Raw genomic sequence first — 72,089 nt, forward strand, 5'->3', positions numbered from 1 at the left:
TTTAAAACATTTTTTATATTATTAATAATCAAAGAGCAAAAGCGGAAGCAAAGTTTAAAATATAGTGAATAATCCATCAGAATTGGTGTCACAAGTGCACGAGCTTCTAGAATAATATAAATAAAGGCCTGAATAAAATAAAGTTGTCTGAAAATGAACACACAGCTAAAGTAAAATAGACGAGGACTTCAGAACTGCGGACGCCACGCAGTTATACCTCAAATCTCCTCTGGTAGCTAAAATCCGAGCAAGTTTATGGTGCGCCGCTGGGACCAACTCCGAAATCTGTACAAGAAGTGCAGAGTGTAGTATCAGTACAACCGACCCCATGTATTGGTAAGTGCTGAGCCTAACCTCGACGAAGTAGTGACGAGGCTAAGGCGGGTCACTTACATTACCTGTACGCAATATGAGTAACAACAACAATAACAAAAATAAATCAGGTAACTCATTTATAATAATTGAAGCCAACTTAGCAGTCATAACCAATTATCATTTCCATCAACTCTGTTGTAGCGTGCAACCCGCTCTTACAATATATTCACATTCAATTATGTTGCAGCGTGCAACCTGCTCTCACAATATATTCACATTCAGTTTTGTTGGAGCGTGCAACCCGCTCTCACAATATATTCACATTCAGTTCTGTTGCGGCGTGCAACCCGCTCCTCCAATATATTCATTTTAATCAAGTTTGTTACGGCGTGCAACCCGATCCCCCAATATATATAAATATGTATGTCTACTTTTAAATAAGTTTGTTGCGGCATGCAACCCGATCCTCCAATATGGACTTTTAATAAGTTTGTTGCAGCGTGCAACCCGATCCTCTAATATGGACTTTTTAATAAGTCTGTTGCGGCGTGCAACCCGATCCTCCAATATGAACTTTTAATAAGTCTGTTGCGGCGTGCAGCCCGATCCTCCAATATGTTCATTATAATTAATTCTGTTACGGCGTGCAACCCGCTCCTCCAACATTTTCATTTACCAATTCTTATAGAAGAAATTTCCCCAATAAAAGCAACAATTAATATAAAATTATAAGACAAAAAGCATACAATAATTATGAATCAAACAAAGGCAAATAGCAAATTATTATGGAAATCAGAGAGAAAATATGTAGTTTAATATTTAATATGCTAAATGTCAAATAATAATTAAGGCACATAATTCAAATAGCATGTAACAATTAATGCAGGAATTCAAGAATTAATATTTGATAAAGAATATGAGAGAAACAATTATTATAATATTTAATTCATAATTTAAAACAATTTATGATTTTTCAAGTAAGCAGTCAAACAATTATTTTTGACGACGTATAGACACTCGTCACCTCGCCTATACGCCGTTCACATGCAATTCACATAACAAATAATTTAAGGTTTCTATTCCCTCAAGTCAAGGTTAACAACGACACTTACCTCGCTTTGTAAATTACAATAAATTATTCAACCACAGCTTTTACTTTTAAACTTGTCTCCGAAAGTTTCAAATCTATTTACAAACAATTCGATATATTCAATACTAATCATAGGAATTAATTTCATATGAATTTACAATTTTTCCGGATAAAAATCAAAAATTCATTTAAATATTTGACAGTGGGACCCACGTCTCAAATCTCGAAAAAACTCACGAAATTCGAACACTCGTTCCGATACGAGTTCAACCATAAAAAAATTGTCCAATTCCGATATCAAATGAACCTTCAAATCTAAATTTCTCGTTTTTGGAAGATTTTAGAAAAATCTTATTTTTCTTCCATAAATTCACGAATTCATGATATAAACGAGTATAGAATCATGAAATATAATCAATGTAGGATATTGAACACTTACGCCAATGTTTCCCGTGAAAATCGCCCAAAACTGCGCTTTAACCGAGCTTAAAATGACCAAAATGAGTAAAAAATATCGGACTCTTCGATATATACACTGCCCAGGCATTTCCGCACCTGCGGTGCCTGGGCTCGCATCTGCGAAATGGGGCTTCCGGGCGAAGCCTCGCACATGCGGAGGAAATATGCGCTGCCTTCGCTTCTGCGATCATTTGGTCTGCTTCTGCGGATGTGCGGGTGCATGCAGATTTCTGCACCTGCAGACTTTTGCCCAGCCCTGCCCGGACGCATCTACGATCAAAGGCTCGCTTCTGCGAGCTCGCACCTGCGAGAAAGATCCGCAGGTGCGATTACAATAGAAGGAAAAATACAGATTTTGCTTAAGTCAATTCTTGATCCGATTTCAATCCGTATCACTCTCGGGGTACTCGGGACCCGGTACGAATATACCAACACGTCCAATAACATAATACGGACTTTCTTGGGGTCTCGTATCAGGCCAAACAATGCTGGAATTACAATTCACACCCCAATTCGAACTTTGAGTTTTAAACTTTTCAATTTGCAAATCTCGTGCCAAAACATATTGAATGAATCCGGAATGACTTCAAATTTTGCACACAAGTCATAAATGATATAACGGAGCTGTTCAAATTTTCAGAATCAGATTCCGACTCCGATATCAAAAAGTCAACCCAGTGGTCAAACTTGAAAATCTTTAGCCTTTAAATTACTAGTTTCCGTTAAATGGTCATAACTTGAGCTAGGGACCTCCAAATTAAATTTCGGGCATACGCCCAAGTCCCAAATCACGATACGCTACCAGAACTGTCAAAACACTGATTCGGGTCCGTTTTCTCATAATGTTGACCAAAGTCAACTTGGTTGAGTTTTAAAGCTCTATTTCACATTTTAATCCATTTTTCACATGAAAACCTTTCGAAAAATTTTACGAACTATGCACGCAAGTCGAGGAATGATAAATGGTGCTTTTTGATGTCTTAGAAAATAGAATTACTTATTAAATTTAAAGATGATATATTGGGTCATCAGAGCCAGGTCTAGAATAGCACACCCAGGATTTAAACCTAGAATAACATAGCCTCATGCCAGATCTCTAGTAGGAACGTTTGTTTGCATTAAGTGCATTTACCGATATATTCGCAATCCCTGTGCCGATGTTCCTTCTATGGAGTCTTTATTCGTGAATCTCCATAAGTATTTCCTACAGATCTGCCGGGGATGCCACCCGACAGAGATATTGACTTTTGTATTGATTTGGCTCCGGGCACACAACCCATTTCTATTACACCATACCATATGGCCCCGTCTAAGTTTAAAGAATTCAAAGAGCATCTACAAGACTTGCTTGATCAAGGATTTATTAGACCAGTATCTCGCCCTGGGGTACACCAGTACTATTTGTAAAGAAGAAAGATGTCTCTATGCGGATGTGTATAGATTATCGGCAGTTGAACAAGGCTACTATCAAACATAAATATCTGCTGCCAATAATTGATGAACTATTTGATCAGCTTCAGGGTGCCAATGTATTTTCGAAGATCGATTTGAGATCTGGTTACCATTAGTTAAATATTTGGGCATCTGATGTCCCTAAAACAACTTTTTGGACTCGGTATGTACATTACGAATTCCTAATGATGTCATTTGGGTTGACAAATACCTCAGCAGCATTTATAGATTTGATGAATCAGGTGTTCAAGACCTCTTTGGATTCTTTTGTGGTTGTATTCATTGATGATATCTTCATTTACTTCAGCAGTGGAGAGGAGCATGAGAAGCATCTTTGGAGTGTGCTTCATTCTTTGAAGAATAATCAGTTATATGCCAAAAATTTAAAATGTGAGTTTTGGTTAGACTTCGTTGCCTTTTTGGGGCATGTTGTATTGGCAGAAGGCATAAAGGTGGATCCTAAAAAGATTGAGGCTGTTCAAAATTGGCCTAGACCTACTTCAGTTACAGAGATCTGGAGTTTCCTAGGTTTGGCAGGTTATTATCGTCGGTTCGTAGAAGGGTTTTCATCTATAGCAATCCCACTGACAAGAATTACCCAGTAAGGTGTCCCATTCAGATGGTCAGACGAGTGTGAGTTGAGCTTTCAGAAGCTCAAGACTGCTTTTACTACGGTGCCAGTATTGGTATTACCTACAGGTTCAGGATCGTATCCGGTATATTGTGGCGCATATCACATTGGGCTTGGTGCATTATTGATGCAAGATGGCAAGGTGATTGCACATGCGTCACGGCAGTTTAAAGTTCACGAGAAGAGTTATCATGTTTATGACTTAGAACTGGCAGCCATTGTTCACGGGTTGAAAATTTGGAGACAATACCTCTACGGTGTCTCGTGTGAGGTATTTACTGATCATCGTAGCCTTCAATATCTGTTCAAAAAAAAAAGATCTTAATTTGAGGTAGAGAATATGGTTAGAGTTATTGAAATACTATGATATCACCATTTTGCATCACCTCGGAAAGGCCAATGTGGTGGACGATTCTTTGAGTAGAAAGGCTGTGAGTATGGGCAGCCTTGCTTATATTCCGGTTGGTGAGAGACCGTTAGCTGCAAATGTTCAGACTTTGGATAATCAGTTCGTGAGGTTAGATGTTTCAGAACCCAGTAGGGTTCTAGCTTGCACAGTTGCTCGTTTTTCTTCATATGAGCATATCTAAGATCGACAGTATGATGATCCTCATTTACTTGTCCTTAAGGACACGGTGCGGCGCGGTAATGCCAAACAGGTTGTTGTAAGGGGAGATGGAGTTCTGTGAATGCAGGGTCGTATTTGTATGCCTAATGTGGATAGGCTTCATGAATTAATTCTGGAAGAGGCCCATAGTTCCAAGTATTCTATTCATCCATGTACCGCCAAAATGTATCAAGATTTGCGGCAACATTACTAGTGGAGGAGAATAAAAAGGATATAGTTGCATATGTAGCTCGGTGTCTGAATTGTCAGCAAGTTAAGTACGAGCATCAGAGACCTGGTGGTTTGCTTCATAAGTTTGAAATTCCTGAGTGGAAATGGGAGTGTATCACTATGGATTTTGTTGTTGGACTCCCACGGACTTAGAGAAAATTTGACGCAGTTTGGGTCATTGTGGACAGGTTGACCAAGTCAGCACATTTCATTCCAGTAGCAGTTACCTATTCTTTAGAAAGGTTAGCTGAAATTTATATTCATGAGATTGTCCGCCTTCATGGTGTGCCCGTGTCTATTATTTCAGATCGAGGTACGCAATTTACCTCACACTTCTGGAGGGCTGTACAACGTGAGTTAGGCACGCGGGATGAGTTGAGTACAGGATTTCGTCCACAGACAGACGGACAGTCAGAGCGCACCATTCAGATATTGGAAGATATGCTTCGCGCTTGTGTTATAGACTTTGGAGGTTCTTGGGATCAATTCTTGCTACTTGCTGAGTTTGCTTATAATAATAGCTACCAGTCGAGCATTCAGATGGCTCCATATGTGTCACGACCCAAAATTTGCCACCGACAGGATCGTGATGGCGCCTAACATTTCACTTGCTAGGCAAGCCAACGTTAGAGAATCAGTTGCCAATTCTTTATTTCCATTCGGTAATTAACAATAATTAATTACAATGAAATATAACCAGTGCAGAATATCATAAATCTGTATTAACTACTACCACTCGGATCTGGAGTCACAATTCACGAGCATTCTAGAATTTACAACAGGTAATAGTCTGAAGGAAATACAACTGTCTGAATGAAAGCAAATAGTAAAACATAAGGGATAGACGGGGACTTCAAGGTCTGTGAACTCCGACAGATCTACCTTGAGTCTTCGGACAGCGGACTAGTAGCAAATCTCAATAAACCTGAGCCGGTATCAAAATATGCACAGAAAGTGCAGAGTTCAGCATCAGTACAATCGACCCCATGTACTGGTAAGTGTCGAACCTCACCTCGGTGAAGTGATGACGAGGCTAAGACAAGACGCCCACATATAACTTGAACAATATAACATGCTAGAGGCAACAACAATAAGCAAAACAATAATGCAGAAATAATGGGAGGGGAGCATACAGTGGGGGAATACAACATAAAGAGTGAAATCCTTAAACAAATTGAGCAATTAAGACAGCAAGAAAAACTGCACGGCATCACCCTTTGTGCTTTACACTCTTCCTCGCAATATAATTAAATTATACACGGCATCACCCTTCGTGCTTTACACTCTTCCTCACAATATAATTAAATTATGCACGGCATCACCCTTCGTGCTTTACACTCTTCCTCACAATATAATTAAATTATGCACGACATCACCCTTCGTGCTTTACACTCTTCCTCACAATATAATTAAATTATGCACGACATCACCCTTCGTGCTTTACACTCTTCCTCATAATTTACAGAAACAATAGCAACGGATAGAGAGAAGTTTTACAAGAAATTAATATTTCATAAATGTTTACTTTCAAAATTTAACATCTCAACCACGAATCAATATTAACAATTTTATCGACTTCAGTGGAACCGGATACAAGTCTCCTAACATTTCAACCACAACAATAAGCATGGATAGCTAGAATTAAGACTACAAATTTGCAAGAAATGGAATTTCACTCGCATGCTATGACTCGACCACAACGTATAGATGCTCATTACCTCAACTATACGTTGTATTCAACAACAAAACACGTAGAAAATACTCACACAATATCCATTCCCTCAAGCCAAAGTTAGACACAACACTTACCCAGCTCCGAAGGCCACTTAATTCTCAATCACACCTTTTCCTTTGGAATTCACCTCCAAACCACTCGTATCTATTCAAAAATGACTCAATAATATCAAATATTCCTAAAGAAATTATTTATATTTCATAAATTAAATTTCACAAATTTCCTCCAAAAAGTCGAAAAATCGACCCCGGGCCCGCTTGGTCAAAACCCGAGGTTCGGACCAAAATCCTTTTACACATTCATCCCCGGGCCCGAATATATAATTGGTTTTGGAATCCGACCCCAATTTGAGGTCTAAATCCCCAAATTCCCGAAATTCCTAGTTTCTACCCTAACCCCTAATTCTACCATGAAAACTCTAGATTTTAGGTTGAAAATTGAAGAAATGTAATGGGTAATTGAAAGAAAATGGTTTAGAATCACTTACCAACACTTTGGGGAAGAAAATGACTCTTGGAAATCGCCTCTACCCATTTGGTTCTTCAAAATGTTGAAGAAATGGCTCAAACCCATGTTTGGAGTCTGTTTTAAGCCACTGGACATGCCTTCATTGCATTCGCGAGAGGCCTGTCGCGATCGCGATGCACAACGGCCTAAGGCCTTCCCGTTCGTGAGACTTTCTACGCGTTCGCGTAAGGCAACTCCCCCCTAGACTTCGCGTTCGCGACCCAGTGGACGCGTTCGCGTAGAAGAACATGACCAACCCTCCCCCAAGTCCCCAAGTGCTTCACGTTCGCGATGGTCAGGTCGTGTTCGCGAAGGGTAAATCCCCCATCACTTCGCGTTCACGACCAGGCCTTCGCGTTTGCGAAGAAGAATTCTTAGCCTCACCAGATTACTCTTCGTGTTCGCGAGAGGACCTTCACGAACGCGAACAAGGATATGACAGACACCATAATCTGCAGAAAACTAGATTTTTCCCATGTCCAAAATATCCCGTGGTCTATCCGAAACTCACCCGAGCCCTCGGGGCTCCAAACCAAACATGCACGCAAGTCTTAAAACATCATACGAACTTGCTCGCATGATCAAATTGCCAAAACAACACCTAGAACTACAAAATTTAGCACCAAATCAAATGACATTCTCAAGAACACTTTAAAATTCCTATCTTCTCAACTGGACGTCTGAATCACGTCATATCAACTCCGTTTCTCACCAAATTTTACAGACAAGTCTTAAATATCATAATGAAAGTGTACCGGGCTCTCGAACCAAAATACGGACAAGATACCAACAATGCCAAGCATCAATCAATTCTTAAAAACAATTAATTTTCAGACCTTTAATTTTCATCAAAAATTCATAACTTGAGCTAGGGACCTCCGAATTCGATTCCGGGCATACGCCCAGGTCCCATAATTCGATACGGACCTACCGGGACCGTCAAAATACGGATCCGGGCCCGTTTACCAAAAATATTGATCGAAGTCAACTAAAATCAACTTTTAAGGCAAAAATTCTTATTTTTATTAGTTTTCAATATAAAAGCTTTTCGGACACCAGCCCGGACTGCGCACGCAAATTGAGGAGGGTAAAAATGAGATTTTTAAGGCTTAAGAGTGCAGATTTGACTTCTAAAACATAAGATGACCTTTTGGGTCATCACAATCCCCACCTCTAAAATAACCGTTCATCCTCGAACGGACATAGAAAAGTACCTGGGCCGGTGAAAAGGTAGGGATATCTACTCCGCATATCGGACTCGGACTCCCAAGTAGCTGCCTCAATAGGCTGACATCTCCACTGCACTTGAACTGAAGGGTAACTCTTTGACCTCAACTAGCGAACCTGCCGGTCTAGAATGTCCACCGGCTCCTCCTCGTAAGTCAAATCCTTGTCCAACTGGACAGAGCTAAAATCTAACACGTGGGACGGGTCACCATGATATTTCCGGAGCATAGACACATGGAATACCGGATGAACTGAGGATAACCCTGGAGGCAGCGCAAGTCTATAAGCTACCCCCTACTCTCTCGAGGATCTCAAGTGGCCCGATATACCTAGGGCTCAACTTGCCCTTCTTCCCGAACCTCATTACACCCTTCATGGGTGATACCCGAAGTAAAACTCTCTCTCCGACCATGAATGCAACATCACAGACTCTACGGTCGGCATAACTCTTTTGCCTGGACTGAGCTGTGAGAAGTCGATCCTGAATGATCTTTACCTTATCCAAGGCCTCCTGAACTAAATTTGTACCCAATAACCGAGCCTCTCCCGGCTCGAACCACCCAACTGCTGACCGACACTGCCTATCATATAATGCCTCATACGGAGCCATCTGGATCCTCCAAGATCTGAATAGTACGCTCGGACTGCCCGTCCGTCTGAGGATGAAATGTTATGCTCAACTCAGCCTCACGCTGAACTGCCCTCCAAAAGTACGAGGTAAACTGTGTACCTCGATCGAAAATGATAGACACGGGCACATTGTGAAGACGGACGATCTCCCAAATATAAATCTTTGCCAATCGCTCCGAGGAATAGGTAACAGCCACAGGAATGAAATGCATTGACTTGGTCTGCCTGTCCACAATAACCCAAACTACATCAAACTTCCTCTGAGTCCGTGGGAGTCCAACAACAAAATCCATAGTGATACGCTCCCACTTCCACTCAGGAATATGTAACCACTGGAGTAAACCACCAGGTCTCTGATGCTCGTACTTTACCCGCTGGAAATTTAGCCACCGACCTACATAGGCAATTGTGTCCTTCTTCATTTGCCTCCACCAATAATGTTGTCTCAAGTCCTGATACATCTTGGCGGCACCCAGATGAATAGAATACCGGTAACTGTGAGAATCCTCGAGGATCAACTCACGAAGTCCATCCACATTAGGCACACAAATACGACCCTGCATCCTCAAAACTCCGTCATCTCCAATAGTAACCTATTTGGCACTACCATGCTGCACTGTGTCTCTAAGGACAAGTAAATAAGGATCGTCATCCTACCGATCTCTGATGCGCTCAAACAAAGAAGACCGAGCAACTGTACAAGCTAGAACATGGCTGGGCTCAGAAACATCTAACCTTACGAACTGGTTGGCCAAGGCCTGAACATCCAATGCAAGTGGTCTCTCACCAATTGGAATATATGCAAGGCTACCCATACTGACTGACTTTCTACTAAAGCATCAGCCACCACATTGGCCTTACTGAAATGATACAATATAGTGATATCATAGTCTTTCAATAGCTTCAGCCACCTCCTCTGCCTCAAATTGAGTTCCTTCTTTAGCGCGTGAGCAAGCTCTGATAATCAGTGAATACCTCACATGACACGCCGTAAAGATAGTGCCTCTAAATCTTTAGCGTGTGAACAATGGCTTCCAGTTCTAGATTATGAACAGGGTAATTCTTCTGGTGAACCTTCAGCTGCCGTAAAGCATATATAATAACCTTGCCACCCTGCATCAATACTGCACCCAGACCAATACGAGATACGTCATAATATACTGTATAAGATCTTGAACCTGTGGGTAACACCAATACCGGTGCCGTAGTCAAAGCAGTCTTGAGCTTCTGAAAGCTCGCTTCACACTCATCTAACCACCTGACCGGGGCACCCTTCTGGGTCAATCTTGTAAACGGGGCTTCTTTGGATGAAAATCCCTCCACAAATCAACGGTAATAGCCCGCCAAACCGAGGAAACTACGGATCTTTGTAGCTGATCTGGGTCTAGGCCAGTTCTGGACTGCCTTAATCTTCTTAGGATCCACCTGAATACCCTCTGCTGATACAACGTGACGCAAGAAAGCAACTGAACTCAACCAAAACTCATATTTTGAGAACTTAGCATATAACTAGTTGTCTTTCAGAGTGTGAAGAATGATCCGAAGGTGCTTCTCATGCCCCTCTCGACAGTGGGAGTAGATCAAGATATCATCAATAAACACAACCACAAAGGAATCCAAGTAGGGCTTGAACACCCGGTTCATCAAATCCATGAATGTTGTTGGGGCATTTGTTAGCCCAAATGATATCACTAGAAACTCATAATGTCAATACCGAGTCCAAAAAGCTGTCTTAGGAACATCGGATTCCCTAGTCCTCAACTGATGGTAGCCAGATCGCAAATCAATCTTTGAAAACACCTTGGCACCATGAAGCTGATCTAATAAATCATCAACCCTCGGTAATGGATATTATTTCTTGGTGGTGACTTTGGTCAACTACCGATAATCTCTACACATCCTCATCGATCCATCTTTCTTCTTCACAAACAACACAGGTGCACCCCAGGGCGAGACACTAGGTCTAATGAAGCCCTTATCAAGCAAATCTTGCAATTGCTCCTTCAATTCTTTCAACTCTGGCGGAGCCATGCGATATGGTAGAATGGAAATAGGTTGAGTTCCCGGAGCAAAATCAATGCAGAAATCAATATGCCTGTCGGGTGGCATCCCTGGCAGGTCTGCAGGAAACACCTCTGGAAACTCACGAACAACCGGCAGCGAATCTATGGAAGGAACCTCCGCACTAGAATCGCGGATATAAGTTAAATAAGCTAGACACCCTTTCTCAACCATATGCCAAACCTTCACATAAGACATAACCCGGCTGGTAGAATGGCCAAGATTCCTTCTCCACTCTAATCGAGGTCACCGTCTTGGCGTGACAATCTAATATAGCATGATAAGGTGACAACCAATCCATACCTAGTATGACATCAAAATCAACTATGTCGAGAAGTAGAAGATCTAAACGAGTCTCAAGACTCCCAATGGTGACCACACATGAACGATAAACACGATCTACAACAATAGCATCTCCCACTGGTGTGGACACATACACAGGAGCACTCAAATAATCATGGGGCATAACCAAATAGGAAGCAAAATAGGATGATACATAGGAGTATGTAGATCCCAGATCAAACAGAACTGAAGCATCTCTACTGCAAACTGAAATAGTACATGTGATAACAGCGTCAGATGACTCAGCCTCAAGCCTGGCTGGGAAAGCATAATACTGGGGCTGGGCCCCACCACCCTGAACTACGTCCCTGGGATGACCTCTAGCTGGCTAGTCTCCACCTCTAACGGCCTAACCTCCACCTCTAACTGTCTGGCCTCTAACTCTAGCTGCCTGACCCTTGCCTCTGCTGGCTGAGCAGGTGGTGCAGCAAATGGTGCCAGAACCATGGCACGAGAACTCTGATGCTATGAGCTGCATGTTGCCCGAGGGAAAAATCTAGTATTGTGCCTCGAATCATCATAAGTATAACATAACTTCGGCTGCTGTGACTGCTGACCCTGAAACTGACCATGTCGACCTGAATAACCACCCTGATGACTTTGGAGTGGAGGTGCACTAATAGGAGCTGGTGGTGCACTGTAGGCTAGATGGTCGGAATAATGCATTTGAGGGTCATGACCACCTGAGGCACCGTGAGATGACTGAAGCGATGAATGAAACAGCCTGGGAAGATGGCCCCTACTAAACGTACACCTGCCTCTAGGTGAGGCACCGCTGAACTCACCAGAATGACGAGATATCTTGTCAGACCCCTGACCTCCCTGAGTAAGAACCAGTTCGACTCGTCTGGCGACATTAGCAGTTGCCTGAAAATAAATCCCACTCCCCGTCTCCTTAGCCATCTGCAATCTGATAGGCTGAACAAGTCCATCAATAAACCTCCTCACCCTCTCTCTCGGTGGGAAGCAGAAAGATAGCATGACGGGCCAAATCCACAAAACGGGTCTCATACTGAGTAACAGTCATACTGCCCTGCTGGAGACGCTCAAATTGACGGCGATGATCCTCTCTCAATGTGATAGGCCGAAACTTCTCTATGAAGAGCTGAGAGAACTGGTCCCAAGTAAGAGCAGGCTATCCAGCTGGTCTGGTCAACAAGTAATCTCTCCACCATTTTTTGGCGGAACCCGTCACCTGAAATGCAGCAAAATTGACCTCATTGGTCTCCACTATACCCATGTTCCTTAAAACCTCGTGACAGCTATCAAGATACTCCTGAGGATCCTCTAAAGGAGCACCGCTGAAGTGAACAGGAAAGAGCTTGATAAACCTATCTAATCTTCATAAGGCCTTAGAAGACATAGCTGGCCCATCTCCGACCTGTGCCGCAATAACCGTCTGAACTAATCTGATTGGATGAGCTGCTGGAGCCTGATACTGGGGAGCTATCTACTCCAGAGCGGGAGTGGTGGGAGTCTGGGCTCCTCATCCAGCCTGAGAGACTGCTGGTGCCATGGGAAATGCGCCAGTCTGGGCCACACTCTCCACAAAGCCCACTAAACGGACCAAAGCATCCTAAAGTACTGGGGTAGCAATGAACCCCTCCGGAACCTAAGATGGTCCGACAGGAATAGTCTGGGCTGGAACCTCATCGTCAATCTCTATCTGGGCTCGGGCCCTAGGCTGAGCCCTGCCCCTGCCTCGGCCTCGGCCTCGACTTATTCCCCGCGTATGACCTATCACTTGAGGTTCTGGATGCTGCTCAACTGAGGAAGCGATACGTGTTCTCGCCAACTGCGAGAGAATAAAAGTAGAAGAGTTCAATCAGTATTGAGAAAGCAAAATCGCACGATAGAGAATGTTAGAGAATCATTTACCAATTCCTTATTTCCATTCGGTAATTAACAATAATTAGTTACAATAAAATATAACCAGTGCGGAATATCATAAATCTGTATTAACTACTACCACCAGGATCTGGAGTTACAATTCACGAACATTCTAGAATTTACAACAGGTAATAGTCTGAAGGAAATACAACTGTCTGAATGAAAGAAACTAGTAAGACATAAGGGATAGACGGGGACTTCAAGGTCTGTGAACGCCGACAGATCTACCTTGAGTCTCCAGATAACGGACCAGTAGCAAATCTCGATCAACCTGAGCCGATATCAAAATCTACATAGAAAGTGTAGAGTGAAGCATCAGTACAACCGACCCCATGTACTGGTAAGTGTCGAACCTCACTCGGCGAAATAGTTACGAGGCTATGACAAGACACCCACATATAACCTGAACAGTATAATCATGCTAGAGGCAACAACAATAAGTAAAACAATAATGCATAAATTATGGAAGGGGAGCATACAGTGGGGAAATATAACATAAAGAGTGAGAATAATGGAAAGACATAATTTAACCGGAAATCCTTAAACGAATTGAGCAATTAAGACAACAAGAAAAACTGTACGACATCACCCTTCATGCTTTTAGTCTCAACCTTACCAAATAAAAAATAAGACTGCACGACATCACCCTTCATACCTTTTGTTCTTTACACTCTTCCTCACAATATAATTAAATTATGCACGGCATCACCCTTCGTGCTTTACACTCTTCCTCACAATATAATTAATTTATGCATGGCATCACCCTTCGTGCTTTACACTCTTCCTCACAATATAATTAAATTATGCACGGCATCACCCTTCGTGCTTTACACTCTTCCTCACAATTTACAGAATCAATAACAACAGATAGAGAGAAGTTTTACAAGAAATTAATATTTCATAAATGATTACTTTCACAATTTAACATCTCAACCTCAAATCAATATTCATAATTTTATCGACTTCGGTGGAACCGGATACAAGTCTCCCAACATTTCAACCACAACAATAAGCATGGATAGCAAGATTTAAGACAACAAATTTGCAAGAAATGGAATTTCACTCGCATGCTATGATTCGACCACAACGTATAGATTCTCGTTACCTCAACTATACGTTGTATTCAAAAACAAAACACATAAAAAATACTCACACAATACCCATTCCCTCAAGCCAAAGTTAGACACAACACTTACCTCGCTACGAAGGCTACTTAATTCTCAATCACAGCTTTTCTTTTATAATTCACCTTCAAACCACTCGTATCTATTCAAAAATGACTCAATAATATCAAATATTGCTAAAGGAATCAATTATATTTCATATGTCAAATTTTCCAAATTTTTCCTCCAAAAAGTCAAAATGTGGACCCCAGGCCCGCTTGGTCAAAACCCAAGGTTCGGACCAAATTCCTTTTACCCATTCACCTCCGAGCCCGAATATGTAATTAGTTTTTGAATCTAACCTCAAATCGAGGTCTAAATCCCCAAATTCCCGAAATCCCTAGTTTCTACCCTAACCCCTAATTCTACCATGAAAACTCTAGAGTTTTGGTTGAAAATTCAAGAAATGTAATGGGTAATTGAAAGAAAATGGTTTAGAATCACTTACCAGCAACATGATTATTTGTATGGGGTTCATTGCGAGATCTATACTGATCAGCGAAGTCTGCAGTATCTGTTAAAGCAGAAGGATCTTAATTTGCGTCAGAGGAGATGGTTGGAGCTTCTTAAGGACTATGATATCACTATTTTGTACCATTCGGGGAAGGCCAATGTGGTGGACGATGCTTTGAGTTACCGGGGAGATAGTTTGGGGAGTTTAGCATATCTTCCAGCAGCAGAGAGACCTTTGGCATTGGATGTTCAGGCCTTAGCGGGCCATCTTGTCAGATTGGATATTTTGGAGCCTAGTCGGGTATTGGCTTGTGTGGTCTCCAGGTCTTCTTTTTATGACCGTATCAGGGAGCGTCAGTATGATGAACCCCACTTGCTAGGGATGTAACTATTGGTGATGATGGTGTGCTTAGAATGCAGGGCTGGATATGTGTGCCTAATGTAGATGGGCTTCAAGAGTTGATTCTTGAGGAGGCCCACAACTCGCGGTATTCCATCCATCCGGGTGCCACGAAGATGTACCAGGATTTGAGGCAGCACTATTGGTGGAGGCGAATGAAGAAGGATATAGTTGGGTTTGTGGCTCAGTGTCTCAACTGTCAACAAGTTAAGTATGAGCATAAGAGACCGGGTGGATTGTTTCAGAGATTAGAGATCCCAGAGTTGAAGTGGGAGCGGATCACTATGGACTTTGTAGTTGGGCTCCCATGGACTTCGAGGAAGTTTGACGCTATTTAGGTTATTGTGGATCGGCTGACAAAGTCCGCGCACTTCATTCCATTTGGTACTACTTACTCTTCAGAGCGGTTGGCTGAGATTTACATCCGAGAGATCATTCGCCTGCATGGTGTCCCAGTTTCCATCATTTCAGATAGGGGCACTCAGTTCACATCGCAGTTTTGGAGGGCCGTGCAACGAGAGTTGGGTACTCAGGTTGAGTTGAGCATAGCTTTTCACCCTCAGACGGACGGGTAGTCCAAGCGCACTATTCAGATATTGGAGGACATGTTGCGTGCTTGTGTCATTGACTTTAGGGGTTCATGGGACCAGTTTCTGCCACTCGCGGAGTTTGCATATAACAACAGTTATCAGTCGAGTATTCAGATGGCTCCGTACGAGGCTTTATATGGGAGGAGGTGTAGATCTCCGGTTGTATGGTTTGAGTCGGGTGAGGCAAGGCTCTTAGGTACAGACTTGGTTCAGGACGCATTAGATAAGGTAAAATTGAACCAGGAGCGGCTTTGCACGGCACATTCTGGGCAAAAGAGCTACGCAGATAGGAAGGTCCATGATGTGTCTTTTATGGTTAGGGAGAAGGTTTTGCTGAAGGTAGCACCCATGAAGGGTGTTATGAGTTTTGGGAAGAGGGGCAAGTTGATCCCCCGGTTCATTTGGCCTTTTGAGGTGCTTTAGAGGATTGGGGAGGTGGCTTATAAGCTTGCCTTGCCACCCATCTTGTCAAGTGTGCATCTAGTGTTTCGTGTTTCCATGCTCTGGAAGTATATTGGAGATACGTCTTATGATTTGGATTTTCGCACGGTTCAGTTGGAGGGTGATATGACTTATGATATGGAGCCAGTGGTTATTTTGCTTCGGCAGGTTCGAAGGTTGAGGTCAAAGGATATAGCTTTAGTGAAGGTGCAATGAAGAGGTCAGCCGGTGGAGGAGGCCACCTGGGAGACCGAGCGGGAGATGTAGAGAAGATATCCGCGCCTATTCGAGACTCCAGGTATGTTTCTAGACTCGTTCGAGGATGAACGGAGGTTTAAGAGGGGGAGGATGTAACGACCCGGTCGGTTGTTTCGAGAGTTATAACCTCGTTTTACCCATTTCAACTTCTTTTTGTGTTATTTAACTATATTATGTTATATCGGGTTAGTTGGTTCGGGATCGGAGTCGTTTCAGAGTGAATTGAGACACTTAGTCTCTTAAGTAGAAACTTAAGTTGGAAATGTCAATCGGATTTTGACCTATGTGTAAACGATCTCGGATTTGAATTTTGATGGTTCTATTAGCTCCGTTAAGTGATTTTTGGACTTAGGAGTATGTCCAGAATGTGATTTGGAGGTCCGTGGTAGAATTAGGCCTGAATTGGAAAAATTTGAAATTTGGAGATTTCGGTCTGCAGTGGAAAATTTGCTATCAAGTTCGGAATGGAATTTCGGAAGTTGGAGTAGGTTCATAGTGTCATTTGTGACGTGTGTGCCAAATTTGAGGTCATTCGGACGTTGTTTGGTTGGTTTCGGCATCGGTTGCCGAATTTGGAAATTTAGAAGTTCTTATGCATGAATCCGAGGGTAATTTGGTGTTTGGATGTTGTTTTGAGTGATTCGAAGGTTCGACTAAGTTTTTATGTTGATATATGACTTGTTGGTATTTTTGGTTGAGGTTCCAAGGGCCTCGAGGTGATTCCGGGTGGTTAACGGATTTGTCGAAGTTGGACTTTGCAGCTGGGGCTGCTGCTTCTGCTATTTCCGCACCTGCGAAAGAAAGGGTCGCGTGCGAAGCCGCTGGTGTGCATGGGGAGTGCGTAGGTGCGGGCGACGCTGGGCCAAGGCTGGGAACACAAGTGCGAAGAATTGGCCGCATCTGCGAGCCCGCAGGTGCGAGGCCTTCAGCCCAGATGCGGAGATGAGGAGTTTCGGCTGGTTTCGCAGATGTGCACCATAGACGGCAAATGCGAGTCCGTAAGAGTGAGGAAGCTGTCCACAGGTGCGGAAGCTGGGGGATTAAGTGAGTTGCATAGGTGCGGCTCCTTGGACCGCACGTGCGGTCGTGCGGGTGCGAGAAAATGGCCGCAGATGCAAAAAACCTGGGCAGAAACCATAAATAGAACCCTTCGCGAATTTGGTTCATTTCCACCATTTCTATTCGGTTTTTGGAGGTTTTGGGAGAGATTAGAAGAGGGGATCAAGGGGATTTCGTTGAGGTAAGTTACTTGAGCCCTGATACTTGTATATATGGTGATTTTCTGTTGTTTAATCATGGTAATTAGTGAAAATGAGGGGTTAGGGGTTGGAATATTTGGAGAGTAATTTAAGGATTTGAAGGACCAAACGTTGTGAAATTTTGATGAATTTGGTATGGTTAGACTCGTGAGTGAATGAGCTTTCTCGTTTTGTAAATTTTGGCGTATTTTGAGATGTGGGCCCGGGGGCCGGGTTTGAGCCAATTTTGGGTTTTGGTCAAATTTTGTAGTTTTTTTATGGAATTCATTCCATTATCACGTATTGTTGGTATTGTACTGATTGTGAATATATTCGGAGCATTTGGAGGCTGAGTCCAGAGGCAAGAGCATTGCGGGTTAGAGATTTGACCGGTTTGAGGTAAGTAACGATTGTAATTCTTGTCCTGAGGGTATGAAACCCCCGATTTTGTATCATTTTACTCTTTTTAGTGACGCACATGCTAGGTGATGAGAGTGTGGGCGTGCACTGTTGGGGATTTGTGACGTGGTCCGTCTCGTAGCAACTGTAAAGTTGCATACTTTGTTGAAACCATATGATATTTATATGTTTTAGAAAGCATTTCTGTAAATTGGGTTGAATACGATGTTTGGGCCTTGCGCCAATGCTGTTTGGACCCTTAGGGGCTGTTTCTTACCATCCTCTCATTGTCTTCGATCGAAAAATCTATACTCAGTCATGTTTATACTTGTTTACCGCATAACTGAGTTTTATGACTCTATTTTGATGAATATAAATGTTTTGGGCCGAATGCCCTGGTTTACTGAAATGCCCGAGGGGCTTGAGAGGTTTATGACTGAGTGAGGCCGAGGGCCTGATTTGTGAGGATGAGTGCGGATCGGGGTTGCCCGCCTGCAGCATACCTTATTATTATAGCACGTGAGTTGTCCGTGCAGATTTTAGCGCTTTGGGCCGAAGGAGCCCCTCCGGAGTCTGTACACACCCCCAGTGAGCGGATGTACCTACTGAGCGCGAGTGTCGAGTGTTGTGTGATTGGGAGGTATGAGTGATTGTGAGGTGTGACCGAGTGGCAAGAGTGACTGTGAGGTTTGCCCGAGGGGTTGTATATGAGTGATGTTTTGCTCGAGGGGCTGTTTATGATTTCATCATTTTTGCTTACCTTTGCATTGATCCTTTGTTTGAAAAACTGTTGGAAAAATATCTTTAAATGATTTTTACTGGAACTAGGTTTAAACGAGATATTTTATTCAAATCCTGATTTTAAAAGCATCTGGTATTTTACTGAGATTTCCTGATATGAACGTTATATGCTTTATTCGTCACTACTGCTCAGTCTTTATTTATTATTGTTACTTACTGAGTTGGCGTACTCACATTACTCCCTGCAACTTATGTGCAGATTCAGGTGTAGCTAGACACGGTAGCGGTTATTGAGTGTTCTAGTTGCAGATTTTCTTGGGGATAGCAAGTTAGATGTTTGGCGATCGCAGCCCCTGCTCTTCTCCCTCTTATCTTCCTCTAGTTGTATTTAGCTATTTTCTAGGCTGAGTTAGCCTTGATATTGTTAGATAGATTGTAGTAGATGCTCATGACTAGTGACACCCCGATGTCAGGCTTTTCTTTTCCGCACTTCTCTTTTCTTTGATTTGAACTCCTTAAATGAAGGTTTTATGTTAAATAGTATTGAAATTATCTTTGAAATGAAAAATATCGGTTTGTTTGGAAATGACTCGGCTTGGCTAGTTCTACGATAGTCGCCATCATGACAGATTAGGTTTTTGGGTCGTGAAAGTACCAATAAGATTTGTGGGAAGATTGTTGGGCTAAAATAAGTAAAGATTTGATTGAGGAGTGAAGGAAATCATGTAGAAAAATCTTGTAGCCAAATTTGCACACCTAGTGATTGATAACTTGTTCAAATGAGCCGAAACCATGAAAAACTTCCAAATTATTGTTCACTTTTGTTATGTTTCTAAATAGATTTAACTTTCTAGGATTTCCGGACCTCGTAGTAATGTAAGGAAGTCTGAAGAAATATTGGAGTTGTCCGGAGGTCAATTCACGTGAGAAAGCTATTTTGGAATATCGGCCTTAGTTCAAAAAGGTAAGTATCTTGCCTAACCTCGATTGGGGGAGTTACCCCTTAGGCATCGAGTCTTATGTGCCATTTATGAAATGTAAAAAGACGTGTACGCGAGGTGACGAGTACGTATTTGGGCTTATATGTGCAAATTGTATTGGGTTAAAGTCTTAAGGCATTATTGTGTAGTAAATTGGATAATTGTTGGTATTTATTATATCATCTATTTGCCATGCCTAAATCCTTGTTGTTGAATTTGTTTTATATGACAATTTAATGTGATTATTACTTGAATGTTTATGTAATTCCGTGAATTTGTTGGTTTGATATTTCTTGGAATTTAATTTCATTATGGATTTTCCCTCTGCAAATAATTAATTAAATGAGCTTAAGAAGAGGTGTTTATATAATTAGTGAGAATTTGGATTAACGAAAGCGTTGTTCTATGCTGAGTAATTTCTACCTCTGTTGATTGTTTTTTTGGTTTTATACACATTGTGCGGGGACTTCAACTATTTCATGTGAAATTAATTGATTTGATTGTATCTTTGGAATTGGTTGTGGGCATTGGGAAAATTGTGATATGAATTGATTTTGTTATGTTGCCGTGATAATTTTCAGTGTAAATTGTTGTGTTGTGTGAGTTGTTATTTTAAGGATATAAGGGTGGCATTTCACTATGGATATTATGTGGGCATAAGTGAGGCATTTCACTGTTGTTATGTGTGTTGGGATATTGTCTGGGCGGAGCGATAAGGGTAGCTATTGATATTGTCAGGGTGGAGGGATAAGGGAGGCTATTATAGGAGTGATAAGAGTGGTGTCACACCCCGAACCTGGGGGGGCGAGACCGGCATTCGGTGCCTCACCTATCCTTGCGTACCAACTTGCGACTATGGGACTCTGAACATATAATGTCATACTTTTCCATGGGCCGCATTGCTAGACAATTTTCGAACGCTGACTAAATATCAATATAAAGCTGGGCCGACAAGGCCGTCATAACTACTACAGCTGGCAAACCAACAAAATATACATACAAGGCTTACTAGCCCAACATACTGCACTAACTGACATGATATGTCTACAAGCTTCTATTGAAGGATGTATTGTGATCGGAACAAGGCCCCGACCTACCCATAACATATATATACATATATACACAAGATGTACATAAAACTCATAGACCTAAAAACTCCGAAGGACGTGGAGCTAAACTCGGGCAACACCTACTGAGGAGGTCTATCCGATTGTCTATATGAACCTGCACACAGGAAATGCAGCGTCCCTGGCAAAAGGGACGTCACTACGAAATAATGTACCGAGTATGTAAGGCAACAGAATAATTGAAAGCTAAAACTGAATTGATAATATAATAACTGTAAGTAACTGGGAGTCAAAAATAATCTGAAGATATGCTTACCTGCTGATACTGACTCAACTCTCTCAATATAGTAAGTAAAATACATATTCGGCCTTATAAGGCTCAGTATATATATATAATTGCTCTATCGATCATGCTGGGATCTCTCATAGGCGCTCGACCGCAGTAGGCTCGATATATAACTTACCATCTAATCAGAGGTTGCCCAATAGGGGCCTACCCATCGATTATAGCTCGATGGCAAAGAAAATACGGTAATACTGTACATATAGGCTCTCTGCTCTCTTGACTGGAAGAAGACAATACTCAATTAAATATGAAGTCCCGATAAGGAGAATACTATAATTTATGAGACTAAGATAATGTATATAAATTCGGGAGTATGAACTTCTCTTTATGCCTCGTTATCAAACACATGTAATTACGAGATCATGCCAAAATGAATAAAGGGCTTAGCCTTAACATACTTGAACCGATTCTCTTGACAATCCCTTTAAAACCGTTGATTGCGACAACGCGTAGCGGCAGATCGAAGTAGGAAAATATCCGTATGATATTCTTGAGAAAGATTGCACTGTACTCTCCTAGAATCGCAAAATACTGTTGTTATTACCTTATGAAATCTCGTATGAATTTGTCGTAGCTTCATCCATAACTTAGAAAATATAAGCATTCCTCTTTAAAGCGCATAAATAAGATTATAACTTAGGAAAGGAATTTTTGCTTACTACAAGCAAGGAAAATAATTATGGCCGTAACATTTTTCTTTCTTGATAACAATCTTTAGCCAAATGAGATAAAGTAGGTACTTCAAATGTTGCCACCTTTTCAAAATGACTTAAGAGTCATCAAATAGAACATATATTGTTGCCACGTTAAAGTTCAAGATTTATCCAAAATATTTTAGATAATTACCAATTTTTTTACTAATTTGGTAATTCCCCACTAATCAATAATTAACCAATTACCCACATAATTAAGAAATATATCAAATTACTTAAAATACTACTCATTTTAAACACACCTTATACACTTTAATATAATGGTCATCTGGTACCTTGTATGGCACTAGTCCATAAATGTTGGGTATTATAGCTCGTACCATATTTTATCCCAAATTGACAAACTTCGACGAAACTCACTTTCTTCGATTCGCTTAACCTCTCACCTTCACGAATTTACTTATAACTTGTTTGAAATAGCATAATACTTATAATCTTCAAATAATTACATTCCCTAGCTTACATCGATTAACTTACGACAAAACTTTAACATACAAAAATGCGGGATGTAACATCTCATTTCCGGGCTTATATCAATTTACTTCTAGCGTACTTCCACGTACGAAAACATGGGGTGTAACATCATTCCCCCCTTCGGAACATTCATCCTCAAATGTTGACTGATGTTCTTATCATTTTCATAACTTATTTTTTCCGAATACTTTAGTACTTTCCTTGCCATCTAGGCAACTGCTCGACGAATAACTCCAAAGGCCAGGGAATTCTCCCTTTTGGCCTCTTTCTCACACCACGACCTATGGTTGGAATCCTTCCAATTTCGTAACTGTTGCTATCTTCTATCACGCAGCATGTACGACTCTGGCCTTGTAAATGCGCCTATGCGACTCTTTTCTCCTTTTTCCTCCAGCTTTTAGCCAATCTCTAGGCCTCACTTTGTATACAGAGCTTGATAAGATGTCCCTCTGCGTATCTATGGGTATACCGAAGTTCTTTGCTCGATACTTTGTCAAACTTATGACTATTGTTATATCTTGTTTCATACCCCCGGTTATCCATCCGTATGACTTTACTGCATCTAGGTATGTCATTCTACACCATAACTCTTACTTTGACTTATCGTTACTGAGGTCTGCTACCAAACTCCAGCTTACTGTCACTGCTTATCCTATAGTTATAAGTCTAAGTCCTTTAGTGCTTCCTCATTACTGTTCATCTTAAGAATGACGGCCTAATCTCATCTCATACTTTGTAACTTTTATCCATCCATTGTTGATTCACCTCAATATTGATCTATAGTCTACCATTGATAACTTGACCTTTTACGTAACGCTGCCGTTAGGGCTCACGTCTCATTGGGGAACATCTGAAATGATTAGACGGATCCACCTGGGGCAATACCATGCTTCCACAACCGTATTTCATATCATAGTCATCCTAATGTGATTCACCTTGTATGGGTATTTTAATCCTGTACAATTCATGAAATCCTCTTCAAGTCATTACTCAATCGATGGCCCAAACATTATCCTTTATCTATCACAATTACACCCTCATTCTACTACCAGAGAAGCATTCCATCTCTTCTAAATGCTACTAGTCTTAGACTCATTGGAGTTCATTCAGGCTATACTGAGCTTTCTATAACTTAGAGAAACCATCAGCTCTCTTGTTTTCATGGGCTTAATCCCGAGGACTTATCCATTTTTGTTAGCTTCTTTCTCGCCTTTCCTTATCCTTACTCATGCTTACTAAAACCCTTGTCGCTATATCATACTTTAGCTTGTGACCTACACATATTCATTTATACTACCCGCAACCTTCCTTCAACTTGCTTGTACCATAGATTTCCTTGTGTTATTCTGGAACATCAAGCGAGACATCGCATCATCTCTAACTCTTCTTTAATCTCTTAACTTGTCCTCTCGATACCTAGAAACCATAGGCTGGATGCTATGCCACTGACGATACCGCTATCATTCCTGGATACTGAATTCCAGCGCTTCCAGTCTTCTATCCGATGTGTGGACTATTCCCAATATTCTGCATCTTATTATCTCGTATGTTGTTTACCTTTACCTTACTTACCTTAAAATCTCGCATCACATCTTCTATTTCTTTCATGACCTCCCTTCCACATAGGTATAATTAACATCTATAACTTGAAGCTCTACTACAATACTTGCACCTCTAGGGTGGGAGCGTCATACTGACTTCTTATACTGACATCTTATAAGGATGGTACTTTTTCTAACTGGATTTCTTGTAGAGCCATTATAGAATATTGTTGTTGTATTATCTCTCTTGCACCTATGATATTAAGAGTGATTCTGACATGTTCTCAAGCACAATTTTTATAATTGTCTAGGTCCAATAATCAGACTCCCGATTTACTTCGTTGATGTAACTCTTTAGTTTCCTCTTCCTTCTTATTAATCTTTATATAGGCTTAAGCTATCTTCCGGTCTGTGGCTCATGGTATTAGTCATTACTTTAGTCTTACATGGACGCTATGGAATATCCAGGATACAATCTTCTAACAATTCATTCCTCTGTCTATGACCTGGGCTCATTTCTTTCTTTTAACTTATACCGGAATCTTCTACGGTTGTACGATTGTCAACATATATGCTGCATGGATAATACTCCAAACTCTTAAGTGTGTTCATAACGTAACTAACTCTGGATCATTAATCGAATAATATTTTTCGTTCCTTCTCAGCTTTCTTTAAACATAAGCAATTACTTTTCCTATTCTTCTTGCCCCCTTGTTACTTGCATACTTATCTTACCTTAGTGCCCACACATATTGGAATTCCATACAACTCATATGATCTTGAATATCACTTCTGATTTTACTCCCCGCTCATTAGCCATGGTAGGTGCCACCTTCTTATGGAATGCATACAATGTTGTTGTGAGACTATTTTTATATGACCATTTCCTTTTTAGGTCACTGTGCTTAGGTTGAATCCTTCTTCTTTATTCCCTTAGCTAGTCTTTCGTTTTAGTACTTATGGAGGACCCTCTAATTCTTGCAAGGCTGCGAGCTTATTACATCGTTTACCCAGTGAAATTTTTGATGTTCTTTCTTACTTGTAATTGTCCTTACTTGCTTACCTTCATGCCCTTGTGCTCATAGGGTTGCTTTTGAGCTGATATTTTCATTGTCTTCCCAATATTTCTCAAGGTTACGATGTCATATCTGCGAGACTGAATTCCCATGTTGGGATTCACTCTTGCTTATCTTGCACGATATATTGATTTATCTATATCCTCTTATCTAGCCATAACTAGGCTCTTCCTGAATCAAATGCTAACTGATCGTTGGCCCACTCTCATATTAATATTCCGCATAATCTTTCTTGCATTATTTCCTTTGTCATTACTTACCTCTTGCACTGGCTCCTTATTTATCAACAACATCTCGGAAAGGAATTCTTACTTCCTCTCCTTGACGACGTATTTGCATGATGTTCTAGAATCATAGCATATTAGAAGGATTTGAATAGGTGCATTCTCATCCCTTTCTCATTTTTTATCGCATTCTTCCTTTACCATTCCATAGTTTCTAGAACCACTTAATTCTGACTTAATGCCACATCACTCCATATACCCTCCTTTAGGGGAGTACTAAGATTTAGAGCTACGACGATCCATATATAGATGCTTTAGCTCTTCATTTTGGCGTCTTTTCACATCATCGATGACCCTTACTCGCCTTGCAGTAATCCTTCTGCACCAAGGATAACTAAATTCCTTACTTACGAGGGTGACACTTAGAATAACTTACACACAGTCCCTTAAGCTTAACTTTGCTCACATTGCTTGCATTAGGGAAGCGTCTTCCTGAATGACCTTTAGAGGTTATTCTTCTGTTGTCCATTTTATTATCGCCGAAACGCAATATGAAATTCTCATGATGTCGACCATTATCAAATCGCTCAGTCCCTAATCCATGTTTAGTTTATCTTCTTTGCCAGCCTATATTGATTTCTATTACTCTTGAGGTCTAGCTTTTCCTTCTGGTAATTACATTAGAGTCACGAACTTATTTCTCGAAATGAGGATATGACTTCACGGACTATACGCTTTTGTTGTCTCAAGGCCTATCACCTCTCGTATCTTCTTACACCTGACTATAGGTTATGTAAAATTGTCATCGTTTTGATATACCGTTGTCATCCATGTATCATATCTTACTCATAATGCTTCATTGACTCTCTTCTTATTTCCCACTAACATTTATATCTATCACTTTATTCTAAAAACTTCAACAAGACATTCTTTTGCTTTTAGCTCCCCTTTGCTCCATCCAGTGGCTCTACGGGTTGCTCAACGTTCTCGCTCTACTAGGGACGGGAGTGACACTAAGGTAATATTTATCCCTTCCAGGCTTTTAGTGCCCATCTTTGTAGTACTCATATCTAGGTATACTATTTTAGGGTGCATCATTTCGGTGTCTCAAAAGGATATCTATTAGCATATTTGCACTATACTTTGGAAATATGAACTAACGCAAATAATCCATTCACCATTTTGGGTTAGTCTAACCCCAACCGGATCCTGATATCCCGTCCTTCTCTATACTACTTCTGTTAACTTCTATAAAACATAAATGAGATGGGTGTGGCCATTTTTACGTACCTCTGTTATTGTTGAAGGTAAATCAAAAGGCTTATATTCCCCTGCATGAATTTGTAAATATTGATAATCTTTATTAACTGGGCGTCTCATACCCTTCTTCATCTTGCTTCTTTTACTTGTTGAAACTTGTATCTGTCTTCTGAATCTCTTATTGCCTTTCACCATAAGGGTGGATATATAGATTCTTGCCTTAAGGCTCCTTATCAAGAGGCTTACATGTCCTAGTACACATATGATCTACTGGAGACCTTATATTTACTCATCATAAACATCATGAAAAATCGAGTTCCTCTGACTCAATTCTTCCATAGCCACATGCAATCTCTTATCAACTATCTTTCGAGATGTAGTCATCATCGTATTATGAATAAGAGAGATTTTAGGAAATTGAGTTCTTATAATTGAGCTCTACCACACGATCTAGAGTAAGAAAAAAAAGTGACAGTCCTAAATTTACTGTAGCCTCCTGCTTAATAGTGTGGTGCACAACACACCTATAAACAAGACTCTACTATACACGGCTTGTACACTTCCTACGACAGAACTGCTATGATACCACTTTTGTCATGCCCCGAACCTGAAGGGCAAGACCGGCACTCGGTGCCTCACCTATCCTTGCGTACCAACTTGTGACGAAGGAACTCTGAACATATAATGTCATACTTTGGCCACGGGCCACATTGCAAGACAATTTGCGAACGCTGACTAAACATCAATTCATAACTACTACAACTGGCAAACAAACAAAATATACATACAAGGCCTACTAGCCCAACATACTGCACTAACTGACATAATATGTCTACAAGCCTCTACTGATGGATCTACTGTGATCGGAACGAGGCCCCGACCTACCCAAAACATATATATACATATATAGACAAGATGTACATAAAATGCTAGACCCGGAAACTCCAAATGACGTTGAGCTTACCGATCAAGCTGAAATCGGGCAACACCTACTGAGGAGGTTTATCGGTTTGTGTGTCTAAACCTGCACGCATGAAATGCAGCGTCCCCGGCAAAAGGGATATTAGTACGAAATAATGTACCGAGTATGTAAGGCAACAAAATAACTGAAAGCTAAAACTGAATTGATAATATAATAACTGTAAGTAACTTGGAGTCAAAGATAATATTATGATATGCTTACCAACTGATACCGACTCAACTCTCTCAATACAGTAAGTAAAATAGATTTACGGTCTTATAAGGCTCGGTATATATATAGTTGCTCTACCGTAGTAGGCTCGCTCATAGGCGCTCGGCCAAATGAGGTAAAGTAGGTATTACTTCAAATGTTTCCACCTTTTCAAAGTGACTTAAGAGTCATCAAATAGAACATATATTGCTGCCACATAAAAGTTCAAGATTTATCCAAAATATTTTAGATAATAACGAATTTCTTTATTAACTTGGTAATTCCCCACTAATAAATAATTAATCAATCACCCACATAATTAATAATTATATCAAATTACTTAAAATACTACTCACTTTAACACACCTTACTATCATGGTCATGTGGTACCTCGATTAACTTACGGTGAAACTTTAACGTACGAAAATGCGGGATGTAACATCTCATTTCCGAGCTTATATCAATTTACTTATAGCGTACTTCCATGTACGAAAACATGGGTTGTAACAGGTGACTATAAGATAGAAAAGGGTGGCTATTGTCAGGAATGATATGTGATGATGTGGAGTTATTGTGTTGTTATTTTCATGTGATGTTGGGATATTCTTTGTGTTTATTTGTATACCTTGTGCAATTTCTCTTGTTGTTGGTAAATTGATAACAATATGATTTATGTTGAAATTGGGAGCCTGTGGCTATTGCCAGGCGGATTATAAAATAAAATGTGGGTACGAGGTGCCGAGAATAAAATAAAATAATGATATTGGCACATGAATTGTCCGTGCAGTTGTGATATGAAATGTGGGCACGAGGTGTCGTGGTAAAATAAAATGATGATATCGGCACGAGAATTGTCCATGCAGTTGTGACATGAAATGTGGGCATGAGGTACCGTGGTAAAATAAAATGATGATATTGGCACGAGAATTGTCAGTGCAGTTGTGATATGAGATGTGGGCACGAGGTGCCGTGGTTAAATGATGATGATATTGGCACGTGATTTGTTCGTGCGGTTATGATAAAGAAATTGGCACGAGGTGCCGTGGAAAAATAAAATTGGGCTGAGACCCGTACTTTATGATTTTGAAATTAGGAGTCACATGGTGACTTTTATTCGAAAGATAATTATTGAAGGAATTATACTCGAAAAAGATTTATTTGAAGGAATTATATTTAAAAAAGATTTATTTGAAAGAATTATAATTGAAAGATATTTATCGAAGGAATTATATTCGAAAAAGATTTATTTGAAAGAATTATATTTGAAAAATATTTATTTGAAGGGAGTATATTCAAAATATATTTATTGAAAAATATTATATCCTGGAGATTATTATATGAGAAGCATATAGGCTTGATTAATTGGATGTACTTGTATTTATTATTTGTTAAGCAATATTAATGGTGTTCTTATTCCCCTGTTGTTTATATCATTAGTTGATTTGTGTTGCCCTTATTGTTATTTGTTTCTTATTATTTTGTATATCATATTGCACATGTTATTAGACTAGTGAGTGTCTTGATTGTACCTCGTTTCTACTCCACCGAGGTTAGTCTTGATACTTACTGGGTACCGACCTTGGTGTACTCATACTACACTTCTGTACATTTTTGTGCAGAGCCAGGTATTGGAGATATCGGACTCAGACAGAGTTAGAGTGGGATCGCAAGGATTCAAGGTACAGTTGCTTGGTCATCGCAGTTCCTTGCAGTCTTTCCATTTTATTGTACTGTTATTTATTATTCAAATAGTGTTGGGTATTTGATCCTTGAGATCATTTCATGTATTCAGTTAGAGTTCGTGACTCAGTACTACCAGTCTTGGGAGGTTGTTATATTTGTAATTAATCCTGCTGTAGTTTCAAAAAAACCACTGTTATTGTATTTTGACTTATGGGTGCATTTCCGTAAGATGATGGTGTATGAGTTACGTGTTAGCCATTTGAGTAAGGGTGTTGAAATTGGGTATGAAGATTCTAGTATTCGTGAGGTTTAGAAACTGGATGTTCTTGTTGGCAGACTATTCCTTGATTGCGAGCTGTGAAAAAATGTTGTTGTTTGGATGACTGATAGTAGGTGTTATGGAAAGGTTGATACGGACTTTTGGAAGGTTAATTACATGTTTGGGGATGGTCGGAAATTGGTTTGGGGGTTGCTTTTGAGCCTAGTGAAAATGTGTATTCTGCATCGGATCAGATTTTTTTGTTCTTACGTAGTTGTTACCACATGTATATTATCAGGCGGAATGGATGTTATTCATGCCATGGTTCAGGTTATATGTTTCTATCTTGTACTATGACGGGTTGTGAGGGTTACATGATTTTTCGCACGCATACTGTGATTTAGTTTAGGCCTCATGGCATTATGGGTGAGGTGTCCTTCGTGATGTTGATTTGCTTACTACACCATAGTTGTGCTTGACCTTCTCAGTATTGTTTGTTCCTAATAATTTTCCCACAGTTATATTTTGTGCACCCTATTGTGCTTGATGTTGACGCACACGTGATCAGTGAGCCCGAGTATTATGGCTCGATGGGTACCCTGTGTGAATTGATATGATGGGATCGGTTTGCACGCTGTAACGACACAGTGATGAAATGTAACTCCTAATTCCTATTTCGTGTAATTTGCTTTCACCTTGTTGAAAATAGTTCATAGTAAAATGCTAAAATTTCCCTACATATTTAACTTGCTTGGTAGTTTTCTTATTTAGTTTTCTTACTGTTATTTGTCATGTCTGAATTATTATTTGATGGTGTACAGAACCGGGTTGTGTAAGGCTCCATATGATTATTGTTGGTACTTGTCGATGGCGTTGCCTGTATTGGCTGAGATGCGGTTTCTAGACATGAGAATTTCACTATTGTATTGGGATGAGGAAGGTTTGGAATAATAATACTATATTTTTGCTGAGGATTTGGACAGTGGCCCTGGTTAGACGAATGAGTTTCTTGGCTTATTGATCAGATGAGTGGTTAAGTGGTTATGCGTGTTTCTTTCATCATCGGTAGGGTATGAAGGTTTTGAACGAGGTTCTAATCGATATGAGGTTTTCTACCGGCACCAGATTTGTTTTTGGGCAGTAATGGTGGTCAGCAGTTCCTATTGTGAGTGTCGAATTGATGGGGTATATCATGTGATTACATCTTGAGTTATGGGTATGACTTGATACAACTTGTTCAGATTTATACAGTGTATAGATGTGGGATTCGGGTCTTGTAATGAATTCTAGATGATAGAGATTGTGTTCTAAGGTTTAAGGACCAAGGTCAAAATAAGGATCTCTAGTTATGTTGTGTTGGCAGGCTTATGTGGATCAGGGTGACGTGGGATCACCCCCGGGTTTTTTGCATAGTAAGGTTACAACGTGATTTGATAGCTTTGGAACAACTCTTGGCACGTTCGAGGACGAACGTATGTTTAAGTGGTGGAAGATGTAACGACCTGACTGGTCATTTTGAGTATCTGCACTTCGCTCGATATTTTAAGGGCTCGAGTATCTCCGCACGATGTATTATGACTTGCGTAAATTATCGGTATTGGTTTTTCAAGTTATCCGAAAATGATTTGGAAGAATGAACTTCAAGATTTAAGCTCTAAGTTGGAGGAGTTGACCAAGTTTATCTTTTTGGCATTTGACCTCGGAATGGAGTTTTGTTGATTCTGTTAGCTCCGTTGGGTGAATTTGGACTTAGGAGCACGTCTGGATTGTAATTTAGAGGTCCGTAGTTGAATTAGTCTTAAATTGGCAAAAGTTGGATTTTTAAGAAGTTTGACCATGAGTGAACTTTTGATATTGGGGTTGGATAACGATTCTGTAAGTTAGAATAGGCCTTAATGGCAAATGTGACTTATGTGCAAAATTTGAGGTCAATTGGAGGTGATTTGATAGGTTTCGGCATCGGTTGTAGAAGTTGAAGTTTCAAATTTCATTAATTTTGACTTGAGGTGTGATTCACCGTTTCAAGGTTATTAAGCGTGATTTGAAGCTTCGAGTAGGTTTGTTTCGTCATATGGAACGTGTCTGCAAAATTTGGCGCCATTTGGAGTTGATTTGATATGGTTTGGACGCTCGGTTGCGATTCTAGAAGTTCTTGATGTTTAGTTTGATCTTCATGCATTTTAGAGTCTGATTTGTGGTTTTAGAGGTTATTTTGATGATTTGAGTGCGCCAGCGAGTTCGTGTTGTGTTTCTGTACCTGGGTGTATGAATGGTTTGGAGCCCCGAGGGCTCAGGTGACTTTTGGATTGGCTTCAAAATGATTTTTCATAATCTTTGATTGTTGGTGTTGGTTGTCATCGCATTTGCAATATTTTGGTGCAAATGCGACTATCGCATTTGCGAAGTAGCCTTGCATTTGCGATCTTAGGTGGCTGGGCAGGAATTCGCTTTTGCGAAGAATTCCTCGCATTTGCGATGGTCCCTTTTCGCATTTGTGAAGCCCTTGGTCGCAAATGCGACCTTAGCAGGAAAACCTCCAGTTCACATCTGCGATATATTGTTTGCATTTGCGGGGGTCGCATTTGTGAACCCCCTTGTCGCAAATGCGACATCAGCAACTTGTTAAATGTTGAGAATTCCGAGACTTAGCTTCATTTTGATATATTTTGAACCCTGGCTTCGATGAGAGGCGATTTTATGAAGGGATTTTCATACCAAATCATTGGATAAGTACCTCTAATCAATTTCCAACTATACTGGGTTAGCCGAATTGAGGTAAGTGTCTTGTCTAACTTTGTTAAGGGAATTGTTCCTCCTATTTGACATTATTTTTTACATGCGGGGGTGATACATATATGAGGTGACGAGCGTATATGTGTGTGCCGGGTTAATCATGCTCGGAGGGTGGATAATGTTATATTTGTGTTTATAGAATTGCATGACCTGCGTGCTTCATGTCTTACTTGACTCTTAGATACTAAGAACATAGTACTAAATGTTAGAAATTAAGACTTAGCTTATTATAACTTGATCAAATTTGACGGAATTTTGAGTATACATTAACATGTCTAATTTGGTCATCACTATGCGTAATCATTACTACATTACTAAGACTGCTATTCTTGAGATACTAGACTATATACTTGTGTTGTGGTTCATTTGTGAGATTTGTTGAAGTATTTGAATAATACGGTTCTTCAAGTTTTATTGAATCATTGTTGGCTTGGAAAGTTTTGATTGGGATTTGTTTGAAATATCCGTTAAAACACACTCCTTGATGTTATTTATTCTTCCTACCTTGTTTGTCATTGATATGCATATACTTGGTAAGAAAGAGTGTAAAGCACGAAGGGTGATGTCGTGCCATATTATTGAGAGTAAAAGCACGAAGGGTCATGTTGTGCCACATTGTTGAGAGTAAAAGCACGAAGGGTGATACCGTGCCATGTCATATGAGAGTTAAAGCATGAAGGGTGATGTCGTGACATTTCATTTATATTGTTATGCTTTTATTATCGCGAGATCATGGCATGATGGGTATTTTCGTGCAGGTGAGGACGAGGGACATGCATTATAATATGATATATGTTTCCCGTGTATATGTTTATACTTTTACCTTGAGCTGTTATTGTCGTACTTATATATCTTGTGTGACTTGTTGTTATTGTCATGTCCTTGATCTCTATGTTAATTGTTGTTGTGATACCCATGCCTTCTACTTGTTTAACCTACAAATACCATGTCTATTTCTTGCTGCTATAATCACACCCATGTCGTAATTATTCGTTTACACCATAGTACATGCCCTTTTTCTATGTTTAGGCATCCATGCCTCTACTTGTTAACTTGTGAAGATCATGTGTTTCCTTCTTATTTGTTATACATGTATTTAGGCCTTCATCATGCTAGTTAGTTGAAGTTGATATTCCTTATTTCCAATTGTTGTCATCACTCACATGCTTTCCGCCTAGTCTTTTACTGTTGCCCATATAGTTATCCTTGTTCATTATTACTACTTGCATATTTCCTACCTTGTTATTCCTGTTATCAGTATTTCTGTCATCTGGTTTGTTTTTTTATATGTATATTGGGTAAGGATGAGATAAAAGCATGAAGGGTATTGCCGTACGATTGACTTGATATCTGAGTACATTCCTCATGCTATGAAAGTTAAGAATTGACTATTGTGGTTTATTGGATTCATTCTACGGAAATGATTGGTCGAGGTATTTAAAGATGCCAAATTGTGATCTCTGTTAACACTCGATTATTATTTTGCGTATCCATTTTATGTATTCCTCTTGATTATATTGTGGTATAGTTCTATTGTTGATTCACTGTGCAGGTTTTAATCAGTAAGTATCTTTTAACTAAAAAGCCCTGTCACTACTTCGATGAGGTTAACCAAGATACTTACAAGTACATGGGGTTGGTTGTACTGATACTACACTTCTGCACATCGCGTACAGATTGTTGGAGCAGAGCTGCTGGTGATGTTGGATGCTGACTCTGAAGATTTTCGTGTATTCCGGATATAGCTGCCACTAGTCCTTGGTACCTTAGGTTTTGCTAATATGTTTACGTAACTTTCAAATAGAACATATAATTATTTGTATCAGGTTTGTAATTCCAAGTCTTAGAAGCTCGTGATTCGTACTACCAGTTCTTGGGTCAATTTGTAAATGTTCAGATAATTCTTTACTATTTTTCTATAATCTCTTTTGGATTGTGTTTTTTGTTAGTTGGCTTACCCAGCGGATCGAGATAGGTGCCATCACGACTAGTGGTTTTTGGGTCGTGACAAATTGTTCATACTTTTACTATATATTCTCGTACTTTTTATTGATTTTAAAGATTATGTAAGGGTTCATCTAAGAAAGGAACAAATGAGAATTACATCTTGCACATATACAATAAAAGTTATTTAATAAAAATCTTTGATGTCATAAAAACTCTTTGATTTTTAAATTTTTATATTTGAATAAGAGTATATGTTATTTTTATCTAATTCAAGCTTACATTAGAAATCGAAAAAAAAAAAAACATCCGTCAAAGACCAATTAATAGATATTTTCATGCTTGTTAATCATTAGTTATACTCATGAGTATTTGAGAAAAATTAAGGGATAATACTTTGATTAATAAAATAAATTTAGAACTAATTGAGAATTATGTTTAAATATTACAATTTTAGAACTTTTCATAGAAGGATGAGAATTTGACGTACAAGCATTATGAAACTTTTATTTTATTTCAATATATTACGTGGCTTTCATATCCTGAGAGGTTAAAAATGAGTTTTCTTCCTTGCTGAAATTTTTAAACCCGCACCTGCAAAATGTAAAAGAAATTATTTCGCCCCGCCTTGCACCGCAACTGCATGTACCCACACCGTCCCGCATATGTCTAAATCTTCCTTCTCTGCTCCTGCACCCGTACCACCTCAGTGACATCCCTATATATTTATGTACTTCGTGTGCTTGTCCCTTGCAATATCCATTTAAAGCTTTACTCCAAAATCAATGCCTTATTTTTGCTTGATCTTTAGCTATTTTTACACATTTGGTCAAATTTAAAGAGCTTTTAAGCTTAATCATTGTTTTTGCTTAAGCATCATGCAAATATTTTCCAGATACTAAAATAAGCCAAAGCATGCTTAAAGATTTTAAAATTACCCAAACACCCTCACAAGTCACAACAATGTCTAACTTAAAAATTAGCGAGAATTATCAAGTGGTGAGTATTTAAAATGGTGAAAAAATGGAATGAACACTATAAAAAATAATATGGGCAGGGGAGAAGCTAAGTGGGAATAAGAGAATCTAATTGAATTTCCTTGGTCGAAAAATTATATTCTACAAATAAAGAAAAAATTGAATTCTTTTTGTTGTATATAAACGGTTGAATTCCCTTTGTATAAGAATTGTTTTATAGCAAAGGGGTCCAGAAATTATTTTTTATCACAAGTTCGTGAAAATTGCACGCGGCACCCTATTTGGTCACCCCCGTTTAACCTATACCCATTTTTTAAAAAAGTTTTAAAAACTACCCACTTTTTAAACAAATTCAGGCCTCTTTCTCTTCCTCCTTCGTTTTCTGAATGCTGAATCTTGAGATATTGTTATGCGTTATAGCCTGATGATTCATATATATCTACTTGTCCCATTATATTTAGTTTGGTCTTATTCACAATAATTTAACCTCTTAGATATTTTAGCTTCACATGCACATTGATTTTTGGTTCTAATTTATTATCTGTAGTAACTTGATTTCATGTCGAAAATATTTTTCATTCTTTAATTTTTGAAATAAACAGCATATCAATCGCTGCTAATCAATTTTATTAAATTCATTGTTGTTTAGTACTATTTCATTTATGTACAATATGTTCTTTTGTTGAATTCTTTTTTTGAAAGATTATCTTCATCATTTCCGTGTGCTGACTTAGAACTTCAGCTCTAAGAATGCTGAAGTTCAGCAAATATAAACAAAAACTCCAGCTCCTAGAATGCTGAAGTTCAGCAAATACAAAACAAACTTCAGCCCTAGAATGCTGAAGTTCAGCAATTACAAAACAAACTTCAGCTCCTAGAATGTTGAAGTTCAGCAATTACAAAACAAACTTCAACTCCTAGAATGCTGAAGTTTAGTAATTACAAAACAAAAATTTCAGCCAAAACATGTTGTAGTTTTATTGAATTGAAGTTTGTCATTGCACTATGAACTGAAGTTTGCATGATGGCCTTTGCAAGTCAGACCAAACCTCAGGCAAAAATATCTGAAGTTTTGCTACACTTCAGGCAAAACATTCTGAAGTTCAAACTTCAGACATAATGTTTTGTTACTTCAGGCCCGTATGTCTGAAGTTACCCGAAAAGTGGGTACACTTACAATTATTTTTGCAAACCGGATATAAGTTAAAAGTTGACCCAAAAATTGAGTATAGATGCAAAAACCTATGTATGATATTTTAGTAGTTTTGAATCATCTTATATCAATTTTTGGCTCCACCACCGAGTATGAGTATTTGTGTTGTATGGACTCTCTCTCTCTCGTTCTCTTTGCTTTTAATTTTTTCGTACTTAGTTGGACTCTCTCTCTTTCTCTCTTCTTAAATATAGGGTGCACAAAAAAAAAAAAAATAGGGTGCACAAAACTTTTTTGTGTTGTATGGACTCTCTCTTTCTCTCATCTTAAATATTACTACTCATACTTGAATTCACTGACAAAATGCGCCTATTAAGAAACATCAGCGCAAAAATATTGCTTAATAAGCAACATAAATAGTAAAGAGTGTATCGCACAGTTGCAAATTATAAACCTCAATTGTGTCATTTATACTGTAGATTTAAGATAAAAATCCAAAAACACCCCTCAAGAAACTCTATTCTTAGAAACTCTAGACTTCTTTTTAAACATAGCAATACATACTCAATCATGATTTTTCTCTTTACACTACTGTCACTCTTAGAGACACCAACAACATCAAGTCAGCTTTTTTACCAAAATTTGCATTTTTCATTTCAATTCAAAGTTGTTAATATATTTTACTAAATTAATTAGAGGATTAAGATAGCCATGTCATTTTTCGGCTAAATTTTGTATTTTTCTGGTCACTTTTATATTACAAAAAAAAAAAACAATTGTGTTACAAAACTTTACTTGAATGACCATTGGTGAAATTTACCTTGCTTAGCTCTGGAAGTCAAGTTTGTAATTACTGATTTAAACCCTGCATTGGAAACCTTAGCTGCTATTGTTCTTTGTCTCATTCGTACCAAAATTGTATCGTGTTTGGCCTTTCCATGAAATATTGACTTATGAATTTATACTAGAAAATAGACCACAACTCACATAACCCATGAAAACTCTCTTCTTAAAGAAACTGCTTATTATTATAAGGGTAAATGTAATTGGTGAATTATTGTTAATACGAATTCCTTATTGAGGCTAATCGAACCGAGAAATCACAAAATATGGCTTCATTTTACTAACCTTTTACTTAAGACTGATAACTTTTTCTTGTAGCAGAGAATAATCATGATACTTCCACCTCGAGCCATAATCATATATATTCATATTAGCATTTCATGCGAACTTTACAACTAGTAGCATAACCATTAAAACTACATAGTGAAGTATGACCATCAGGTTCGAGTCTGGGAATCGTCTTTGATAGGGAAGCTTTATCTCTAAAGTAGGATGTCATGGCATGAATCCAGATTAATCGGATTCCAAATGTTTATTGGAAACTGGGTAGGAAACAAGAAAAATATAACCATCAAAATTTCAAATAATACCTAGTACAGTTTTGATGCTAAATACTTAACCGTTTAACATCTAGACTTTGATCGCGTATAAAGTAAAAGTTTATATTATTTTGTCACCTTAAGGTTATCTATAAATGTTCTCACAATAAGTGGTAACCTAACAAATAAATGTATCACTGCTATTATAAATATGTAAAGTTTTTAATTTCTTATAATAAGTACGGTGTGAGGTGTTTATCTTAGAGAGATAGACTCTGACTTCTCTATAAAACTAACATTGTCATGAACACAGTTGTAACGACCCGACTTGTCGTTTTGAGAATTAATATTCCGCTCAGCGACTTAAAATCCCGAGCAACTTCGTAATATGTATTATGACTTGCGTGTGCGGTCGAGTTTGGTTTTGGAAGGTTCGGAATTAAATTGGATCAATCCAATTTAACATTGTATTTAACTTATACGTCCTTTATGGACTTGGCAATTCCAATTCCAAATTGGTAAGAATAAATTAATATTATCCACATAACTTTTATATAAATCAATATTAGTTTATTTTTTTATATATATATTTCAACCAACAGATACATATATATCAACAATTAGATACAATTTAATTTTCTATTCGAAATAGAAAACTTCAATCCGTTCACACTATTAATCATATCATCTGTGCTAGCAAAGAATATAATAATATTTCATATGGACTAATAACTAAATTTATTTGAATAATTAAATTTTTTACTTTAATTATCAAATAATAAAGCAATTAATCCTTTAGCAAAGATCAGAACACTCGTTAGTATACGACCCCATATGTTCAATACTAAGCCAGTAGTAAATTGATCATATCAATATACAAATCAAGGGTGGCGTCTAGCAACACTCCTTAACGGCCGGATAGCATGAAGTATATAATTTTACGCTCAAGAACCCGTCGAAGAATAATATAGTAATTCTTTCTGTCCTTGCAGCTTTGGGCCACCCTAGGATATGGTTCAGCTGTCAAATCCTAATAGGCAATCAACTATGTGTTCATATCAAATATAATCGACAATTGAATGACCTAAGAAACTCTTTTCTTCTTTCATTTAATTGCACTGGCCAAGGTCTTAGTTTGGTCGTTTATAACTCATGACCACATAGAGCTTAAACTCATTATTAAGAGTTGACAGACTCCATCTTGATAAATCACTAATTCTATAAGTATTTAATTGTACCCAATATCCTTTCAACTATCGCCCTAGGGCCATAGATGTCTAATATCAAAGCACAATAAAAAATTGTCAATTACTATGACGATCTCAGGTCAAAGGAAACTATTACATCACATTCTTCAAGAGAATATCCTATTGACAGTTTATGATAATTCTAACCATTCGGAATTATCCAATGGGTCGGTTCAATGATCATATCTTTATATGCATCATCTATCTATGTGATTTAGTTAATAAGATTAACTAATATTTATCCCATAAATACAATCACATAAATACTGATCTAACCGGATTACTAATGTCCAAATTAATAATCCTACGATCAAGAACAAGTTTAGATTAAATTGTAAGAGACTTTGCTCTCATTATCATGATCTCTATCACGATGACAAGTCTCAAAATTTAATTAAGGACCTTATCAAATTAATAATAACTATGATAAAGGAATATCAAATGCCATATAGTTTTATATCAAATAACGTTCACAAAAATATGTTCAAATCATCATATATGAGATTGGATTTAGGGCATATCTACTATATCCGTAACAATCTCCCACTTGCACTAGAGCCAATCACTCTTGTACTTCATTCCCAATTTTCACTTGTGCTTGTCAAACTCTTTTGCACAAAGAGCTTTAGTGGATGGGCCTGGAGCATTTTCCTTTCCATCAACCTTTTGAATCTAGACGTCTCCACGTTCAATGATTTCTCTTATCAAGTGATACCTTCGCATAACGTGTTTGGAATTTTGGTGTGATTTTGGTTCTTTTGCTTGAGCAATGGCTCCAGTATTGTCACACAATAATGGAACTGTACCTTCTATTGAAGGAACCACACCAAGTTCAGTTAAGAACCTTTTTCATCCAAACAACTTCCTTAGCAACTTCAGTTGTTGCTATATATTCTTCTTCAGTCACTGAATCAACTACTATAGCTTGTTTGAAACATTTCCAACTCACTACACCACCATTTAAGGTGAATATATAACCAGAAACAGATTTGCTATCATCTCTATCTGAAGAGAAACTTGCCTCAGTATAACCTTCTAGTTTTAACTTAGAGTCTCCATAAATGAGGAATTGGTCTTTTGTCTTTCTTAAGTACTTAAGAATGGTCTTCACCACCTTCCAATATCCCTCATTAGGATTTTCCTGATATCGGCTAGTCACTCCAAGTGCATCAGCCACATCAGGACGTGTATATGTCATGGTATACATGATAGCTCCCACTGCACTAGCGTATAGGATCCTACTCATGCATTCTCTCTCTTCAGGTGTTTTAGGACAATCCTCCCCACTAAGAGTAATTCCAATGCATATAGGTAGATAGCCTCTTTTGGAATTATCCATGTTATACCCTTTCAAAATGGTATCAATGTACAAAGACTAGGAAAGTCCAAGCATCTTCCTCGATCTATCTATGTAGATCTTTATTTCCAATATATAAGTTGCTTCTCCCATGTCTTTCATGGAGAACAATACAAATAGCCAAATCTTGATACTTTGCTATACCGGTATATCATTTCCTATGAGTAATATATCATCAACATACAGTACTAAGAATATTATTATGCTCCCACCAACTTTTTTGTACACACAAGATTCTTCTTTGCATCTAACAAAATTGAACTTTTCAATTGTCTTGTTAAAGCGAATATTCTAATTTTGAGAAGCTTGCTTTAGTCCGTAAATGGATCTTTGTAGCTTGCAAATCTTATTATGTTTAGGTGGACATGTGAAACCTTCAGGTTGTGTCACCTACACATTCTCTTCTAGCTCACCATTAAGGAAAGTTATTTTCACATCCATTTGCCATATTTCATTGTGAGAACCTTGTGTCTCATCTTCATAGGTCTTAGGGTCATCATCATTATGATCAACCTCATTTGATACATCATCATGTACCATTTGACTTAATCTAGTCGGTACATGACATTCTTTTGTAGACCTTCTAAGAGGTTCTTGCACAACTTGCTCACCTTGTATTGGATTTGGTTGTTGTTCAATTTGGTTTGGAACAGGTTCATTAACCTGTTCTTGAACTACATTTAGTTCTTGAGCTTCAACCGTTAAAGATGGAAACTTCCTTGTTAACTTCAAAACAACCAATAAAGGTTCTTCAACGTGTGTATCATGATCTTGATTTTGTGTTGATTCATTAGTTTCTTGAACTTCATCAAGTTTTATTTCTCCACTGTAACTTCCTTCCAAAAGAAATTCCCTTTCCAAAAAGGTTGCTCCTCAAGTCACAAACACTTTATGGTCAGAAGGGTGATAGAAATAATATCACATTGTTTCTTTGGGATACTCAATGAACCTACACCTGTCAAATCTTGAGTCAAGTTTATCAAACTGCAGTCTCTTAATATAAGCTGGACAACCCCAAACTTTTATATGTTTAAGGTTAGACTTATGTCTTTCTCATATTGTCACGACCCGAAATTCCCACCGTCGGGACCGTGATGGTGCCTAACATTTCACTTGCTAGGCAAGCCAACGTTAGAACAATTTATTCTTTTTGACAATTTAAATTTAATTAATAAAGAAGAACTGATTTAACTGCAATAATCAAAATAAATGCGGAAGCTAAAACTATAAAACATATGCTACAAATCCCTGAACCCGGTGTCATAAGTGCACGAGCTTCTAGAGTAACACATACAAGGGTCTGAAATAAATACAAAGTTGTCTGAATAAAAATACATAGCTAAATAGATAGAGGAAGGGGACTCCAGGAGCTGCGGCTGCTGAGCACCCGTACCTCAAGTCTCCGCAACTGTCCAATCCGACCACCATAATAGCCGCAGCTGGAACGACTCCAAAATCTGCACAGTGTGCAGAGTGTAGTATCAGTACAACCGACCCTATATATTGGTAAGTGCCGAGCCTAACCTCGACGAAGTAGTGACGAGGCTAAGGCGGGTCACCTACACTATAACTTGTATGCAGTATATAATAATGACAGAAAATAGGAATACTGAACAGAATTAAACAGTCAACTAAAAATAATAACCGCAGACTCAAGAATAAATCAGTGTCGTCTAGATTTACCAATCTTTAACAGTCCAAACACAAATACCGGAAAACCAACACAGCTCAAGAAATGGAAACAAATAGGTTGTTGCGGAGCGCAACCCGATCCCACCAGACAACACAAAATCCTCCCTTATTTCACCGTAACAATATCAACAACAGTAAATAATATATATATATGTTGCGGCGCGCAACCCGATCCCACCATATATAATTATTAGTATCAAAATTCACCCTTATTTCACCATATCAATCCACCCTTATTTCACCTATTGTGGCGTGCAACCCGATCTCACCGTACAATACGAATTCAGCCTTACTCCACCATATGAATCCACCCTTATTACACCTGACGCGGCTTGCAGCCTGATCCTACCATATCAGTACCAAACACTCAATGTACACAGTCAAATCAACAGTTCAAACCACAAAACCTTTATGATAAATAGACTTTACCTTTCAACTCACATGAGAATCACATAGCACATAGTCCGATGGTTCCTAATTCCCCCAAGTCAAGGTTAGACGCAACACTTACCTTTCTTCGCAGTCAATTCAAAGCTCTACCGGGGCCTTTCCCCTAGAATCTGCCTCCAAACCACTCGTATCTAGCCACAATTGACTCAAAAATATCAATATTGCTAAATAAATCAATTACAATGTATAAATTTAGATTTCCCAAACATTTCCCCAAATAGTAAAAAATCGACCTCGGGCCCGCTTGGTCAAAACCCGAGGTTCGGACAAAAATCCATTTACCCATTCACCCCCGAGTCTGATTATGTAATTAGTTTCGGAACCCGACCCCAAATCGAGGTCTTTATTCCCAATTTGCAAAAACTCCCCAATCCTTCCTAAATCCCTAGTTTTCTACCATGGAAGAACAAACATTAGGGCTAGGAATTAATGGGTGATGTTAGAAATGGAAGAAAATGGGTTAAAGAGTACAAATCTATGAATTGGTGTTGAGTTTTCTCTTCAAAATCGCACCTAGGTCGAGCTCTAATGGAGAGTTTATGAAAAAATGGAAGATTCCTGTTTTTGAAATATTAAAAGGTCTGGGTGTCAGGCCTTCTTCGCGTTCGTGAAGGGCCTGACACATTCGCGATGTGCCACAGCCCAAGTGGCTTTCGCGTTCGTGAGTCGCTCAATGCGTTCGCGAAGGCTGAACCCCCTGGCCTTCGCGTTCGTGAGCCAGTACTTGCGTTCGCGATGAAGAACTGACTGACCCCTCACCCAGGTCCCATGCCTACACGTTCGCGAGAGGTTGGTCTCGTTCGCGAAGGGTAATGCCCCCCACTACTCCGTGTTCGTGAAGAAGAAATTCCACCCAACCCCAACTCACCCTTCACGTGAGTACTTTCGCGAATGCGAAAAAGGAAACTAAAAAACACTAAAGCTGAAGAAAGACTAGATTTTCTAAGTTCAAATCACCTCGTAGCCTATCCGAAACTCACCCGAGCCCTCGTGTCACAACGTATGTTCTCCCTCCGTGAACCATCTTGACGGTACCTAGTCTCTACGACTAGGTAATCTTACAATTGCAGAAATGAAATGAAAACATAAAAGCTAACCACTAACGGGAAATTTTAAATAAACAATTAAGATGTCACTCGGCATATACAATAATACTCTCGAAATGTACACAACTATCCCAAGACCCAAAACACCGTAAGTCACAAGCTTCTAAGAATTTCTAGTTGCTCTATACATTAATGTCTGAAGAAACAAGGTAAGAATTAACATAAGGGGATAGGGGGACTCCGAGGTCTGCGGACGCGGCAGATATACCTTAAAGTCTCCAAAGCTGTCCCGGCTCACTGATAGTGCGGCTGATAAGGAGTACCTGGATCTGCACATGAAAAATATGTACATAAGAGCATGAGTATACCACAATCGGTACCCAGTAAGTGCCAAGCCTAACATCGGTCGAGTAGTGACGAGATCAGGTCAGGGCCCTACTGGTATGTATATAATAAACTAAGACAAAATGAAATATTTCAGTAAAAATAAGACAGAATAAAATATCGCAGTAAAAAATAAATACTGAAATTTAACAAGAATGAAATCATAGAAAGGCAACAGCTAAGTATGCAGCGATAACAACTGGGGATCTCCCATGATACCGTCCTGTAGTCCCAAACGTAAATGTGTAGGGAGATCTCCCGGAATACCTTTACGTAGTACCAAAGTAAATATGCAAGACAAGGGGATCTCCCGGAATACTGTTCCGTAGTCCCAAAGTAAATATGCAGGGGGATCTCACGGAATACCGTTCCGTAGTCCCAAAGTAAATATGCAAGACATGGGGGATCTCCCGGAATACTGTTCCGTAGTCCCAAAGTAAATATACAGGGGGGTCTCCCGGAATAGAATCACTCGAGTCCGACCTTAAATCGCCTTCCAAAACTTGTAACTTTAGTCTATGAAATTTCTACCATTTTTCCCGAACATTCCAACTCAAATCCTTAATTAAATGATACAATTAACCATAGATTAGTGGGATATAACCATAAAGCGGTTAAGAATCTTTACCCACAATCTTCCTCTAAAAATCCCTCGAACCTTCGCCTTCTATCGAGTTCCTAATTCAATTTTGTGATATGAACTCAAACCCCTCATTTTTTATCTTTAAATTCTGCCCAGGTGCTCTCTTCTTCGCGAACGCGGAATACCCCTCGCATTCGCGAAGAGAAATTTGCGATGCCCTTGTCGCGAACGTGAAGGCCTAACAAATCAACCCTACGTGAACGCGGGACCAACATCGCGAACGTGTAGGCATAAGGGCCCAGGGACCCAGCTGGCCAGTCCCTCTACGCGAACGCGGGACCTCCATCGCGAACGCGGGCAACTTCCCAGTGCTTCGCGAATGCGGGACCTCCTTCGCGAACGTGAAGCAAAAAATCTCACCTGCCACCAGTTCCTCTTTGCGAACACGAATCTCCTCTCGCAAATGCGAATAAGGAAACCAGAATTGAAGAACACCAGAAAATCTGCAACTCCCAAAGTCCAAAAGTGATTCGTTAACCATCTGAAATCAACCCGAGGCCCCCCGAAACCTCAACCAAACATTCCAACAAGTCCTAAAATACCATACGAACTTAGTCGAGCCCTCAAATCACATCAAACCATGCTAATATCACGAATCACCCTCCAATTCAAATTTAAATAACTTAAAACTTCGAATTTCCACAACCGGCGCTGAAATATATCAAATCACCTCCGAATGCCCTCAAATTCTGCACACAAGTCATATTCAACATTACAGACCTACTCCAACTTACGGAATCGGAATCCGACCTCGATATAAAAAAGCCGACTACGGGTAAAAAATCTCCAAAAATTCGGCTTTCGCCATTTTAAGTCTAAATAAGCTACAGACCTCCAAAATACAATCCAGACACGCCCCTAAGTCCAAAATCACCCAATGGAGCTAACGGAATCGACATAACTCCATTCCAGGGCCATCTTCAAACAATTCCAACTACAGTCCAAATCCTAAGACTTAAGCCTCCGTTTAGGGACTAAGTGTCTCAGAACACTCCAAAAACCAAAACCAAACCTCCCGGTAAGTCACAATAGCATAAATGATACGGGGAAAGCAGTTAATATGGGATCAGGGCTATAACTCTCAAAACTACTGGCCGGGTCGTTACGCCTCGGGGCTCCAAACCAAACATGCACACAAGTCCTAAAACATCATACGAACTCGCTCGCGCGATCAAATCGCCAAAATAACACCTAGAATTACGAATTGAACACCAAATCAAATGAAGTTTTCAAGAAAACTTTTAAACTTCTATTTTCACAATCGAACGTCCGAATCACGTCAAACCAACTTCGTTCCTCACCAAATTTCACAGAAAAGTCATAAATATAATACTGGACCTGTACCGGGCTTTGGACCCAAAATACGGACCCAGTATCAACAAGGCCAAACATCAGTAAATTCTAAAAATCATTAAACTTTTGAACTTTTAATTTTTCATCCAAATCCCATATCTCGAGCTAGGGACCTCAGAATTCGATTCCGGGCATATGCCCAGGTCCCAAATTACGATACGGAATCACCGGGACCATCAAAACACAGATCCAGATCCATTTTCTCAAAACGTTGTCCGAAGTCAACTCAAATTAATTTTTAAGGCAAAAATACTTATTTTTATCAGTTTTTAACATATAAGCCTTCCGGAAAAACACTCGGAACGTGAACGCAAATCGAGGAAGTCTAAAATGAGATATTTAAGACTTCAGATCATAGAATTTAGTTCTAAAACATGAGATGACGTATCGGGGTATCACACATATCTTATATGGTGTTGTAGAGACTGACTTAGTGAGAACTTTATTAAGTAAGTATGTTGCTACTTCCAAAGCATATCCCTATAAATTTATTGGAATATTAGTGAACCCCATCATAGATCTCACCATATCTAATAAGGTTCTGTCACGACCCGAAATTTTCCACTGACGGGACCGTGATGGCGCCTAACATTTCACTTGCTAGGCAAGCCAACGTTAGAAAAATCGTTAAACCAATTCCTTATTTCCATTCAGTAAATAACAATAATTAACTAAGATGAAATATAATAAGTGCGAAATATCATAAAACTGTATTAATTACTACCACCCGATTCTGGAGTCACAATTCACGATCATTCTAAAATTTACTACAAGTAATAGTCTGAAAGAAATACAACTGTCTGAATGAAAGAAAATAGTAGGATATAAAAGATAGATGGGGACTTCAAGGTCTGTGAACGTCGACAGATCTACCTTGAGTCTCCGGACAGCGGACCAGTAGCAAATCTCGATCAACCCGAGCCGGTATCAAAATCTGCACAGAAAGTGCAGAGTGCAGCATTAGTACAACCGACCCCATGTACTGGTAAGTCTCGAGCCTAACCTCGGCGAAGTAGTGACGAGGCTAGGACAAGACACCCACATATAACCTGAACAATATAATCCTGCTAGTGGCACCAACAGTAAATAAAGAAATAACATGGAAATGATGGGAAGGGAACATACAGTGGGGGAATACAACATAAAGATTGAGAATAATGAAAAGACAGAATTAAACCGAAAATCCTTAAATGAATTGAGCAATTAAAACATAAGACTGCACGACATCACCCTTCGTGCTTTTACTCTCTTCCTCACAATATAAATAATTCAAGCACGGCATCATCCTTCATGCTTTATACTCTTCCTCACCATATAAATAAATCATGCACGACATCACCCCTCATGCTTTACACTCTTCCTCACAATATAAATAAATCATGCACGGCATCACCCTTCGTGCTTTACACTCTTCCTCACAATATAAATAAATCATGCACGGCATCACCCTTCGTGCTTTACACTCTTCCTCATAATTCACAGAATCAATAACAACGAATAGAGAGATGTTTCACAAAGAAATCAATATTTCATCAATGATTACTTTCACAATTTAACATCTCAATCTCGAATCAATATTCACAATTTTATCAACCTTGGTGGAACCGGATACAAGTCTCCCAACATTTCAACAACAACAATAAGCATGGATAACAAGATTTAAGACTACAAATTTGCAAGAATGGAATTTCACTCGCATGCTATGACTCGACTACAACGCATAGATGCTCATCACCTCAACTATACATCGTATTCAACAACAAAACACGTAGTAAATACTCATACAATACCTATTCCCTCAAGCCAAAGTTAGACACAATACTTACCTTGCTCCGAAGGCCACTTAATTCTCAATCACAGCTTTTCCTTTGGAATTCACCTCCAAAACTCGTATCTATTCAAAAATGACTCAATAATATCAAATATTGCTAAAGTTATCAATTATATTTCATAAATTAAATTTCCCAAATTTTCCTCCAAAAAGTCTAAAAATTGACCCCGGGCCCGCTTGGTCAAAACCCGAGGTTCGAACCAAAATCCTTTTACCCATTCACCCCCGAGCCCGAATATGTAATTAGTTTTGGAATCCGACCTCAAATTGGGGTCTAAATCCTCAAATTTCCGATATCCCTAGTTTCTACCCTAACCCCTAATTCTACCATGAAAACTATAGATTTTAGGTTGCAAATTCAAGAAATGTAATGGGTAATTGAAAGAAAATGGTGTAGAATCACTTACCAACAATCAGGGGAAGAAATGGCTCTTGAAAAATCACCTCTCACCGTTTGGTTTTTGAGACAATGAATTTTTGGCAAAAATCCCGTTTTTGGATTCTGTTAAGTGTTGGGCGACAGTGTTCATCGCGTTCGCGAAACCCAGCTCGCATTCACGATGGTTACTCCCCTCTGGCCTTCGCGTTCGCGAGGCATTGCTCGCGTTCGCGATGAAGGAACGGCTGACTCCCCCTCCCCAATGCCTAACACTACGCGTTCGCGATGGGCTTGTTGCGTTCGCGAAGGGTAACGCCCCCATCGCTTCGCGTTCGAGACCAAGCCTTCACGTTCGCGAAGAAGAAATCTTCAACTGCCCAGTTTATTCTTCGCGTTTGCGAGAGTACCTTCGCGAACGCGAAGAAGGACATGCCAGAACACCTGCTGCAGCAAATTACCAGATTTCCAAAGTTTAAAACATCTCATGGCCTATCTGAAACTCACCCGAACCCTCGGGGGCTCCAAACCAAACATGCACACAAGTCTAAAAACATCATATGAACTTGCTCGCGTGATCAAATCGCAAAAATAACACCTAGAACTACGAATTTAGCACCAAATCAAACGAAATTCTCAAGAACACTTTAAAATTTCTATTTTCTCAAATGGACGTCCGAATCACGTCAAATCAACTTCGTTTCTCACCAAATTTCCCAGACAAGTCTTAAATATCATAATGAACATGTACCGGGCTCCGGAACTAGAATACGGACCCGGCACTAACAATGCCAAACATCAATCAATTCTTAAAAATAATTAATTTTCAGACATTTAATTTTTATCAAAAATTCATAACTTGAGCTAGGGACCTCCGAATTCGATTTCGGGCATACGCCCAGGTCCCATAATTCGATACGGACCCACTAGGACCGTCAAAACACGGATCCGGGCCTATTTACCAAAAATGTTGATCGAAGTCAACTAAAATTAACTTTTATGGCATAAATTCTTATTTTCAACATAAAATCTTTCCGGAAACCTGCCCGGACTGTGCATGCAAATTGAGGAGAGTAAAAATGAGATTTTTAAGGCTTAAGACCGCAGATTTGAGTTCTAAAACATAAGATGACCTTTTGGGTCATCACAGGTTCAATTTCTCCTTTCAGACACACCATTATTTTGTGGTGTTCCTAGAGTTATCCATGTAAGAGAATACCATTCTCTTTGACATACCTAGTAAAATCTTTACTAAGATATTCTCCACCTCTATCAGATCTTAGTACTTTGATACTTTCACCGGTCTATTTCTCAACTTTACTACGGAACCTTTTAAACATTTCAAAAGATTCAGATTTATGTTTTATAAGATACACAAATCCATATCTTAACATATCATTAGTGAAGGTGATGAAGTAAGCATATCCACCTCTAGCTTGAATTTTCATGGGCCCACAAACATTTGTAAGAATTAGTCCAAATAATTCAGAAGCTCTTTCTCCACTTCTAGTAAATGGAGATTTGGTCGTTTTTCCTTTGAGACAAGATTCACAAGTTGGATATGATTCAAAATCATACTTATCAAGGTACCTTTCTTTGTACAACTTATTAATTCTATTCTCTTCAATATGACCAAGCCTACAATGCCAAAGGTATGTATGATTTACTTGATCATCTCTTTTCCTCTTAAGACTAGAAACATGCATAATCGAATTAGCATTCACATTAGGTAAGACATAAACATCATGTTCGAGATAGCTATTTACATATAAATCATCACTATAATAAATAGAGCAAATATCATTGCTTATATTTAATATGAAAGCCACGTTTGTCCAACGTAGAAGCTGAAATTATGTTTGAAACAGAATAACAATCATCCAGCATAAGTACTTTGCCCGAAGGCATTATTAAAGAAATTGATCCTACAGCTACGACTGCAACTTTTGCACAATTTCCAACTTGTAGATTAACTTCTCATTTCTTTAGTATCCTACTTATCTTGAACCCTTGCAATATATTGCATATGTTATAACCACTGCCAGTTTCTAATACCCACAGTGAAGAATTAGTAGTAGCTAAAGAAACCGTCTCACCTTGTTTCTTGTCCTTTACACTCCTTGCAGTTTCTCTTCCAATGCCCTTTCTTCTTACAGTGAAAACATTCATCATCATTTACTGACTGCAAGATCAGAAAGCTCTTTACCAAACATGTCACGACCCCAAATTGCCTCTGTAGGATGTCGTGATGGCACCTAGTCTCTAAGACTAGGTAAGTCTATCAATGCGGAATAATAATAAATATCTGAAATAAATAAACTACAATTCAAACAATTTCAACTCCCATAACCCGGTAAAAATAAGTTACAAGCTTCTAAGAATTTATTCTCAATGTCTCCATATGTCAAGGTCTAAATAAAATATAAGGAAGCAACATAAAATGATAGAAGGGGACTCCGAAGTCTGCGGATGCTGGCAGATATACCTCGAAGTCACCGCACGCAGGTAACTCACTGACGTCTAGGCTGGTAAAATATACCTGGATCTGCACAAAAAGATGTGCAGAAGCGTAGTATGAGTATAGCACAGCGGTAACCAGTAAGTGCCAAGCCTAAACTCGGTAGAGTAGTGACGAGGTCAGGTGAGGCCCTACTGGAATATAAATATGCATGATAAAATGTTTATCAATGTAGTAAAATAAAATGACATTGGAAATGAATCAAATAGTATGTCACATTTAATGACATCAAATCTCACCACATGATAAAATCTCACCGCATACGTTTCAACACCCAGACCTTATACCATCGCATGCGTATCAATATCACAATACATCACAATTTGCACCTCAAGTGCTCAAATAATTTAACTTGCCAAAATAATTCAACAACAATATTTTTTACAATAAAGAGCTCACGGCTCCCTCACAATGAGTATAAAAGTATTCAGGAGTAAATAATTTAGGAAAATAATATTTTAAAATCTTTACTTCGTTGCTTCAATATCAAGTTTTAAAATGTCAAATACTTCATATTAATAATATTTAATTTAAAGAAAATCAACCTTCATATAATGCACAGAATAAACGAAACCAAGTTTCAACTAAACAGGTAAAACAATTAGTAAGAAAAGATCAAACAAATTTGAAGTATATATCTCAGATCAATGATGAAGAATATAACAAGATAAAATAATTTAATAAATGCGCAACAGTGATCTACACAATTTTAAAATATAATCTTTCGCAATTTAGCCCGTGTACACACTCGTCACCTCGTGCACACGACTTTCAACACATTTCAATAATCACATCAATATCAATCCTAGGGGAAATTTCCCCACACAAGGTTAGACAAGTCACTTACCTCGACTTGCTCCAATTTAATCAAGTATTATGCTTTTTCCTCGATATTTTCGACTCCGATCGACTCGTATCTAGTCATAATTAATTCGATATAGTCAACAAAAATTATAGAATTAATTCTATAAGAAAATACTATATTTTTCAATAAAAATCCGAAATTAATTCAAAAATGGCCCGTGAGGCCCACATCTCGGAATCCGGCGAAAGTTATGAAATATAAACGCTCATTCAACCATGAGTCTAATCATACCAAAATGACTAAATTCCAATAACGATTCGACCCTCAAATCCACAAATCTATCCAAGAGGGTTTTCAAATTTTTCCAACTTAAATCACCAATTAAATATTGAAAACGGTGGTGGATTCGGGTAATCTAACCAAAATTGAGTTAAGAAAACTTACCCCAATGTTTTTCCTTGAAGATATATCAAAAATCGCCTCTGCTCAAGCTCCAAGTTGTTAAAAATGGCGAATGGAACGAAGCCTCCCCTGTTTTTATAACTTATGGATCTGTCCAGGCTGATCTCGATCGTGGAGTCCGATCCTGGACCTCGATCATGAGAGTCCGATCCTGGACCTCGATCCTGGGAGTCCGATCATGGGGAGTCCGATCATTGGGAGTCCGACCCTGGGCTCGATCGTGGCCCTCGACTCTGGGCTTGATCATGGCTTCGATCGTGGCCCTTGACTCTGTGCTCGATCTGGGCTTCGATCTGGCCCTCGACCCTAAGCTCGATTGTGGCCCTCGATCCTGAGCTCGATCTGGGCTCGATTTCTGGGTAGAAGCAAAATTTCCAACAGAAGGAAATTGCAGCAGCTAATCTAGTTCAATTCTTGATTCGTTAACCATCCGAAACTCACCCGAGGCCCTCGGGACTTCAACTAAATATACCAACAAGTCCTAAAACATCATACGAACTTAGTCGAATCCTCAAATCACCTCAAACAATGCTAAAACCATGAATTACACCCCAATTCAAGCCTAATGAACTTTGAAATTTGTAATTTCTACAACCAACACCGGAACTTATCAAATCAAGTCCGATTGATCTCAAATTTTGCACCCAAGTCATAAATGACATGACGGAGCTCTGAAAATTTTCAAAATTCTATTCCGGAGTCGTTTGCACATAATTTGACATCTGGTCACTTTTTAAACTTAAACTTTTAATTTTTCATTAAAATTCCATATCTCGGGCTAGGGACCTCGGAATTTGATTCCGGGCATACACCTAAGTCCCAAATCACAATACGGACCTATCAAAACTATCAAAATACTGATCCGAGTCCGTTTACACAAAATGTTGACCAAAGTCAACTCAGTTGAGTTTTAAGGCTCTACTTCACATTTTAATTCATTTTTCACCCGAAAACTTTCCAATTTTTTTTTACGGACTGCACACTCAAGTCGAGTAATGGTAAATAGTGCTTAGATCACATAATTAATCATTAAATTTAAAGATGATATTTTAGGTCATCACATTCTCCACCTCTAAAACAAACATTCGTCCTCGAACGGAGTTAGAAAAAGTACCTGAGCTGGTGAATAAGTGTGGATAACAGCTGCGTAAATCATTCTCGATCTCCCAAGTCGCCTCCTCGACCGGATGACCCCTCCACTGAACCTTTACAGAAGCAATGTTCTTTGACCTCAGCTTTCGAACCTGCCTATCTAAAATAGCCATTGGTTCCTCAACATAACATAGATCCTTGTCCAACTGAACCGAACTGAAGTCTAACACATGAGACGGATCGCCATGATATTTCTAAAGCATTGAAACATGGAATACCGGATGAACCGCAGAAAGACTAGGTGGTAGTGCAAGTCTGTAAGCCACCTCTCCAACTCTCTCAAGAATCTCAAAAGGCCCAATATACCTAGGGCTCAACTTGCCCTTCTTCCCGAACCTCATCACACCCTTCATAGGCGAAACCCGGAGCAATACCCGCTTACCAACCATGAATGCAACATCACGAACCTTCCGATTCGCATAACTCTTCTGTCTAGATTGGGCTGTACGAAGTCGATCCTGAATCAACTTAACCTTTTCCAAGGCATCTTGAACCAAGTCTGTACCCAACAGTCTAGCCTCGCCTAGTTCGAACCAACCCACTGGAGACCGGCACCGCCTACCATACAAGGCCTCATACGGAGCCATTTGGATGCTTGACTAGTAACTGTTGTTGTAAGCAAACTCCGCAAGTGGTTAGAACTGATCCCAAGCACCCCCAAAATCTATCACACACGCACGAAGCATATCCTCCAGTATCTGAATAGTGCGTTCGGACTGCCCGTCCGTCTGAGGGTGAAATGCTGTACTCAACTCTACCCGGGTACCCAACTCACGATGTACTGCCCTCCAAAACCGTGAGGTAAACTGTGTACCCCGGTCAGAGATGATAGATACTGGTACACCGTGAAGTCTTACAATCTCGCGAATATATACCTGAGCCAGCTGCTCTGAAGAGTAAGTAGTAATAACAGGAATGAAATGAGCTGATTTGGTCAGCCTATCCACAATCACCCAAATTGCGTCCAACTTCCGCTGAGTCCGTGGGAGCCCAACAACGAAATCCATAGTGATCCGCTCCCATTTCCATTTTGGAATCTCTAACTTCTGAAGTAATCCACCCGGTCGTTGATGCTCATATTTTACCTGTTGACAATTTAAACACCGAGATACATACCCCACTATGTCCTTCTTCATCCGCCTCCACCAATAGTGCTGTCTCAAGTCTTGATACATCTTCGCAGCACCTGGATGAATGGAGTACCGCGAACTGTGAGCCTCCTGGAGAATCAACTCACGCAAGCCGTCCACATTAGGCACACATAGCCTGCCCTGCATCCGTAGTACATCGTCTTCTCCAATAGTGACTTCCTTGGCATCACCGTGCTGAACTGTATCCTTAAGGACAAGCAGATGAGGGTCATCATACATACGTTCCCTGATACGATCATAAAGTGAAGACTGGGAAACCACGCAAGCCAAAATATGACTCGGCTCGAAAACATCCAATCTAACAAACTGGTTGGCCAAGGCCTGAACATCCATGGCTAAAGGCCTCCCTGCTACCGGAAAATATGCTAAGCTACCCAAACTCTCCGCCTTACGACTCAAGGCATCGGCCACCACATTGGCCTTCCCCGGATGATAGAGAATGGTGATATCATAATCCTTAAGCAACTCTAACCATCTCCGCTGCCGCAAAATAAGATCCTTCTATTTAAACAGATGCTGTAGACTCTGGTGATCGGTGTAGATTTCACAATGGACACCGTACAAATAATGCCGCCAAATTTTTAAGGCATGTACAATAGCTGCTAACTCCAGGTCATGTACAGGATAATTCTTTTCATGCACCTTTAACTGTCTGGACACGTAAGCAATCACCCTACCGTCTTGCATCAACACTGCGCCGAGACCAATACGCGATGCATCACAATACACAGTATAAGATCCTGTACCTGCAGGTAATACCAATACTGGGGCTGTAGTCAAAGCTGTCTTGAGCTTTTGGAAGCTTTCCTCACATTCCTCGGTCCACCTGAACGGAGCACCCTTCTGGGTCAATTTGGTCATAGATGCAGCAATAGAAGAGAAACCCTTTACAAATCGGCGATAATACCCAGCCAAACCAAGGAAACTCCGGATTTCCGTAACTGAGGACGGTCTGGACCAACTCCGCACTGCTTCAATCTTCTTTGGATCTACCTTGATCCCCTTGCACAAAACTATATGACCCAAAAATCCCACTGAATAAAGCCAGAATTCACACTTTGAAAATTTTGTATATAACTTCTTTTCTCTCAAAATCTGAAGCACAGTCCTCAGGTGTTATTCATGATCTTCCTGACTCCGGGAATACACCAGAATGTCGTCAATAAACACAATGATGAAGGAATCAAGATAGGGCTGAAATACACTATTCATTAAGTGCATAAATGCTGTTGGGGCATTGGTCAGCCTAAAAGACATCACAAGGAACTCGTAATGACCGTACCGAGTCCTGAAAGCAGTCTTCGGGATATCTGGATCTCGAATCTTCAACTGATGATAGCCTGAATGCAAGTCAATTTTTGAGAATACCCTGGCACCCTGAAGATGATCAAATAGGTCATCAATACGTGGAAATAGATACCTGTTCTTCAATGTAATCTTGTTCAACTGACGGTAATCAATACACATCCGCATAGAACCATCCTTCTTCTTTACAAATAAGACAGGAGCACCCCAAGGCGATACACTGGGCCCAATGAAACCCTTATCAAGAAACTCTTGTAACTGTTCTTTTAATTCTTTCAACTCTGCCGGGGCCCATACGATATAGTGGAATAGAAATGGGCTGAGTGCCCGGTAACATGTCAATGCCAAAATCAACATCCCTGTCGGGTGGCATACCCGGAAGATCCGCTGGAAATACATCAAGAAAATCCATTACTACAGGAACTGACTCCACATTAGGAGTATTAATACTAACATCTCTCACATAGGCCAGATACACATCACACCTCTTCTCAACCATTCGTTGAGCTTTAAGAAATGAAACAACCCTGCTAGGAACATGATCTGAGGTACCTCTCCACTCTAGCCGCGGTAGACCTGGTATAGCCAACGTCATCATCTTGGCGTAACAATCAAGAATAGCGTGATATGGCGACAACCAGTCCATGCCCAAAATGATATCGAAATCCACCATACAGAGCAATAATAAATCATCTCTGGTCTCAAAACCACTGATAATAATTAAACACGACTGATACACACGATCCACAATAATAGATTCACCCACAGGTGTAGATACATAAATAGAAGAACTCAAGGAATCACGTGGTACGCCCAAATACGGGGGAAAATAAGATGACACATAAGAATAAGTGGAGCCTGGATCAAATAAGACTAACGCATCTCTAATGACAGACCGGAATAATACATGTGATAACAGAATCAGATGCAACAACATCTGTCCTAGCAGGAAGGGCATAATATCTGGCCTGGCCTCCCCCTCTAGGTCGACCTCTACCTGCCCGACCTCCACCTCTAGCTGGGTGTGCAGGTGGAGTGGCAACTGGTGCAGAAATCATGGCCTGAGAAGACGGAGGACCCTGTGGAATAGGTGGGGCCTGAGAAATCTGTAGAGGTGCACCCCTCCTAAATCTGGGGCAATCTTTCATAATATGGCGAGTGTCACCACACTCAAAACAAGCCCTCCGAGGACGTGGCTGTTGGGACTAGCTCGGGCCTGATCGACTAGACTGTCTGCTGAAAGCACCTCGTACAGGAGGTACAGAAGACACTGGTGGTGCATAATATGGAACATGAGGTCTGGGAGTAGTCGGAATACCACCGGAAGCTGGAAGTGCTGAATGAATAGGACGGCCCACATAACCTCTACCATGTCGGGCTGCAACTGGGGCACGAGAATTATTATATGTGCCAGAATCTCGGGGTCTCTTAGCTTCCCTCTCTTCCCTCTCCCGAGTCCGCATACCTTCCAATCTTCTAGCAATTGACACCACCTGTTGGTATGTGATGTCCATCTCTAGCTCTCGGGCCATACTGTATCTGATACTAGGGTGAAGACCCTCAATAAACCTACGAACCCGCTCTCGAACAGTAGCAACTAAGGCTGGTGCATGCCTAGCCAAATCACTGAATCGGACCGCATATTCTGACACGGTCATAGAACCCTGGCGCAGCTGCTCAAACTCTGCGCGCCAAGCATCCCTAAGACTCTGAGGAACATACTCCCTCAAGAACATATCTGAAAATTGATTCCAAGTAAGTGAAGCTGCCTCAACCGGACTATCCAACTCATATGCCCGCCACCACTGGTAGGCTGCTCCTCTAAACTGGAATGCCGTGAAAGAATCTCCACTGGAATCCACAATACCCATAGTATGAAGGATACAGTGACATTCCTCCAGAAAACCCTGAGCATCCTCTGAAGCTAGACCGCTGAAAGTGGGAGGGTGGTACTTCTTATACCTCTCGAGCCTGAGCTGCTCTCCCTCTGAAACTGCTGTCCTAATCTCAGGCCAAACTAGGACAACTGGCTGCACTGGTATAACCTCTGGGGCATGGTCAACTTGGGCACGTGGCTCTGGAGTATGGGCGGCAGGAGTCTGCGCTCCTCCCCCAGCCTGAGATATGGCAGGAGCAAGTGGAATTAATCCTGCCTGAGCTAAAGTGCCAAACATGCTCAAAAACTGGGCAAGAGTCTCCTGAAGTGCAGGAGTTGTAACAGGCGTCTCAGGTGCATGCTCTCCAACTGGAGCTACTGGTGGCTCTGGTGTACCAGTTCATGCAGATGCTTTGGCTGCACCACGTGGTCTTCCTCGGCCTCTGGCTCAGCCTCTGCCCCGACCCTGGCCTCTTGCGGCTACAACAGGGGGCGCGGGTGTCTGATCATTAAATCCAGTTGTGCGTGTCCTCACCATCTGCGAGAGAATAGAAATACAATTGTTTAGAACTTTGAAATCAACAAAGGCGCACGATAAGGAATCAAAGAAGTGAATATTTCCTAACAGTCCCATAGCCTCTCAAAGATAAGTACAAACGTCTCCGTACCGATCCGCAAGACTCTACTAAACCTGCTTGTGACTAATAATACCTATGAACCTAGTGCTCTGATACCAACTTGGCACGACCCCAAATTCCCTCTGTAGGATGTCGTGATGGCACCTAGTCTCTAAGACTAGGTAAGCCTATCAATGCGGAATAATAATAAATATCTGAAATAAATAAACTACAATTCAAACAATTTCAACTACCAAAACCCGGTAGAAATAAGTCACAAGCTTCTAAGAATTTATTCTCAATGTCTCTATATGTCAAGGTCTAAATAAAATATAAGGAAGCAACATAAAATGATAGAAGGGGACTCCGGAGTCTGCGGACGCTGGCAGATATACCTCGAAGTCACCGTACGCAGGTAACTCACTGACGTCTAGGCTAGTAAAATGTACCTGGATCTGCATAAAAAGATGTGCAGAAGCGTAGTATAAGTACACCACAGCGCTACCCAGTAAGTGTCAAGCCTAACCTCAGTAGAGTAGTGACGAGGTCAGGTAAGGCCCTACTAGAATATAAATATGCATGGTAAAATGTTTATCAATGTAGTAAAATAAAATGACATTGGAAATGAATCAAATAGTATGTCACATTTAATGACATCAAATAATTACAAAGAATATCTCGTGGAATCAAAACAGAATTTCCTTCGACTTTATGAAAATCACGACAATTAATCGAAAGCAACTATGGCCATAAATCAATATCAACAAGGGCACTCCCGAGGTACCGCCTCGTAGTCCCAAATCATAAATAAATTCATAATATATCATTTCCTTATATCACCGCGGGAGCCTTCACAATTTATTTAAAGAAAATATTTTTTTCCCGAAATAGCATCCCGCGTTTTAGCCACCCTTATCACACCGCATGACTTCTAGTAGTTCCCCTACTAGCCACGCGTATCAAGCCACCCTTATCTCACCGCATGCGTTTCAACACCCAGACCTTATACCACCGCATGCGTATCAATATCACAATACATCACAATTTGCACCTCAAGTGCTCAAATAATTTAACTTGCCAAAATAATTCAACAACAATATTTTTTACAATAAAGAGCTCACGGCTCCCTCACAATGAGTATAAAAGTATTCAGGAGTAAATAATGTAGGAAAATAATATTTTAAAATCTTTACTTCGTTGCTTCAATATCAAGTTTAAAAATGTCAAATACTTCATATTAATAATATTTAATTTAAAGAAAATCAACCTTCATATAATGCACAGAATAAACAAAACCAAGTTTCAACTAAACAGGTAAAACAATTAGTAAGAAAAGAACAAACAAATTTGAAGTATATATCTCAGATCAATGATGAAGAATATAACAAGATAAAATAATTTAATAAATGCGCAACAGTGATCTAAATAATTTTAAAATATAATCTCTCGCAATTTAGCCCGTGTACACACTCGTGCACACGACTTTCAACACATTTCAATAATCACATCAATATCAATCCTAGGGGAAATTTCCCCCACACAAGGTTAAACAAGTCACTTACCTCGACTTGCTCCAATTTAATCAAGTATTATGCTTTTTCCTCGATTATTTCGACTCCGATCGACTCGTATCTAGTCATAATTAATTCGATATAGTCAACAAAAATTATAGAATTAATTCTATAAGAAAATACTACATTTTTCAATAAAAATCCAAAATTAATTCAAAAATGGCCCGTGAGGCCCACATCTCGGAATCCGGCGAAAGTTACTAAATATAAACGCTCATTCAACCACGAGTCTAATCATACCAAAATGACTACATTCCAATAACGATTCGACCCTCAAATCCACAAATCTATCCAAGAGGGTTTTCAAATTTTTCCAACTTAAATCACCAATTAAATGTTGAAAACGGTGATGGATTCGGGTAATCTAACCAAAATTGAGTTAAGAACATTTACCCCAATGTTTTTCCTTGAAGATATATCAAAAATTGCCTCTGCTCAAGCTCCAAGTTGTTAAAAATGGCGAATGGGACAAAGCCCCCCTGTTTTTATAACTTACGGATCTGTCCAGGCTGACCTCGATCGTGAAGTCCGATCCTGGACCTCGATCATGAGAGTCCGATCCTGGACCTCGACTCTGGGCTTGATCATGGCTTCGATCGTGGCCCTTGACTCTGTGCTCGATCTGGGCTTCGATCTGGCCCTCGACCCTAAGCTCGATTGTGGCCCTCGATCCTGAGCTCGATCTGGGCTCGATTTCTGGGTAGAAGCAAAATTTCCAACAGAAGGAAATTGCAGCAGCTAATCTAGTTCAATTCTTGATCCGTTAACCATCCGAAACTCACCCGAGGCTCTCGGGACTTCAACTAAATATACCAACAAGTCCTAAAATATCATACGAACTTAGTCGAATCCTCAAATCACCTCAAACAACGCTAAAACCATGAATTACACCCCAATTCAAGCCTAATGAACTTTGAAATTTGTAATTTCTACAACCAACACCGGAACCAATCAAATCAAGTCCGATTAACCTCAAATTTTGCACCCAAGTCATAAATGACATAACGGAGCTGTGAAAATTTTCCAAATTCTATTCCGGAGTTGTTTGCACATAATTCGACATCCGGTCCCTATTTGAACTTAAACTTTTAATTTTTCATCAAAATTCCATATCTCAGGCTAGGGACCTCGAAATTTGATTCTGGGCATACACCTAAGTCCCAAATCACGATACGGACCTACCAAAACTATCAAAATACTAATCCGAGTCCGTTTGCTCAAAATGTTGACCAAAGTCAACTCAGTTGAGTTTTAAGGCTCTAATTCACATTTTAATTCATTTTTCACCCGAAAACTTTCCAATTTTTTTTTACGGACTGCACACTCAAGTCGAGTAATGGTAAATAGTGCTTAGATCACATAATTAATCATTAAATTTAAAGATGATATTTTGGGTCATCACAAAACATATACTCCAACATATCATATTCTTCGGTAAGAACAATCACATGTTTGACATGGGGTCCAACTGGAGAGTTTTCAATATCCAATTGTGTATCAACCAACTTCTTAAGATATTCAATGATTGTAGTTGGATCCATGTTATGATATTTCCTCTAGAGTTCAGAACTCATAGAAGCGAGAATGATGTGTTTAATAGCAAGGCATTCTTCCAAATATTTCTGATAAACCTTGGTGCCTTCAATATCAATCTCTGATGGGATTATCTTTGCAGGCTTATCGATCACATCAATGAGCTTTTCATGCATGAGAACACTTCTCAAATTTATATACCAGTCATCAAAGTTTGATTCAAGTAATTTGTTTGTCTCAAGTATTTCACGCAGTAATATTACAAACATATTGAAAAATCTAAAATATAGAAAAGAAAAGGCAATAATATAAGAACATATTTACATATATCATAAAGACATAGACTTTTATCTAAATGATATTTCGACTAATTATTTTAAACTATTTACCCTCATTATAGTTTAAGAAATCCTTATTTCTATTAGTGGAGAAAGGAATCCTTCAACAATATATATGAGCCCCTTGTAAGTCAAGTTGTTTCTCACATATATTTTAAAGGTAGGTACTCTTACCAATTGTATCCCCATACAATTTTCTTAAATAGCTCTATGTCAAATAGTCCCCTGGTAGTCAGGTCGATCATATTGGCATAGTTGAGTTCAACCATCATGATATCAAAGAACTTATTAAATGTTATACTCCTCGGGTACTCCAGACATCTAGTGTAAAATTGAATAGTTCTTTCAATACATGCATCTAATGAAATAAATAATTTTAACATATTCTCGAACTACAAGTCTCCTGGTAGTCAGGCCGCTCCTTATAAACAAGAAATAAATAAAATTATTTATTTTGATGGATAGCTTTACAATAAAATATCTTATATTTTATTATTTAAGAACTCAAATTTTAGCAAGAGGAAATTGTTATTAAAATAACTTTTAATAACATGATAATCAAATCTTTTATAGCACAAGAACTTTGTTCAATTTGTCTACATGCTTAGTCCAAAATTAGTTTACATCACATGTAACAAATAATTCAAAATTATACAACGAACAAGCACCTGGCTAAAAACGAAATTCAACATACTTCTAACATGTTTATCTTATATATCACATATAATATTTCATGTCAGAATATCATTATTAATTAACATCTCATGAACTAATAACAATTAAAATAACAGTATAATCCAATAACCTATTATAGATTATCGTCGTATCCAATACAATATTTTAAATTTAAGTTAGAAACTGTCTCAATAATTTTAACTTAATATGAATACATATTTTATTCACAATAAAATAATATCAATCCATATGCATTCAAAAAATTTAACTATTGCATAAGAAAGATGTATTATGATTTGAACTCTTCAAATATAATCTTAAAATATTTCGTAAATAAATTTTAGACACAATAAACTACGGCTCTGATACCACTGAAGGATTCCATATAGATGTTCGTAACATGCAGCGGAAGACAATAACAATCCTAGGAAGATCTTTTCGTGTTTAGAATTTATTTACATGTCAAAGATCAGATCTAAGACGTACCTGGTGAAGAGAGCCTCATTTCAGAATTTTCTTTGATAGAGCGAAGACTCTATGTGTATCCACACCGAGACCGATCCTTACTATCAACTCTTTGATCAATGAAACCCGCAAATAAATTGAGTGAAACTCTGTGCTGAAAGTTTTCTCAAAAATCTAAACTCAAAGGTTAAGAACAATAAACACCTTTTCTTGTAATTGTATTTTTCTCTCTTGGCATTGTATTGTATTCTCACTTTCACAAAGTGATTTTTCTTCTGACTTAATAATGCAATTTTTCTTCATAATACCAGGTTGAGGTTCGAAGTCAGGTCACCGAGCTTCGAGTTCTAGGGGCCGATCAATGTCGAGCTCAATATCATTATCGAGCTCGAATCCAAATCGAACTATGGTGCGAAGCGAAGTCATCGAGCTTATGAGTCAGAGACTGGCCAACACCGACCCCGAAACAATATCGGGCTCCGAGCCAAAATCGAGCTTGAGTCAAGATCGAGAGATCAAGTCGATATCGAGCTCGAGTCAATATCGAGCTCATAGACAAGAGTCGTTGCAACCACACTAGGGGAGAGAATCCTGGCGGGAATTAGGGAAAAGCTGATTTATCATGGATTTTTCCACTATGTATTTTTAATTATATCGAAAGTAGTACCCCTCCACTATAAGAGGGATGATTATTGTTTCTGTAAGGGACCATGAAGACATTCATACATTTTAACAAAAATATTATTGACACATTCTCATATTGAAAGATTAACCTTTTGAGCTCCATTACTTCATCTTGTTTATTCATAAATTATCCTCCTTTCAACTGTGTTTATCATCTATTCTTCACAGTCAAGATTGGATATTCCTACTTATCTTCACGATTTGTATCAAATTATACCACATACCCTTAGAACTACATACAAATTCAACTCTTTCAGTTTTTTCGGGTAAACAGTTTGGCGCCCACCGCGGGGCTAAGGATAACAGTGGTTATTTGAAACGAATCTGCAACACACACTATTTTACGCTTGTTTTTTGAAAGTGTCTTCGATTTTGGATTAGCAACGACAAACTCTCAATTAATGGCCTTACCTATTGACAACGAAGCTGGCCTTCAAGATGAAAACAATAACTTGATGCCCAGATCCAAAAGGCCGTTTGTCGATGCCGTTGAAGCTCGTGTCGAAGTACCACTAGACGTTAATTCGCATGTGTCCATTGAGGCAAACCAACGTTCTGAACCTAAAAATAGCATTCATGGTGGTACTCGATCTGCAGCTCGAGACGCCCTTAATGTTGAGAAAAAACGGAGTCAACTTGCGTATGATTTTTGAAATGTTGCAATCCCAACAGGTAGCGATAGCTCGGTTGCAGAGCCAAACCCAGGTACCAAGCAGGCCAGAGCCCAGTCCACCTCGAGAAATTACCCGCAGAACGGAGCCAGCCATAGTAAGGTCAAATGAGTAAGAATCAGAGACTAATCTCGAAATTGCTAAGATACTCGAGGAACTCACAAAACAGATCGAAGCAAATGATAAAAAAGTAGAAACGTATAACTCCAGGGTCGATCAGATCCTGGGGGCACCACCAATGATAAAAGGGTTAGATTTCAAAAAATTCATGCAAAATCCTTTTCCCTCGAGTGTAACTCCAAAACCAATCCCCAAGAATTCCGTATGTAGGTGATTCCCAAATATAATGGAACGACCGACCCCAACGAACATGTCACCTCTTACACATGTGCTATCAAGGGTAACGATTTAGAAGATGATGAAATCGAATCTGTGTTGTTGACAAAATTTGGAGAGACCCTCTCGAAGGGAGAGATGATTTAGTATCACAACCTGCCACCGAATTCCATCGACTCATTTTCCATGTTAGCAAATTCTTTCGTAAAGGCCCACGCCGGGGCCATAAAAGTAGCAACAAGGAAATCGGACCGTTTCAAGGTAAACCAAAGGGATAATGAAATGCTGAGGGAGTTCGTGTCCTGATTTCAAATGGAATGCATAGAGTTGGCACCGATCATAGATGATTGGGCCATTCAAGATTTCACCCAAGGGTTGAACGAGCGAAGTTCGATAGCTTCACGTCAGTTGAAACGAAATTTGATCGAATATCCAGCTGTAACTTGGGCAGATGTGCACAATCGATATCAATCAAAAATCAGGGCGAGGACGACCAATTAGGAGCCCCTTCCGGTTCAGTTCATCCAAACAGGCCGGCAGTTAAAAACTAGAGGGACATCGAAGGAGAGCCAAGGTCAAAAAAAGGTCAATATCAATCATACACCGCAGATCGAAGGAACAATGGTTCAGGATGCAATTCCGCCCTAAACAATCGAAGAATTGATCGTGGACAGAACTCTCGGGGACTTATGAGCAAAAGTGGTTTTGACAAATATGTCGATCCTATAGAGGCACCTCGGTTATAGGAATATAACTTTAGCATCGATGCATCAGGCATTGTATCGGCAATCGGAAGGATCAAAGATACTAGGTGGCCTAGACCCATGCAAACCGATCCTTCCCAAAGAAACCCAAATCCGATGTGCAAATATCATGGCACACATGGCCACAAGACCGAGGATTGCAGACAATTAAGGGAGGAGGTAGCCCATCTATTCAATGAGGGCCACCTTCGAGAGTTTCTCAGCGATCGAGCCAAGAATCATTTCAGAGAAAGGGACGCCAACAGAAAAAATGAACAGGAGGAACCCCAACATATCATTCATATGATCGTCGGTGGGGTCGACACTTGGACCCATACTCAAACGTATTAAGGTACCGATCACAAGGGAAAAAACAAACCCGAGATTATGTGCCCAAAGGCACTTTATCATTCAACAACGAAGAAGGAGAAGGCATTTCTCAGCCCTACAACGATGCTCTGGTAATTTCTATCTTATTAAGCAAGGTTTAAGTTAAACATGTTTTAGTGGATCTAGGTAGCTCTACCAATATCATCTGATCGAGGGTCGTGGAGAAGCTCGACCTGCAAAATCAAATCGTGCCCGCAGCCCGGGTCTTAAACGACTTCAATATGGCCAATGAAACGACTAAAGAGGAGATTATTCTACCAGTAAATATGGTTGGAACCATTCAAGGTACCAAGTTCCACGTAATCGAGGACGACATGAGGTACAATGCCCTACTCGGAAGTCCTTGGATCCTTAATATGAGGGTAGTCCCTTCGACTCTCAACCAAGTGATGAAATTTCTGACGTCGAACGGTGTAAAAATGGTATACGGGGAGCAGCATGGTGGAAATAAATATTTGCGGTCGATGAGGTAACACCGATATCGACACTCAACCTCGAAAAAGGTCGAGCATCAAAGGTAAATGGGAAGTCAAATAGAAATCACAACCACTAGTGTCGACCGAATCGGGGAAACGGGAGATAGAAAAGAGGAAGAGGATTTTCTGATGCCTCAAGCTTTTATTATTTTCGAAGATTCTAACACCATCAAATCAACGGTCGAAGAGCTGAAACAGGTTGTATTGATTGAGTATCTGCCCGAGAGAAAGGTATACCAGGGGACAGGATTGACCCCCGAACTCAGGAAAAAACTTATTCAATTTCTTATTAATAACGTAGATTGTTTTGCTTGGTCCCATTTAGACATGACAGGGATCCCACCGTTGATAACAATGCATCGACTAAGCCTGGACCCTAGGTTCAAGCCGGTGAAGCAAAAAAGAAGACCCCAGTCCGAGGTAAAGCACGCATTCGTAAAGGACGAGGTAACTAAACTTCTCAAAATAGGGCGATTCGGGAGGTGAAATATCCCGAATGGTTAGCCAATGTAGTTGTAGTCCCTAAAAAGGGGAGCATATGTAGAATGTGTGTAAATTATAAGGATTTGAACGAGGCGTGCCCAAAAGATTCTTTTCCACTACCTAACATCGATCGCATGATCGATGCCACGGCCGACCACGAGATCCTTACTTTTCTCGATGCCTATTCCGGATACAATCAAATCCAAATAAACCCGGAAGAACGAGAAAAGACTTCATTTATCACCAAGTATGGAACATATTGTTATAATGTAATGCCCTTCGGGCTAAAAAATGTAGGAGCTACTTACCAACACCTAGTAAATAAAATGTTTGAAGAACAAATAGGTAAGTCAATGGAAGTTTATATTGATGACATGCTAGTTAAGTATCTGCGCGCAGAGGACCATTTGACTCATTTGCAGGAGACGTTCGAGATTTTAAAGAAATACAACATGAAGCTCAACCCCGAGAAATGTGCTTTCGGGGTTGGTTCAAGCAAGTTCCTTGGCTTCATGGTATCGAATCGGGGGATCGAGATCAACCCCAATAAAATAAAGGCCATCGAAGACATCACCGTCATGGACAGTGTAAAAGCCGTGCAGAAGCTAATTGGACGGATGACTGCCTTAGTCCGATTCATTTTGAGGTCGTCAGACCGAAGCCACGGATTTTTCTCTCTACTCAAAAAGAAGAACGATTTCGCCTGGAACCTGGAATTCCAACAGGCATTAGAAGAATTGAAGTGATACCTATCGAGCCCACCACTGCTTCACACTCTGAAGGTAGATGAGAAACTTTACTTGTACGTGGCAGTATCAAAAATTGTGGTAAGTGGTGTCCTAGTTCGAGAAGTGCAAGGTACGCAATTTCCCGTTTATTATGTAAGTCGAACCTTAGGAGAAGTAGAAACTAGATATTAACACTTAGAGAAATTGGCACTTGCACTGATAAACGCCTCTAGAAAGTTAAGACCGTACTTTCAATGTCACCCCATATGCATATTAACCACTTACCCACTTCGTAATGCTTTGCACAAGCCCGAACTATCAGGCCGATTGGCCAAATAGGTCGTCGAACTCAGTGGGTACGATATCGAATATCAACCCTGTACGACCATCAAGTCTCAAGTTTTAGCAGACTTCGTGGCCGATTTCACGCCAACCCTCATACCCGAAGTTGAAAAAGAACTCTTGTTAAAATCGGGTACATCATCGGGGGTTTGGACCCTCTTCACAGATAGTGCTTCGAATGTGAAGGGGTCCGGGGTAGGCATCATTTTGAAACCGCCCACGGGTAGCACTATTAGGCAATCTATCAAAATTTCTAGGTTAACTAACAATGAGGCCGAGTACGAGGCCATGATTGCAGGTCTCGAGGTAGGTAAAAGTTTGTGAGCAGAAGTCATTGAAGCCAAGTGTGACTCTTTACTAGTGGTGAACCAAGTGAACAAAACCTTCGATGTTCGAGAGGATAAAATGCAAAGGTATCTGGACAAACTGCAGGTAACTTTGCACCATTTCAAGGAATGGACTTTGCAGCATGTGCCTCGAGAACAAAATAATGAGGTTGATGCACTCGCAAATTTGAGGTCATCGGTCGAGGAAGATGAGATCGGCTCGGGGACTATCGTTCAACTCTCGGGATCCATAATCGAGGAGGGTCATGCCGAGATAAATTTTACAAGCTTAACTTGGGATTGGAGGAATAAATATATTGAATACTTGAAGAACGGAAAGCTCCCATCGGACCCTAAAGAGTCAAGGGCCCTACAAACCAAAGCTGCTCGATTCATATTGGCTAAAGATGGAACATTATACAGAAGGACATTCGATGGACCATTGGTAGTATGCTTAGGACCAGGAGACACCGATTATGTTTTACGAGAGGTCCATGAAGGCACTTGTGGGAACCACTCCGGCGCCGAATCACTGATTCACAAAATCATTAGAGCATGATACTACTGGGATAGCATGGAAAAGGACACTAAGGAGTTTGTTCGAAAATGTGATAAATGTCAAAGATTTGCACCGATGATCCATCAGCTCGGAGAATGAATTCATTCAGTCCTATCCCCATGGCTATTCATGAAATGAGGGATGGATATCGTCGCCCTTCTGCCATCGGCCACAGGTAAAGCTAAGTTCATTTTATTTATGACTGACTATTTATCTAAATGGGTTGAAGCACAGGCATTCGAGAAAGTGAGAGAGAAAGAGGTTATAGACTTTATTTGGGATCACATCGTATGTCGATTTGGGATACCCGCCGAAATAATGTGTGATAGGGGAAAAAAATTTATCGGCAGCAAAGTGACGAAATTCCTCAAAGATCATAAAATAAAAAGGATATTATCAATGCCGTATCACCATAGTGGGAAAGGACAGGCCGAGTCGACAAACAAGTCTATCATTCAAAACCTAAAGAAAAGGTTGAACGACGCTAAGGGGAAATGGAGAGAAATTCTACCTGAAGTCCTTTGGGCATATCGAACAACATCAAAATCCAATACGGGGGCAACCCCATTCTCCTTAGTGTATGGCTCCGAAGCCTTAATTCCAGTCGAAGTCGGGGAACCCAGTGCCAAGCTTCGACACACATAAGAAGAGTCAAATAATGAGGTTATGAATACTAGCCTCGAATTATTGGATGAAAAATGAGAAGCCACTCTCGTCCGATTGGCCGCCCAAAAACAGCGGATCCAAAGATACTGTAATCGAAGAACCAATCCTCACCATTTCAAAATCGGGGACTTAGTGCTAAGGAACGTCACCATCAACACCTGAAATCCAAATGAAGGAAAACTGGGTCCGAACTGGGAAGGACTGTATCAGGTACTCAAAATCGTCGGTAAAGGATCCTACAAGCTCGGTGTCATAAACGGTGAACAACTACAAAGCAATTGGAACGTGTCGCACCTAAAATGATACTACTGCTAAGGTACGACCCTCACGTACTTGTTTATATTTCAAAACTAACCATTGCAGGAGTACGACCAGGAACAGAGATGGATTATTCAACACGAAGCCTTTGGTCTGAAAGCACACGTTGCACTCTTTTTCCCTTAGACCGGGTTTTCTCCCAAATGGGTTTTTTGGCAAGGTTTTTTAATGAAGCAACCATTGATCGTGCTAACTTAGTATAATTCAACAGTATCCGACACCTCTTTACAATCAACCGCAAATACGAGGGGGCATTGCCATCGAATAAATCGAGTTCGATACAAGAAAGTTACTTCATATCAAATTCATGTCAAACATGGTCTCGATATGGAAAGTGTAAGGGCCAAATGGTCAAAACGAACCATGCCCGCATAGTTTTGCTCGAACGCTGGAACAAAATACGAACACATGTATAATCACTTATAAAGAGAAACTTCTTCTTTACCGATATCTCATATTTAGAAAAATTCTTTCTACTTCATGATTCAAACAGGCTTAAGGGCCAACCCCTACCGAAGGAGTTTTTAAATACATACACCATAAAGCCTACGGGCTACATTACATCGAGTACGAGCAATCAGTCACTCGACTATTAAGCCTAAGGGCTATCTTACTTCGAGTTCGAGCAATCACTCACTCGACCATAAAGCCTAAGGGCTATCTTTCTTCGAGTTCGAGCAATCACTCACTCGACAATAAAGCCTAAGGGCTATCTTACTTCGAGTTCGAGCAATCACTCACTCTACCATAAAGCCTATGGGCTATCTTACTTCGAGTTCGAGCAATCACTTACTCAACTATTAAGCCAAAGGGCTATCTTACTTCGAGTTCGAGCAATCACTCACTCGACCATAAAGCCTAAGGGCTATCTTACTTCGAGTTCGAGCAATCACTAACTCGACTATTAAGCCTAAGGGCTATATTACTTCGAGTTTGAGCAATCACTCACTCGACTATTAAGCCTAATGGTTATCTTACTTCGAGTTCGAGAAATCACTCACTCGACTATTAAGCCTAAGGGCTACCTTACTTCGAGTCTGAGCAATCACTCACTCGACTATTAAAGCCTAAGGGCTATCTTACTTCGAGTTTGAGCAAATCACTTACTTGACCATAAAGCCTACAGGCTACAATACTTTGAGTTCGAGAAATCACTCACTCGACTATTAAGCTTAAGGGCTACTTTACTTCAAGTTTGAGCAATCACTCACTCAACTATAAATCCTAAGGGCCATTCGTACTTCGGGTTCGAGCAAGCACTCACTCAGTTATAAAGACTACTAAAGTCCGAGTTCGATCAAGATTGACTAAACCCTCAAACTTATGAACATTTTCATAAGGCATGAATGAAACAAAATCTTTACAAGGCAGGAAATAAAATAGAGATAAGTTGGGAAAGGGAAAGACGTTTATATATAGGATAATATTTACAACGTCCGATCAGGACCCTACACGAAAGATCAAAATAAGAAAAATCCTAATTATCTCCTGGGCAGTCTCTTCTCCATCGGGCTCCTCCTCACTCACAGACCCGCACTTGCTCTCATCATCATCATCGCCATCATCATCATCGGAGGCCAAGGCTCCAGCATCAGCTTTAAGCTCTATGGCCTTTGTTATCCCTTCAGTAAGATCGAAGCCTCGAGCATGGATCTCCTCGAGGGTTTCCCTTAGAGATTGGCATTTGGCGAGTTCAACAATCCAATGTGCTCGGGTTCGAGCGATCTCGCCTGCCTCTCTCGCATGTACCTGAGCAGCTTCAGCATCGGACCGATAAACGGCCACAAATGCATATGCATCGGCCTTTACTTTTTTGTCCTTGGCAAGTTCAGAAGCCAACCGAGCCTCGAGCTCCTCTATCTTTCTTGCTTGAACTAAGATTTTCTCCTTCAGAGCGGTCTATACCTTCAGCAGCCTCTTTCTCTGCAGCAAAGTGGTTTATACCTTCTTTCCACTTCAAGGACTCTAACTTTATCACATCGACCTCCTCACGGAGTTTCCCGATCATCTCAAGCTTCTGCTGCAGCTATGAGACCAAAAACTTAGCCATCCTTCCAGTATCAAGCCCATAGGCTTTTAATAGTATCATTACCTGCTCGGTCAGATTGGTCTGATCTTGGTGAGCCTTGGCCAACTCAGCTCGGAGGTCTTTGATTTCCTCTCCCATTTGCCCTAAGAGGAGTTTAAGGGCGTTCCTCTCCTCCGTGACCCGTTGGAGGTCGGCCTCGTATCGACGTAGCTTGGCTCGAGACCAAGAACATGCTTCTCGATGAACTGTTGCGGCCTACGAAGAAAGAAGAAATTAAGTTAGAAAAGAAAAACAAACATAAAGATAATACCAACGAAGTAAGTTAAGACTTACCCGATTCAAAGCCTGCTGCACTCTGTGGAAAAGATCTGATGCATCACTAGTGCCAGCAACATCCTCGACACCGTTAAAAAAATCACGAAAAGGGCCCTCTCCCTCATGAGATCCATCACCTCGAGAGCCCCCAAAGCTTGGGCTTCCCGAATCTCCCCTTCGAAAAAAGCAGGGAAAATGGGCGAGTCTTCGATTACTACTGCCCCAAGTGAGTCACTTGGGGCGTTCTCTTCGGTTCGAAGAGATTCAGGGATG

This window comes from Nicotiana tabacum, chromosome 24 (genome assembly GCF_000715075.1).
Source record: "Nicotiana tabacum cultivar K326 chromosome 24, ASM71507v2, whole genome shotgun sequence".
Classification (NCBI taxonomy): Eukaryota; Viridiplantae; Streptophyta; class Magnoliopsida; order Solanales; family Solanaceae; genus Nicotiana; species Nicotiana tabacum.